The sequence below is a fragment of the Mytilus californianus genome, unplaced genomic scaffold (genome assembly GCF_021869535.1).
Source record: "Mytilus californianus isolate M0D057914Y unplaced genomic scaffold, xbMytCali1.0.p SCAF_3, whole genome shotgun sequence".
NCBI classification, from domain to species: Eukaryota; Metazoa; Mollusca; class Bivalvia; order Mytilida; family Mytilidae; genus Mytilus; species Mytilus californianus.
The window spans coordinates 58963000-59019628 of record NW_026262679.1 but is presented as its reverse complement, the minus strand read 5'-3'; the positions used below and the strand labels follow the sequence as shown (position 1 = coordinate 59019628).

At 33.0% G+C, this 56629-nt stretch overlaps 1 protein-coding gene and 1 long non-coding RNA gene across 3 annotated transcripts; both read left to right on the top strand.

The window, feature by feature from the left end:
* The first annotated feature begins 11733 nt into the window (after positions 1-11733).
* Positions 11734-55629, top strand: LOC127733068 (protein mono-ADP-ribosyltransferase PARP6-like). Of its 2 annotated transcripts, XM_052242338.1 has the most exons (22): positions 11760-12007; positions 18801-18896; positions 19644-19733; positions 21350-21510; positions 23106-23200; positions 23657-23720; positions 29021-29111; positions 29551-29620; positions 33026-33124; positions 34092-34241; positions 34881-35139; positions 35625-35720; positions 36533-36625; positions 37597-37722; positions 39221-39354; positions 40645-40693; positions 41115-41227; positions 43534-43606; positions 44084-44191; positions 48676-48739; positions 54550-54634; positions 55488-55629. In XM_052242338.1, exons 1-22 carry the CDS (start codon positions 11920-11922, stop codon positions 55567-55569), a joined length of 2286 nt encoding a protein of 761 aa, XP_052098298.1. In that variant the 5' UTR covers positions 11760-11919; the 3' UTR covers positions 55570-55629. The 2 variants fall into 2 exon arrangements, 1 of the variants encoding a protein (XP_052098298.1); XR_007996695.1 differs by lacking the exon at positions 55488-55629 and having other exon boundaries at positions 11734-12007; positions 48681-48739.
* LOC127733105 (uncharacterized) lies at positions 49377-50468 on the top strand. The gene is made up of 2 exons (XR_007996754.1): positions 49377-49783; positions 50371-50468. It is a non-coding gene; the product is annotated as an uncharacterized LOC127733105 (long non-coding RNA).
* Positions 55630-56629: the final 1000 nt, after the last annotated feature.

Below are 56629 nucleotides of genomic sequence, written 5' to 3'. Positions count from 1 at the left end.
GATGGCTTCAAAATTTTCACTCGATTTTTTCTCAGAAAAGTAAAATCGATAAATTTAAGAACCCACGAACATGTAACTTAACTTTGCTTAAACCACGACAATTGATGCCCACGAATAAAAAACTGTCACAGTACATGTATACGAGCCTCATTCTGGAGCTCCCCTGAACAGTTCTGGCGCAGAGATACGAATTAACATTGAGAACCAAGATCTGTTTGTCCATCTTGATGAGAGTTATCTCTCGGTTGAAGGACAAATTTTAAAGAACGACGGCACGGTTTAAGCATATGCAGATCTGGTGACACTTGTAAACAATGGTATCATTTACCTATCCAACAGTCTTGGTTACAGACTGTCAGAATTATCCTGGTGTGTTACTCGCGTTGTTCTCTTCGATAAAAAACAAGTTGAAAACAATCCAGAGCAAGACTAAACTCAACTGTGGTTTTCGCATGAAATAGTATAATCCCATAGTCGTTCCCAGAGTAAACAATTCAGCTGGCAATTTTTAGCCAAAAGCGGTTGAGAAAAACCTATATTGATCATCGTAGCCTTCCAAACCGACTAGTGTAACGACTAGACTCATAACGCAGCATTGGCGTTTGCGAAACATCCACGTCATCCTCAACGTACAACGCTACCCATTCATGTCTTTCAATGCTGCCTTTACCCAGTGCAAAATATTTAGGTTGTACAAAGATGCAGCCAACTTTCGCAAGAAGTTCTTCAATATGGATCATCTCATCAGCAACAGTAACATCAATCCTTTCGACTTGTCAGACCTATATCCCTTGTGCGTCATCGATTTGATTCACCAGTCAGAGAATCTCAAAGAATCTGAAGATGACAATAAAATCAGAACAGAATTCGAGCGCAATGTCCCAGCAAACACACAAACGTTTTGCATTTCGAGTGTGAAAGACAAAAGATGAATGATGTGTTTAAGGTAAATAAATGGATAACGAGTTGTTATGACCAATCGTCGACAACACATCATCATCATCATCATCATCATCATCATCGTCGCCGTCATCGTCGTCGTCGTCATCATCGTCGTCGTCGTCATCGTCATCGTCATCGTCATCTCTTTGCTCAGCCGACTGCACGCGCAAACATCTCCTCCCCGGTCCAAAATCAACGAATACTCGCCACCATCCTTTACTCATTTTGGCAAACCCCTAACGTATAAAAGTACAACACATTTAGCTGATCCTAAACTAAAATACCACCGAAACTGTATCATGTGTATATGGGGACGACTATTCGATATTCGGTTTGTGGTGGGGGAGAGGGATTGTTTGCAGATTAAATAGTCATTTCCATCTGTTGCTGCGCGTTCTTAATCTTTTTCGCGTTGACGTTTCAAAAATTAATTTTTACATTTTTTACAAATTTTTTTTCAAAATTTCGTATTGCAGAATATTCATTATGATCCTGTCTGGTGCAAGATTATTTATTTTCAGGTTCTTCCAAGGTAAGGATATTCATTTTCAAAATTAAAATGTCTATCCCTCTCCCCTGAAAATCAATTGGCCGTCCCCTAAAACCATGGCGTTTTGAGAGGTGATTATGATTCTGTCAGTTATTTACGTTTGATCAGGAACCAGTTTCCAACATAGTAAGGTATAATGACACCCTTACTTCGGTTTCGGGAACTGTTGCAGAACATTTCTGTCTTATTTCAATACGCTCTTTTTCCAATGGCAGCCAAAATGTGTCTCCTTTATAATTCCGGACCTACCATTTTGCAGAACCTACTTGATTTACTGTTGGTGAATATAACCCGAGGGTTGACTTGCATATACATTTTGGCAGTCCTAGACTCCGCCTTTCGACATTTTTTTTGCGCCACTCGAAACCTTGCGCAATCGATGCGCCTGTTTCTTCTCTACAAGACCTATATAGCCATACCCCGTGACACCCCTGATTATTTTTCTCTAGAAGCCATGGAATAGGCCAACCCCCAGGTTTTTTTTCTAAATTTTTAAAATTTCGAGTCCTAATTTCAGATTTTTGAACATAGCGCCACTCGAAACCTTGCGCAAACGATGCGCCTCTTTCTCCTCTACAAGACCTATATAGTCATACTCCGTGACACCCCTCATTATTTTTCTCTAGAAGCCATGGAATAGGCCAATCCCATGGTTTTTTTTCTAAATTTTTTTTAAATTTCGAGCCCTAATTTCAAATTTTTGAACATAGCGCCACTCGAAACCTTGCGCAAACGACGCGCCTGTTTCTTCTCTACAGGACCTATATAGCCATACCCCGTGACACCCTTCATTATTTTTCTCTAGAAGCCATGGAATAGGCCAACCCCCCGGTTTTTTTCTAAAATTTTCAAATTTCGAGCCCTAGTTTCAGATTTTTTTTAAATTGCGCCACTCGAAACCTTGCGCAAACGACGTGCCTGTTTCTCCTCTACAAGACCTATATAGCCATACTTCGTGACACCCCTCATTATTTTTTCTATAGAAGCCATGGAATAGGCCAACCCCGGGTTTTTTTCCCAAAATTTTTCAAATTTCGAGCCCTAGTTTCAGATTTTTGAACATAGCGCCACTCGAAACCTTGCGCAAACGATGAGCCTGTTTCTCCTCTACAAGACCTATATAGCCAATAAATCAAGGGTAAGTATATTTTGGCTCAATTGGTCTCTTTATTTTTTTTTTCATTACCAAAAGTTACATTTCTGCAAATGTGTTTGTTAGTTCAATTAAACAAAGACAACAAAGGTGCTATTTTTTTCAGGGAAGGACTACTTTTACATACGTTCTTAATTGAAATGGGTGCATTGGTGGTCTTACACCTACAACCAATCCTTTGACATGTGCCGATTTACTGTGGTACTGAATGTTACGCTGAAAAGGGGTGTGGCTTGTTTTATAAACAGATGTGGTAAATCCTATTTCATGATAGAGATGTAAATTTCAGCTGATTTATTTGATTTATATATATTTTTTTTATTTTGCCATTTATTCTCTATTTTTTATTTTATTTTGTCCATTTTCTCTATTCTTTATTTATTTGTCCCATTATTCTCTATTCTTATTTTTTTAAGTCCTTTGTTCTACATTTTGGTTCATTATTCAGTATTCCGCAAAGACCACCCAGATTCTCTTATACGGCATGTATTAGTCAAAGTTGTGTCTGAATGCGGAAATACGATGATAGGTTTTGTTTTGAAAGACACCCATGAACATGGTACTCAAAAATGCATTGCCGCTTGGGTCTTTAAAGTTAGAACAAGAAGTTCAAATTGCATACTAGCAATAAATAAAAATAAATTTTCATTTAACGGGATAGAAAAATGTGACAAACCCAACATATTTCGCTTTTCAACATATTCCGATTGCTGTAAACTGTTATTAAATCTTTAATTACACCGTTGCTCTTTTGCCTTACCTTTTCACAAAATCTGAAATAATTAAAAGAAAATAAAAAATACGAGGGTTTAATGTAAGTTTTGTATTTCTATTTCAATCTATACCTACTCTTTCTGGTACCCCATCTCTTTTTTAACATGCAGGATGCATGATGCAATATCTCAATGTTTTCAATATGATGTCAATGCATTTACTATTGTTTCTTTTAGGTCTCAAAAGATAGTAGTATTACACCAAAAAGCAATATCATCTCTAATCTAGCATGGTCAAAAGTTTCATCATATGCCTTTTCTGCTTCCACTTCAACCTCTGATCTTTTATCCTTCGCTAGTACTTCTACTTCAACTTCTGATCTTTCATATTCCAACGACAATTCTACTTCAACTTCTGATCTTTCATATTTCAACGACAATTCTACTTCAACTTCTGATCTTTCACATTCCAACGACAGTTCTACCTCAACTTCTGATCTTGCATATTCCAACGACAATTCTACTTCAACATCTGATCTTTCATATTCCAACGACAATTCTACTTCAACTTCTGATCTTTTCATATTTCAACGACAATTCTACTTCAACTTCTGATCTTTCATATTCCAACGAAAACAAAACTGGCAGTTACATGTGTCTAGCTTTAAAAGACCAATATTTAAAAGCTCTGATAGATCCCGACACGTGCATTTACTATTAAAATTATTGCTCAGTAATCAGGTCGAAACCAATCCAATACCAAACAACTTGAACGAGTCTAGCTACCCATGTTCTATCTGCTCACGGGAGTGTACCTGGAACCAAGACGCTATAGTCTGTGATAACTGTGATAAATGGTGTCATGCAGGGTGTGTAAACATCAGCTCATCCATGCATGAAAAGTATGGAAATACTTCAGCCCTCTGGGTATGTCCAAATTGTGATACCCTAACCATTCCAGAACAATTTTTCAGTCCTTTTTATCAACAGGAAATTCAGTGTTAACAACAAACTCATTTTCATGTTTATCCCAAACTGACAGTTCAGCTTTTTCAGTCAGTCTTAATGATAGATACAGATAATATTGGAAATCCAGTAGCTACGTCTTCTTCAAAACCAGTAGTGACAAAAAAAATGATAAATAAAAGAATAAATAGGCAAACTTCGCTAAGCGTGTTAAATATAAATAGAAGCTGCAAAAACAAAGTGGCCCAAATAGAAAATTTAATAAGATCATCTAAACCTGATATTATACTTGGGAATGAGACTTGGCTAAACAAGGATGTCAAGTCCTCTGAGATATTTCCTTCTTCACTATTTGAGGATGTATTCCGGAGAGACCGCGAATGTAAAGAAGGCGGAGGCGTTTTAATAGCTATTAAAAAGGGTATTATATGCCAACAAATTTATTGTAGTAAAAATGTAGAGCTGATTGCAGTACAAATAATTATAACAGTTCAAAGTCCTTGATAATTGTTTCAGTTTATAGACCACCAAGTAAATCTGATATAAACTATTTTAAACAGATGTTATTAGAAATAAATGATTTAAAATTAAAGTTTAAAAATTCAACCTTCTGGATAAGCGGAGACCTTAATCTTCCTGATATAGATTGGCCATCAATGACAATAGAGGGCAAAATGTACCCGAAGGAAATGGATGAAATCTTTTTAGATTTATTAAACAATCTAGGTATGGATCAGTTAGTAAATTTTCCTACCAGAAAAGATAATATTTTAGACATCTTTTGTACCAACCAACCAAATCTTATAACTAAAATTAAATCAATACCCGGTATATCGGATCACAACATAGTTTTGGTTGATGCCATTTGTAAGCCTAAAAGAGCTACGAAATGCCCTATAAAATTTTCTTATGGAAGAAGGTAGATTTAGGAAAAATTAAAAACATTACCAAATCATTTATATATGATCTGCTAAGCCAGACCACATAAGAACTTACTATAGATCAGTGGTGGATTAAGTTTAGAGATGGAATAATAAAAATCATCAATGAAAATATACCAAGTAAAATGACAAAATCTAAATATACAAATCCCTGGGCAAATAAAGAAATTGATAGTTTATGTAAAAAAACAAAGACGAGGATTTAATAAAGCTAAAAAAACTGGGAAACAAAGCCACAAAGATAAATACAAAAAGCTTAAAGCAACAGTTCAAAGAGAAATTAGGAAAGCCCAAAGTAAATATATGGAAGAAATCATAAGTCCACAACATGAGGAAAAACCAAAATCATTTTGGCAATACATAAAAGGGAAAAAGACTGAAACATCAGGAGTCTCACCTTTGAGAGGTAAAGATGGATTACTTTATAGTGATCCACAAACACAATAAAATATTTTAAATGAACAATTTAAAAGTGCATTTACTAAAGAAGATAAAACTTCAATGCCAAATAAACCTAAAAGCCCCTACCCCACCATGCCAGATATAACCATTAATATCAATGGCATAATTAAACTCCTTAAAAATATAAACCCCCACAAAGCTAGTGGGCCTGATAATATCCCTACTATTTTCCTTAATAAACTCTCGAAAGAGATATCCCCCTTCCTTGTATTCTTTTTTCAAAAATCCATAAATGATGGAAAAATCCCAGAAGAGTGGAAACAGGCAAATGATGTGCCAATTTTTAAAAAGGGAGATAAGCATAATGCAATTAACTGTAGACCGATTTCTTTAACGCCTATATGTTGTAAGGTTTTAGGTCACGTCTTAACAAGTAATATTAGAAAAAATTTAGATTTAAATAATATTTTAAATGATTGCCAATATGGCTTTAGGAGTAAACGTTCCTGTGAAGCACAACTTGTTATCAGCATCCAGGACATAGCCAAATACTTGGCAGAAGGTAATCAAGTTGATGCAATACTTTTAGATTTTTCTAAAGCTTTTTATAAGGTCCCCCATGAAAGATTAATAACAAAACTTAATTATTATGGTATACGTGAAAATAAATTACTTTGGATAAGAGATTTTTTGTCAAACAGGCAACAGCAAGTCCTGCTTAACGGTGTTCAATCTTCCAAATTAGCTGTTGACTCTGGTGTTCCTCAGGGCACAGTATTAGGCCCAACTTTATTTTTGTTATTCATAAACGACCTACCTGAGCATGTCTCTTGTAAGGTTCGTCTTTTTGCTGACGACTGTTTACTTTATGAAACATCAAATAATATAAATGAGTCTCAAGCACTCCAAAAAGATCTATCAAGCCTTGAAAATTGGGAATCTGAATGGCAAATGAAATTTAATCCTGAAAAATGCTATGTCATAAATATTTCTAAAAAGTCAAAAACTAATTTATTTCAATATAAATTACATAACCATGTACTTGAATTTGTCAAAGACAGCAAATATCTAGGAGTTACAATAAGCAATGATCTTGATTGGGGGCCCCATATTAATAATATAACTTCAAAGGCAAATAAAACACTAGGTTTTTTACGTAGAAACATGAAAAACTGTACACGTAAGGTTAAAAACCTTACGTACACATCACTTGTGCGTCCGACCGTCGATTACACCTCACCAGTTTGGGATCCGTACAAACAAAGCCAAACTTAACAAATTGAGCAGATACAGCGTAAGGCAGCAATATATGTTTTTAATGATTATAACGATAGATCACCAGGCGCTGTCACTGGTATGTTAAACAAACTAAAATGGGAAAACTTACAATCCCGTAGAACAAAAGCTAAGCTTGTCTTGATTTATAAGATTAATGGGGGTTGGTCGAAGACACTAATGACGTCCTGACACAATCTGACAGGCGAACTAGAGGCCTACATAAATTTCGACATATATATACAAATAAAGACTTTTTAAATCATCTTTTTTCCCAAGTACTATTGCTGTCTGGAACGATCTCCCAGAAACAATTTGCATGTCACCCTCCCTAGAATCCTTCAAAGGCGGTATTTCCACCTTAACATTTGGAGGTTCTAGTCTGGCTAATTAATTAGTGTATTTAAGCCACTGTACATAATGTGAATATGTTTAACATTAAGCTACAACTAATGTTATCTTAAATTGTAATTGAACTGTGGCAAATATTTTATTTTATTATAACACAATTTTCGACATCCATGTACATAGCGCCTCAGTTCCGGGATATTCCACATTCCGGCACCGGAGTCTTTCCCGTACCAGGAAGAAGAAGAAGAACGACAATTCTTCTTCAACTTCTGATCTTGCATATTCAAACGACAATTCTACTTCAACTTCTGATCTTTCCTGCAGCAACGATAGTTCCACGTCAACCTTTGACCTATACATGCGCATTGATAAATGTATCAGTACCTCAACTAACTTTATTAATACTTTCTGTCGAGATGTGCATATCTCACCTGCTCCTGTTGATCCAACTTCTATGGAATGCCGTTACAATGAAGTCACCACGACACATGCGCCACCACCTGCTGTATTTAGTCCTGATACATTAACATCGAACGCAGCAAAATATTTAACCAGTAAAAAGCTGGATAATAGCAGTAATGCTTTATCTAAAATTGATGGTGCCTTTGTTGGTACAAGTCCAAGACCATCCAAGACGGCACTTATGGTTACCCCAGGGAGATTTTCTCCAGCCCCTTCCTTATTTATATGTGGAATGGAGGAATCAAAAAAACAAACGCATTGTTTAGTGTGTCCTTTTACAGGATCTCATCTTCCAGAAATAAGACTTCAGGACATTATATTTACGAAAGTTGACACCAGAGCTGAAGAATACAAATGTTTAGGTACAGGTGTAACTTCAGCTGTCTTTGAAGGTCAAGTTGTTATTAACAATTGTGGGTTAAAAAGCGTTGCAGTAAAACTTTTTAAACAACCATTTGACAACCTTGAAGGAATATCTGCGGAAACAGGTCTTCTTAAAATGTTAGAGCAAACAGGTATTACGCCCAAGCTGTTTAATTGGTATTTTACAAAGAACTTCTGAAGGAAACGACCCTGGAATTGTTCAAGAGTTGATACAGAGCTCAATAACACTGCAGTCTTCAACAAAATATCGTAGATCTATAGTGAGCAATCTCAAGACGACTGACCCTTTTAGTGTTACTAATATACTGCATGTCAATTATCATTATTATTATCATTCACCATGCATGATCAAATTTTGATTTGGGTCCGATTTTCTGACATCTTATTACAGCACAGAAAACCAATGATTTTTAAGAACTAATACCGAAAATGTAGGTACATGAAAAAGTAAATTTCCTAACTGAACAATTTATTCCATTTATTTTTTCACTACCAGCTGAAGTACGATTTACAGGACATCTTTACCTAAAAGTAAACATTTTCAGTTACACACTTGAGTTTCTGAGTACTAAGCAGTCTCTAGAGAACACTAACATCCCGATTTGAAATTACATGTTCATTCAGTTATTAACTTTGGAGTACTGTGTGCTTGTTTTTTGCATTTAAAAAGTACAAGGAAACACGGCGATTTATGTGACAGTCATTCCCGCAATAAGCGTCGCGACCAGACGTAAATTGTACGGAAGACGATCATAATTTGGTTTTGTGTGTTGGTGTATAACAACAGAAATAAACACATTGTAAGTTTCGCTGTAAAAGCTTGTGGCTGGTTAAACAATGTAAATTCGACATGTTTTCACTGTGAACTTGTAAGAGATCGCCTGTATGCATGAATCGGCTACGGTTGCTTACGGTGAGGAGGGGGTGGGGGTGGGGTACGGTGGAAGCAGGACAAATCGCCCCACTGGCAAATCGCCCCACACCAAATCGCCCCACTTTTTCACCAACTCGCCCCACTTTTAAAAAAATCGCCCCAAACTGGTTTACCAACTCGCCCCACTTTTTAAAAAATCGCCCCACTTGTGAAAAGGGTTAAATCCCGTTAATTTTTCTCCTGCCAACTCGCCCCACTTAATAAATAAAGGTAAAATCTAGATGAATATATAATTTTCAGGTCTGCAAACTCGCCCCACTTAAATGAAAACTAATCTTCACAGAATACATGAAAACGAAAATTTATTAGATTATTATTATTGAAATTAAATGATGTTTCACTTTCTTAAAATATAATTGTAAATACATTATTCATTATCATGTAATTTTCGTATTATTGGAGAATAACTTTATTCTTGTAAGCTTAGTTATTTGCATAACAATTGAAAAGAAACCTGTTAATTGTATCATAATCCGATATTTTATCATAACACTTGAAGGATTTCAATTTGTTTTTATAGCACTAAACGGATTGGTTACTTTTGTCTTTGAATTAAGAATAATTAGACACTAACGAGCAATCAGTGAAAGGCAAATGTTACTTTCAAGTAAATATCAAAGAGAATGTCCATTCATTCTAGTCAAAGCAGGTTTTGTTGTTGTTGAAAAATTGATTGGTAAGATTTGTTTATGGTTTGAAAACAATAAAAATTGAGAAATTTATGGCTTGGTTTCAAAATTATAAATGTAAAGTAGCCTTTTTCATGCATTTACTATGTCCACTATGTATCCTTGTGCTGTATTGAAGGCAGCATATATCTACAACCAGACTCTTACGCCAGTGTGGTCGTATCAACGGTCCAGTCGTGGAAGCAGACAGCTACTGAACTATCTAATGGCAATCTATTGTATGCCATATATGTGTATTCATGTTCATGTTTCTAGTGCTGACATTTTATCTAGTACTTCGTTTTATGTTATCATGCCAGTGCTTGTCATAATTGATTTAATGTATGTTTATTTAAAATGTTATTGTTATGCATACTTATGTAGATGTGCAAACCTGTCATCTGAGAGTAAAATTATGTAAACACACATGATTCTTGACTTATCTTATAAAACATTGAATATATTTACCAGTAAAAAAAACGTCACAGAAATGCTGATGCTTACTTCTTTCTGCTTTATTTCAACCAAAAGAAAATAACAAAAAAACATGATGCATTTCTAACGTTTTCACAAGTGAGGCATAAATTCATTACAGTTTTATTCTTTTATTCATAAGTGGGGCTAGTTGGTAGGCGTTAATTCTGTACATACTTTTATTTATCAGTGGGGTGAGTTGGCAGACATAAATTCAACGGCATTACTTCCTTTTTCATAAGTGGGGCGAGTTGGCATGACTCTATTCATCAGGATTTTTCTATTTTTCACAAGTGGGGCTATAGATGGCATATTCAAGTCGCAGAAATACTGATATTCACTTCTTTCTGCTTTATTTCAACAAAAAGAAAAGAACTACAAGAACATGTTTATCTAAGGTTTTTATAGGTATTGATTTTATTTATAAGTGGGACAGTAACATAGATATACAACGGGATTGCATCTTTTTTCATAAGTGGGGCGAGTTGGCATTACTGAATTCATCGTGGTTTATCTATTTGTCATGAGTGGGGCGAGTTGGCATACCTTATTTCAGCGGGATTTTAACCCTTTTCATAAGTTGTGCAAGTTATCCAACCTATTTTCAATGGGATTTTACCCTTTTTCATAAGTGGGGCGAGTTGTTAAACAAGAGTGGGGCGATTTTTTAGAAAGTGGGGCGAGTTGGTGAAAAAGTGGGGCGATTAGGTGTGGGGCGATTTGCCAGTGGGGCGATTTGTCATGGATTCGGGTACGGTAGATTTCTACTCTGTTAATTGCCTATGTGCATCTAACCCGAATAATTCAGTCGTTATATTCCACTGCTCTACGATAACATTGAGCTATTAGCTGATTGGCTCTCTCACCCAGAGGGCACCAATCAAAATCCTCGATTCGTGACGCGTTTTTATTGTATAAAGAATTCAGGCCCTCGCGAGTGGGAGAGTCGATCACGGGGTGGGACTGAATTATTCGGGTTAATGTGCATCCTAAGTTACAGCTGACACACGAAAAATACTATTGTAATCAGCCAATGACACAGTCTAACTACAATGAATGGTTGCCACCAAAGACGCCTTGTGCACTATTGTCTGTTATCTTTACAAATAAAAATAATACCCCTCCTCCCAAAATAAAACAGACAAATAACAAAAAAACAAAAATAACCATTGACAAAACATTAACCAAAAAATACAAAACAAACAAAACAAACAAACATCTAAAATCATAACAAATTAACACAAAACAAAAAGGAAAGTAATACAAAAAATATAACAAAACAATAAACACAAAACCAAGAAATAACAAAATAACAAAACAATCATTGAAACATTAAATATATTATAAAGAACATTAAACAAATAACAAAACCAATACACACAAAATATATGACAAAACAATTAAAACAACATATAAATAGCAAATCAAGAAACATAAAAACACAAAATGAATGTGATTTAAAAAAATGTTATATTACCATCTTATATTAGTATCGTTGCACTTCCAAAGGTTTGGGTTCCCAGGAGGCACAGTTTTTGGACCAAAGTAATAGGTACGAGTGTGAATATATCTTTAATCCAGATTCCAATCTAATCAAGCATTTACGTTCCCCATTTCAAAGGGAGATTATAATTTATTTACATTGCACAACTTTATTTCTATGTAAACGAGGCATCTCTATAAAAATTAGTCTATATAGAGAAGATGTCTTTATCAGCCAGAAAGCAGAAATTCGTGGAAGATGCCAAAGCAGCCGAAGAGCTTTGCAATACAAACAGTCTGCCCTTTGGAGGTATTCCCATGACAATTTGCCTGATTTCTCAGATAAAATGAAAGCATTTCCCAAGTTGTTTACCAGTTACTTTCGTTTTTACTCTCTTCAACAGGTTGGACGCATGACACGACAAACGGAGAGTAGTTATTAAAATGAGTAACTGTTCAACAAATAAGAGAAATTTTTGCCCTTAGAGTGACATTTTATAATGAAAAACTAAGCCACTTTTCCACCAGATTCTCAAACTGAATCAAAGGGCATAGCTGTCAACTGACCCGTATTCTGTGGGTCACACCTGAGAATTTCCCCCTTCACACAGGATTTTTTTAAATACCAGCCAGGTATTCTGATAACCCAGGATATCAGAAAATGACCTGTTTTCACCCGTATTTCTGACTGGTATTGTTTCCGGTATTTAGAAGTCAAATGTACTTTCGGTTTTCTCTGCGTTTTTTCCTTTGAAAAGGTAAACATTTGAAATTAGAATTTGCTTATTTACCGTGCCAATGACAGCTATGAAAACATTACATTTGACTGAAAGGTAACAATTCGAGGATTGTTTGTTAATTGTAACCCAGAAAGTTGAAGCCAGTCTGAAGCTTGACATACAATTTTATGTCCTGATTAAAAGATTTGCCGTTTGCAAATATCAAATATCCTGTAAAAATCATTTTAAAGCAATTTGAACCTTTTAATACATTTCTGTCGGAGAGAGTAATTTTGTTATCACTTTAATGTAAAAGCTTTAAATCAAATCTATATGCTCTAGATATTACACTGAAAGGAAACACACTAATTTCTTTCTATTTATCTTCCTCCTGTGTATAGGAGTACATTACTGTAGCTATAATTGATTTCTAATTACATGTATAGCTGGGGTTTATGACATTTAAGGAATAACTGTAATATTTTTTCTGTCTATGAAGAAATAACATCAAAAATGTGATGCACACTGAATAACGCGCGTAGCGTGTTATTTTAAAGTGTGCATCACATTTTTTATGTTATTTCGAATAGACAGATAAAATATTACAGTTATTTCTTATAATTTAATTCTAAATTCCATTTTAAACTGGAGTAAACAATGAAAAAACGTTGATGACGTCACGGTCACATGACTAAATTATGTCTATGAGCTGATAAACAAAGCAACATCAGCCAATCAGCAGACGCGTTACATCCAAAATTAATATTCATTAATAAAAAGAAGTAAACTAGTGTGAATAAAACAATAAAGGGGCATATATATTGCTTAAGAAAGCTATTTGATTAATGATACATGTAAATATTTATAATGGTTTACTTTTATAAATTGTGACTTGGATGGGGAGTTGTCTTATTGGCACTCATACATCTTCCTATATCTATATACTTAAAAAATACAAAAGTGATTATTTTTAGGAAACTCAGTGGTACATGTATATGTTATCATGGTTATAGTATATAAAAAAAAAACTCTCAATATTAAAATTGGACCGAAAAAGTTTGTATGCTAATGACCTGACATTTTCAATTTTAGAGGTTGACAGGTATGAAGGGTGCTAGTTTAGTGGGTCAGATGAGGTTTTACTGCCAATGGTGGTCCCTATACTATGGTATTTTATATAGGATATTGACTGCCATTGATAGAAACACTTCATCTGGCCCACTAAACAAGCCCCTGTGACTGAATACTGTTTTACCAATTTCAGAGCCAATGAAAATCACTCAAAATGGACTCTCGCTTGACTCATTGAAATTTGATCTATCCCTGATTTCAGCTGGGGTCCAGAGATTTGGCTCAAAATACGAAAAAAATCACTAATTAGCGACAAGATGACAAAATATGTGTTAATAAAGTTTATATACTATTAAAATTGAGAATGGAAATGGGGAATATGTCAGAGAGACAACAACCCGACCAAAGAGCAGATAACAGCTGAAGGCCACCAATGGGTCTTCAACGCAGTGAGAAAATCCAACACCCTGAGGTGGTCCTCAGCTGGCCCCTAAATAAAATTGTGTACTAGTTCAGTGAAAATGGACGTCACACTAAACTCCAAAACATATAAAGGAACTAAAATTAAAAAAAAACATACAAAACTAACAAAGGCCAGAGGTTCCTGACTTGGGACAGGCGTAAAAATGTGGCGGGGTTAAACATGTTTTGTGTTATCTCAACCCTCCCCCTATACCTCTAGCCAATGTAGAATAAAGAAACACATAGCAATACGCACAGTAAAACTCAGTTTAAAAGAAGTCAGAGTCGGATGTCAGAATAAATGACAAAAGAAACTAAGCAAAATGACAATGATACATAAATTAACAAAGGACTACTAGCAGTTACTTATATGCCAGCTCCAGACCTCAATTAAACTGATTTAAAGATTATGTCTTCATCATATGAAAATCAGGTACAATCCCTCCCGTTAAGGGTTTAGTATCATACCATCATAAAATATATGAGAAGAACATAACCTGTATCATGCCAACAACTGGTTTTAGAATAAATGTGTTTATTTCCGATGTAAAGACCCTATGAGTGAATCAATATTAATACCAAAATATGCAATCCTTAATGATCTGACCATGCTGACAACAGTATCGTAACTATATCCCTTTCGAATAAGTCTGTTTAAAGGTTTGGTTAGCTTTTGAGGTGAATGTTGACATTTTTGTGCTTTGTAAAGAATATTACCATAAAATATTGGATGTGAAATACTTGAACGTATAAGATGTCTGCATGTTGATTTATATTTACGAATGATGTCCTTGTAACGATGATAAAATTTAGTAAATGTTTTGACTAGTTTGTGATATCGAAAACCCTTGTGTAATAATTTTTATACGCCCGTTTACGGGACGTATTATGGCATACCGTTGTCCGTCTGTCCGTCCGTCTGTCCGTCGTCAACATGTCGGACATTAACTAAAAAATGCTTTAACCAATTTGCATAAAACTTTGGTGAATTGTTTATATCTATTGACCTGAGCTCCCTTTCGTTTTTTATAAAATTTAGATTTTACGTTTCCGAGTTATGGGGTTTTATTCATTAAAAAAAGGGGGATTTTCCAGTTTTCGGACAATAAGTCAAGAATGCTTTCACCAACTTGCAAGAAATTGTGGTGAATTGTTTATATCTATTGACATGAGCTCCCTTTCGATTTTTATAAATTTTAGATTTTACGTTTCCGAGTTACAGGGTTTTATTCATAAAAAAAGGGGGGATTTTCCAGTTTTCGGACAAAAACTCAAAAATGCTTCCAGCAATTCTTATGAAACTTTAGTGAATTGTTTGTATGTATTGATGTAAGCTCCCTTTAGAATTTTATAAATTTTACGTTTTACATTTTTGAGTTATGGGGTTTTATTCATTAAAAAAGGGGTGATTTTCCAGTTTTCGGACAATAACTCAAAAATGCTGTCACCAATTCTCATGAAACGTTGGTGAATTGTTTATATCTATTGATGTAAGCTCCCTTTTTATTTTCATAAATTTCTAATATGACATTGAGAATTTATTGAACTTTATTTGTTTATAGTCTGACAACAGATTTACTAAGTATTGCACAACAGCAAGAAATCTTTAATTGAATATAAATTCAATTCATATAACCAATTTCAAGTTCTTTGACTACATTTATTCAGAAACCTATAATATGTCAAATATTTAATTACAATCCAAATTCAGACCTGAATCAAGCTTGAATATTGTGTCCATTTTTGCCCCAAATGTTCAGGGTTGGACCTCTGCGGGCGTATCTAGCTGCGCTCAGCGAAGCAGTTTATTCAGTAATACAGAGATTTACTAAATACGTTGTTACATACACGAGCAAATCGAACAAGTCGAGATATATAACACCATAAGATGGTGAAGTCACCATCTAAAAATGGATAAATAACAATAGGAAATGAAAATTCATCTCTTTTATCATAAATTTTGGTATTAAGCTTCCCCTTAAAGATATAGATATCAAGATCCAGGAAAAGGCAGTGTTCATTGTTAGTATTAGCTTTATTTAAAGTCAGTTCGGCAGGATAAATCTCTTAAGTATACATACTGAAGTCGTCATTATTGAGAGCCAATATATCATCTAAATATCTAAAAGTGTTATTAAATTTTTGAATCAGAAGTTGTTTCAATGGGTCTTTGCTGATTTTAGTTATAAATTGTAACTCATAACAATACAGAAACAGATCCACAATAAGTGGTGCACAGTTAGTTCCCATGGGAATTCCGATAACCTGACGCTATACGAAATCTCCATAGCGAACAAAAAAGTTAACTAGTAAAAATTCAAGGGCAGTTATAGTATCAAAGCAGGTCCAATTGACATAGTTCTTTTGTTTGTTGTTACTAAAAAATGACCTAAAAGAGTTCGAACATATATATTCGCATTTCGATTTTTTAAATGCCCTTTCAATTAGGTGTGTGAATTTTTTCTTAATAAAATATGAGGCAAAGTGGTATATAGGGTAGAAAATCAAAATTTTGAACAGATTCAAAATCACCAATATAAGCATTCAATTTATATAGTACTTCCAACGAATTTTTGACACTCCAAAAGTAATTAATTCCACTATTTTCAAAAGCCTTATTTGAACAATTTATTACCAGGTTTTTGATTGTACCAAGTGTACTAGTAAGTTGAATAGATAGTTTAGTAGTGAAACAATTCCTGAAGACGAAATAAATCTATATTTGTAAGGAATTTTGTGCAGCTTCGGGAGCCAGTCAGTGATTTTGCTAGCGCTCGTCATTTTCGTCATTTACGAAACGGTTTTCAAAATGACGAAAGTATTCCAAATCAATTTCGTCACTTCATTTTGGAAAGAGTAAAAATATTTTCGCATGAAAATACTATAATTCTACCTGTCTTATTGTTTGTTTCTGACAAGTTTATGACCCTCAGCTAATTAACATTTACAACAGGTGTTATAAGTTATGATTACAGATAATCCGCTTATTGCCATCGGATGGGTCACTTATCCGTTAATTATTTATCAACCTCAAAATTGATCATCAATATATTTTTTTCTCCAGTAAAATCAGTCAGTCGGCATTTCAATTTCAATATTTATCAAACGAGCAGTTCGTTTGTCGTAGTTTCGTCATTTGAGTTTTCCCTCGGACAGTTCGCATTTTAATTTCAATATTTCTCAAACGATCACAATTTGCAGTTCGCTTGTCGTAGTTCGTCAAATGAACGTATTTTCGTCATATTTGATATAACTTTCGACAATTTCGATTAAAAAGATAGAACTATGTTCATAACGTTCAGAAATGTTTTCACGAGTCAAACAGGTGCTTCCTTTACGATGAACTGCGCATGCGCGAAAGTATTCATATGAATTTAAAGACACTAAAACGTAAAATACAAAATAATTAAGTATCAAACTAAACGAGAGAGACAATTATAGTTCTTATTTAGCAAATTTAATTTAAAAAATGATAATTTCCTGCCTTTTTTTAAACACGAACCAATCCGTAGATGAATGCGGATTCACTCTGAATTTATTATCCACTTGTCACTTCCCGTTTTTATTTCATTTGAAAATCGAAAGTAAACGTGATCTATTCATGATAAATTTACAATTTAAAGTCATTAGAATTGTTCCAATAAGGATTTGTACAAATCCTTGGTTCCAACTTTATAGAATTAATTTTAAATATCGCTTTAAAACGTTTTTAAGTATCAATAATGCAGTGAAATAGTCCTTACAAGTTCATTTATGCTGTGATTCCTGGTTTAAAAAAAAAATGGATCCCAACTTTTGCTGATTAGGAATGTACCCTGAAACTAACTGAAGTGCAATTGTGAACTAGATTTCTAGATCTTATATCCTAATCTTCGTATTAAAGTGCCACATCAGTTAAATCATGCAGTAACTGCCTAGTATGCCTAAGTCCTTCAAAGACAAAGTCTGACAAAGATGTATAGATAGTAATATACATCCTAGGTCCCTTGCTGCTACCCAAAATAAGGTTGATTTTCATCCCGCGCAAAAGTGACTAAAGCCCTCAAAATCCTAGCTTAAACCCTGGAGCCAGTACATAGTTGGAACTTTCATTGTATTTAGTTCTGCTTGTAAACTAAAGAGGTAGCTTAAAGTTGATGTTTATTACAGATGTAATTTTTTTTTTAATGTTGGTGAAATCGTGATTTCCTTTTTTAGAACCTCAGTGTAAAATTTACGTCAAACAATAATGATATTGTTAGCAGCCTTATCAGCCAGGACAAAAACAAATTCCTTGGCGAGTTCTTTTAGCTTATGTTTGATACGAGAAATTGAGCTATTTAATAATTATAGTTGATGTTAGGAGTAAAATGTTCTTTAAAATGTTGAAAACGTATATCAACTATGTTCATTATCGAAATAAAAAAAAAATCTAATGATTTCTTGTCAGCTTTTTCTCGTTATATCCTATCCTTTTATCGTTGTATACTATAGATAGGTTTCGAATGACGTAATTTGAGATTGAGTTATTTTAGCTTGGCTGTCAGTTTGGAGGAATAAACATATGCATGTTAAAAAGGTTGATTTTCTGATTTAACTAACCAAATTGAAACATGCGATTCACACAAGTTTGATAAGAGATCCTTACTTTATCGTAGTGATGATATAAAAGCAAGGCCAAAAGCAATAAATATTGTTCAGAAAAACCCCTTTCCTAAAGTCTAGCAGTCAGTAGAACAAGCTGAAATTGGCTGAAGGAGTTTGTGCACTTATACCTCCAACATGGTGACCATAGGGAAGTAATTATAACACTTGCTCAAATTCTGTCAATCTAAACCCATCTATACTATTATGCTATCATTATTTTTTCAGATTTTTCCATATCGGAATCCACCATTTCATTTGCTGTTACTTTGGAAACGCCTAGATTTGAAAAATGTACAATTTGTGTAACAGATGACTACCCAGGTAAATCATTTAGCATCTTAAGAAATGGCTTATCGAGAATTTCTTGAATTAGAAACTCTCAATTCTTTATGTGAGTATGGACAACAATAATGTTTGAATACATCCCATTTCCCAAGATAACATACATGTCCATGTATAATCCCAGACCCATATTTCAAAAGTTATAGGATTTGGCCTTGTAAAATTTGACATTTGTATTGGACAATATAGGAGCGAAAATGTTTTAAAAGGTACTTCAAAACAGACATAAATTGAAATCTTAAATTAAAAGTTCAAATTTTAGTTTCAAATTAGGCCAAATGTGGCCCTTATCAAACCCTGTCCTTTCATATAGCATCCTGGTAAAAATGGAACTTTTTAGTACCATCCTGCTTCTTGAAATTATAGCATCACATCAATAGTGCTGTCTATAAGAAAATTTCATTTCGGATAGCATCACATTCAAGCAATGTAGCTTATAATTTTGATGCTAAACACATGTTAAAGGTCCTTTGGAGAAAACTGAAGTTGACTGATAATCACATGAATATACCAAGAACATTTGAAGAATTAAAATGTTTCATTTCTTTCCAACCTATATAACATCAAAGTAAATAGTATAACTTTTGAATGACTGGAAACATCATCTTTGGCCTAGTAAAGTAATAGACAGACAAATCCGCATTTTATAATTGTTTAAACATGGAGAAAATGATTTCATTGACAATTTGACAACTAATATTTGATATAATAAGTTCTATATTTCAGAAAATACCTTTATTTGTAAATTTGGAGAGAAAGAGGAAACGGAGATAATAAACAGCACAATACCACTGATAATTGTCAAACTACATAATGGTTAGTACCCGTATACTGTGGATTCAAATTTTTGTGGGTACCAAATATTATGCCTTTGGGTATATACCGAGTTTGATCTATTTTGAGGTATCAATAATGCCAGCTTTAAAACAATAAGGTGTTCATTGTTGTTGATTGTAAAAATAAAATTGAGAATGGAAACAGGGAATGTGTCAAAGAGACAACAACACGACCAAAGAGCAGAAAACAGCCTAAGGCCACCAATGATCTTCAACACAGGGAGAAAATCCCGCACCCGGAAGCGAGCTTCAGACGGCCCCTAAACAAAAATGTGTACTAGTTTAGTGAAAATGGACGTCAAACTAAACTCCGAAACATATAAATGAACCAAAATTAAAAAAAAACATACAAGACTAACATGTGTTTATAGTAAATGAACTTGATAGAAATAGCTATATAAAATAAAGATGTGGTATGATTGCCAATGAGACTACTATCCTCAAGAGAACCAATGACATAGATGTTACCAACTATAGGTCGCCGTACAGCCTTCAACAATGAACAAAACTCATACTGCATAACAAGTTATATAAGGCCCAAATTAACAAAATGTACATCAATATATCTGTTTAACTGACTAGAAACATATTTTTAAGTAAATCTGAAATATAATGGTTTAATGCATTTGTTGTATGTAAATTTGTGGAAGAGCATTATGAAAATTAATGAAATATTCAAAATTGGAGAAAGTTTCAGATGAAACATAAATATGCAAACACTGATAGAATAAATTGTTTAATTCATAAAAAAATACTGCAACAATCATCATCTACATACCTTTTAAATCACAAAATATTATTGGTTTATAGCCATTATAGGTTATTTTTAATTGAGGTTTCAGACTTTTTGTGATTATTTTTTTATGCCCCTGCCGTAGCAGATGGGGCATTAAGTTTTACCCTAGTCCATCTGTCCGTCCATCCGCAACTTTGTATAACTTATACACAATGCTTATTGCCAACAAAACACAGATCAAGCTTGAATTTTGGTGGCGTCACTTTTACCGTTCTAGAGTTATGCCCACTTACAATGAAAAAATTGCTGAATTTTTTGTTTCTGTTCTCCAACTTAAGTTTGCCTCAACCAAATGTTATGAAACTTATACACAATGCATTTTACCACAAAATTCAGATCAGGTTTGAATTTTGGTGGCATCACTTTTACTGTTCTAGAGTTATGCCCCTTTACAAATGGAAAAATTGCTAAATTTTTCATTTCCATTCTCTAACTTAAGTTTGCCTCAACCAAATGTTATGAAACTTATACACAATACTTATTACCACAAAACTCAGATCAAATACAAATTTGAGTAGCGTCACTTTTACCGTTCTTCAGTTATGTCCCGTTATAACTTTATATGATATGCAAGCGGGGGCATCATCTGTGTCCCATGGACACATTCTCCATTTATTATACATTAAATTGGACAGGTATGAATTCTTTAGTAGAAAGAAATTATCCTTAAATCCTAATTTTGACATGTGTTAGAATCTTTAAATACATATTCCATCTAACCTGTATATAAGGGTCATCCTTAGAACCAGATAAAACTGACCTTATAAGAGATGTGACCTTTGTTTTTTGTTTATATTTAGATTTAACCAGCCCTCCAGATATGATGAGTCAGTCATCCTTGTCTGTACCTCACTCGACACAGAGATCTATCAGTATGGAGTCTTCAGGTTCTAGTTATATGGACTGTAAATCTACTGTGTCCAGTGAATCTGAAGAAGAAGATATGGATTACTATTATAAGGTATATAGATCTATCTCTGCTCTGAATGATATGCATTATTTCTCCACTCAATACTGTTAAATCTAACTTATTAAACACAAATGTTTTAAGTGTTTGAAATTTAATGTTTGAGAGTGCCAACAGAAGTACTAGCAGTACAACATAGATTTCTGGTACTCTGTTTCATTTACATCCAAATTCTAAATCATTTAGATTATAAATTATATTTCTCTAATTCTTCGTCAATTTATCCCTTTCTGCACCCATTGTATAAAAAAAATTTAATCAACGTGTGGTTCGTTTGATCTCAGTTCTTCATTGGTTAAAATCCGATTATGACGTCGGATTTTCTTGCTTTCCTCTGAATATCCTATTGTGACGGCATGAAAAAAGGCGACCATGTCTGATGACGTTACATAGAAAGAACACATCTTTTTGCAGATCATTCAAAAAGAAGGAATAAGTTTGCCTGCATATTGTTTGAAAATCATTCGAGAAACAGATTCCACCACCAAATCTCGTGTAATACGATATTTATCCACTCTCGACAGTTAAATTTTAAATATTTAAAACGCTCGGCGCGCCTCGCGTTTTAAATTTGAAAATTTAACTGTCTCGAGTGGATAAATATTGTATCACACTCGATGCAGTGGTAGAATCTATATATATATATTTGCCCTGTCCACCTGTTGGTTAATTTTAAAACTGCCAGTATTCATTTGTATTTTGTTATGTGAATATACAGGTAGTACCATAATTGTTGTTTACATTGTATGTTGAACAAGTTACGTGTTCATTTTTAGTGGCAAAATCTTATCATTATACCCCTGCTACAAAAAAGACTGGTTATCAACTGACTGTGTTTCCATCCATCCCATGAAATTTGTATCATATATTTCTCTGAAACTACATATCCGAGCTTTCTGAAATTTGGAATCAAGCTTCATGTGAGCATGCTAATGTTTCCATTGCAGATATACAAGTTAAATAATTAGTAGTAAACATTTTCCCCTGATAACACGATAAGGTACATTTTTGTTCTTAAAAGCAAGTGAGATCAAGAGAAAAGTTAGAGAACAGAAATAATTTGCTTAGAACTTCAAGGGAGGTATTTTTTTCCAGGGAAATGCCAAAGATCTGTTTGGGACTTTTAGCAGCCTGAGGTATATACAAGTCATTCTCAAATGTGACATTTATTCCAGCTTTGCCCCTTTGTATATCAAAGTATTATGCTTGTCTTAAGACATCGCAAATGTATAGAAATGTCATTTACAATAACCATTAATGATTGTGTTTGGCATACCTAAGGGATTGAACATGTATTTTGTAAATATTATTATTTTATTACTGTAAATTCAGAAATTATTCAATATTGCGGGCATTTATTATTGCGATTAACAAAAATGTGAGTTTAATTATTGCGATTTTAGGAAAAGCGACATACAGATATATGTATTTGATATCAGAATGCAAGTACTTATTATTGCGATTCTCAAGTAGTTGCATTATTCACATTAATGAAAACCTCGAAATAATTTCTGAATTTACAGTATATGTGACAGATAGCTATTTTGTAGCATTTCATTTAGATTTAGATAAAAGTATTTTTGTTACAGGAAGAAGGGTGTGTTGGTCAAAAAATTTGTCCTGTGTTGGAAAAAGATATGGAAAAATTAGTAGAATTGTATGGAGAAGCAGCTATATCATACAGGTATCAGACAGAAATCACTGTTTTAGTGGAAGTTATATATTTGAAAATTTTTATCAAAATTTAAGTAGTTAAAATGCTGATAGATGTATGACCTATACATCTGAATACACAAGACATTTTTCATTGATTGATTGATCGATTGATTGATTGAATATTGCTTTATGTTTCACCTGGATGTGTCTGGTTATCTACCATTTATAAAGTATATATAATGAAAACTTATTTGATATCTTCAAGAATGAACACAATCTTTTTTGCAGATCATTGAAAAAGATAAAATTTTTGTGCGTATTGTCATCATAAGAGAAACAGATTTTACCACCCTTTCTCATGTAATTAGATATTTCTCCACTATGCACACTTGAATTTAAAAAAAATATATTTAAAACGCTTGGGGAGCCTTGTATTTGTTTTTTAATTTGAAAAAAAAAGAACCGTCTCTATATATAATTACAGATTATTAGATGCCATAGATGAGATAGATATACAGATTAATCTGCCACTTAGTTCTATTATTGATGTAAGTAACATTTTATTAATAACATTATTGAGATTCTTTTTCTAATTCTCTAGTCATTTAAAATGGTTTTGAAGAGTTGGAAAATAGTTATTGACCTTGCATTGATTAGATTATTGCATGTTATTTGCAGTCAAATCTAATTCAAAATATTATACTAGTGAGTTTTTATACGACCGCAAAAAAATTTTGTGGTCCTATATTGGTATGACAGTGGTGTCGTTGTCGTCGTCCGAAGACACATTGGTTTTCGCACTCTAACTTTAGTTTAAGTGAATGGATCTCTATGAAATTTTACCATAAGGTTCAATACCACAAAAGGAAGGTTGGGATTGATTTTGGGGGTTATGGAACTAACAGTTAAGGAATTAGGGGCCAAAAAGGGGTCAAAAATAAGTATTTTTGTAACTTCCAGACATAACTTGTGTCTTAGTTTTTGGATCTCTCTGACATTGTACCACAAGGTTCCATATCATAAAGGGAATGCTGGGATTGATTTTGGGGGTAATTGCCTCAACATTTTAGGAAAAAAGGGCCAAAAAACAAGCATTTTTCTGGTTTCATGACAATAACTTGTGTGTAAGTGTATGGATCTTTCTGAAATTGTACTACAAGGTTCCATATCACAAAGGGAAAGCTGGAATTGAGTTTGGGGGTAATTGCCCAAAACGTTTAGGAATAAGGGGCCAAAAATAAGCATTTTTCTAGTTTCCAGACAATAACTTGTGTTCAATTGTATGGATCTCTCTGAAATTGTACTGCAAGGTACCATACCACAAAGGGAAGGCTTGGATTGATTTTGGGGGGAATTGCCTCAAAATTTTAGGAATTAGGGGACAAAAAGGGGCAAAAAACAAGCATTTTTCTAGTTTTAGGACAATAACTTGTGTGCTTTTAAATTATGTATAAAGTAATGGTTAATGAACAATTAAGATAATTTAAAACAGTGTAAGGAAGGTAATTCAAATACAACGTTTTGGTTACTTCCCTTACACTGCTTTTAAATTATGTTTAAAGAAATGCATATTTATAAAGGAAGACCAGTAAAAATATCTGCAAATGTTGTTACAAAAAAATTCAAATGAATGATTTGACACTATATTTTAAATTCTATTATAAAATAGATTAAGTTAGCACTATGGTAAATTTAAATGGGTAATTATGGTTGCAAACTCCATTGGAAATTTGAATTGAGATTATGACCATATCTTGAGGGAAAGAATTTTTTGAGGGAAAAAAGGGGGGGGGGGGGGGGTAAAAAGAAATTGTGGGGGTCATTTTTTTCTCATTTCAGATTTCAGAAATTAAAAAGAATTATTCTTCAAATATTATTTTTTTTTCAAATTTCAAATATTGAAAAATTTCAAGAAGTAACATTTAATTGCACAGTATGGCGCATTAGATTTGTAAAATCTTTGACCACATTTATTTATTTGTTATGCCGAATCTAACCGTGTATTTAGATTTTTAATTTTGGGTCCAGTTTTCAAATTGGTCTACATTAAGGTCCAAAGGGTCCAAAATAAAACTTTGTTTGATTTTAACAAAAATTGAATATATGGGGTTCTTTGATATGCTGAGTCTAAACATGTATTTAGATTTTTGATTTTTGGCCTAGTTTTCAAGTTGGTCCAAATTGGGGTCCAAAATTAAACTTTGTTTGATTTCAACAAAAATTGAATATATGGGGTTCTTTGATATGCTGAATCTAGGTGTAATACCACCAAATCATAGTACGTCACATCCGGTTGCATACGAAAATAGGTCGAAAAAAAATATTCCCTTGAATTTGACAGTTGTAGGTAATTGATCCTACATTTCATTGCAGTAAAACATTTCTGAGTCATAAACATATATCTTGGGTATTTCAAAGCACCATTATTTCTTTATTTGGGGTTTCTATAGAATATTTTGGAAACTTGAGGTTACATGGTTACTAAAGCTTGTACACAGGTTAAAAAAGGGGGAAAATTTGATTGGTTAACTTCCAGTGATGGTTATTTTCTTATATGCAATGAAATGTTATGTGAAATTTTTTCTATAGTACTGGACAGGATAAAACTTTACTCATGCCAAGTATTTGTTTATTTGAAACAAAGATAAATTCTGCACAATTTTTTGAAAAGTGCAAATTTAACAAAGACTAATAGGGGAAAATCAATGGTGGTATTACACCTAATATGGGAAGCTGTACATGCACCTTTGACCTTGTGAGTACTCTCATGTGTTAAAATTTCTTGCTATTTAAGTGAAATATTACAAATAATGAAATATTCTGAGTGGATTGAGTCTCCAAAATACATTTTATGAGAAAATTTCCTTGAAATAGGACTTTGCCATGAATATTAGTTGACAGAACAAGCCATACTTAGAGTCTTGGGGAGCTTTTTCTCCTTATTTCTTATATTCTGCTATACTAGAAAATTTTTCCTAAGAAATACTTTAATAAATATATAGTTTTAAGTAAATGAAATTATTTTTAAAGCAGTAACAACAAATTATTCACCAAAAGAGAAGTTTTTTATGTCCTTCTCTGGAACGCGGCGTAAATTTAAGTTTTACGTAAGGACTTATTGAAACCTCCTTGGAGACAGTAAACTTTTATACGGATAGTTCATTCAGCTAGAATACTTCAATTAATCATTTATAATAACATTTCTATCATAAATGAGTGAAAGTTACCCCAAAATTTTTATTTATTGGCCTAAAAAGTAGAAATTTTGAGGAAATGAGAGGTATAAATGGTCCAAAAGAGACCTTATAAGGAAGACAAAGAGGTCCATTAGTAGTATTTATCATCCTAAAGTCATCTTTTGTATCATATTCAACTGTTTGTAGGCAGATGAGATAAATATTTGATCATTTATTGGTCCACACTATATTCTATCATGATGCGGCTTGGTTTGAATTTTTCGAAGAAATTTTGCTCGAATCGCTGTAGATGTCGTCTTACATTATACTAGATTTTTCTCAAACTATTGAACTGATTATGACAAAACTTGACAGGAATGCTTGAAATAACCAGTATTACAAAGGAAAAAAGTCACATTCAGTTTATTTAACAAAAAAGTCTTCTTTAGGTGTAATACCACCAAATCATAGTACGTCACATCCGGTTGCATACGAAAATAGGTCGAAAAAAAATATTCCCTTGAATTTGACAGTTGTAGGTAATTGATCCTACATTTCATTGCAGTAAAACATTTCTGAGTCATAAACATATATCTTGGGTATTTCAAAGCACCATTATTTCTTTATTTGGGGTTTCTATAGAATATTTTGGAAACTTGAGGTTACATGGTTACTAAAGCTTGTACACAGGTTAAAAAAGGGGGAAAATTTGATTGGTTAACTTCCAGTGATGGTTATTTTCTTATATGCAATGAAATGTTATGTGAAATTTTTTCTATAGTACTGGACAGGATAAAACTTTACTCATGCCAAGTATTTGTTTATTTGAAACAAAGATAAATTCTGCACAATTTTTTGAAAAGTGCAAATTTAACAAAGACTAATAGGGGAAAATCAATGGTGGTATTACACCTCTAACCATGTATTTAGATTTTTTATTTGTGGACCCCGATATCAAATTGGTTCATATTGAGGTCAAAAGGGTCCAAAATTAAACTTCGTTTGATTTCATAAAAAATTGAATTATTGGGGTTCTTTGATATGCCAAATCTAACCGTGTATTTAGATTTTTAATTTTGGGTCCTGTTTTTAAAATTGGTCTACATTAAGGTCCAAAGGGTCCAAAATTAAACTTTGTTTGATTTTAACAAAAATTGAATATATGGGGTTCTTTGATATGCTGAATCTAAACATGTATTTAGATTTTAGATTTTTGGCCCAGTTTTCAAGTTGGTCCGAATTGGGGTCCAAAATTAAACTTTGTTTGAATATATGGGGTTCTTTGATATGCTGAATCTAACCATGTATTTAGATTTTTTATTTGTGGGCCCCGTTATCAAATTGGTTCATATTGAGGTCAAAAGGGTCCAGAATTAAACTTTGTTTGATATCATCAAAAATTGAATTATTGGGGTTCTTTGATATTCCAAATCTAACCGTGTATTTAGATTTTTAATTTTGGGTCCCTTTTTTTAAATTGGTCTACATTAAGGTCCAAAGGGTCCAAAATTAAACTTAGTTTGATTTTAACAAAAATTGAATTCATGGGGTTCTTTGATATGCTGAATCTAAACATGTGTTTAGATTTTTGATTATGGGCCCAGTTTTCAAGTTTGTCCAAGTTGGGGTCCAAAATTAAACTTTGTTTGATTTCAACAAAAATTGAATATATGGGGTTCTTTGATATGCTGAATCTAACCATGTATTTTGATTTTGGACATTGGACCATAATAGGTAAATTAAAAAAAATCAAGTTCTTAGACCACATTCTTTCTGTGTCAGAAACCTATGCTGTGTCAAATATTTAATCACAATCCAAATTCAGAGCTGTATCAAGCTTGAATGTTGTGTCCATACTTGCCCCAACTGGTCAGGGTTCGACCTCTGCAGTCGTATCAAGCTGCGCCCAGCGAAGCATTTTATTCTAGTTTCCAGACAATAACTTGTGTTCAAGTGTATGGATCTCTCTGAAATTGTACTGCTAGGTACCATACCACAAAAGGAAAGCTGGGAATGAGTTTGGGGGTGATGAATCATAAGGGGGTTAAAAAAAATTTGGGGGAGGGATTTTTTTTTCCTTTTTTTCCTTTTTTTTTCTTTAATATTTTCCATTTTAAATTGGTTATTTCTGATTTATATATAAAAGCAAATAATAATGATATGGTTTGAATAGGTAAATTAAAAAAATTTAAGTTCTTAGACCCCATTCATTCTGTGTCAGAAACCTATGCTGTGTCAAATATTTAATCATAATCCAAAGTCAGTGTGTATCAAGCTTGAATGTTGTGTCCATACTTGCCCCAACTGTTCAGGGTTCGACCTCTGCGGTCATATCAAGCTGCGCCCAGCGGAGCATTTTATTGTTCAATAATGTGATAAACAAATTCTATCATTTTACCTGAATTTTGTCACACCTGCAACAAAAGTCACAGAAGTAAGACATATCGATCATCCATTCCCTTGTCAACCAAGATTTAGGTTCAGTCTGTGATTCAAGTTCTTTACACTTCAATTACTTTGTCAAACGTTCATGGAATTTTACATAACTTTGACAAAACCTTCTTTTTGATGAAAAGACAGTATCCAGTGCAATATTTTGAAAGCATTATTTTGATTTATCTATAGTTAACTGGACTTGCAGATAATATTTACATCTTTTATATTTTTTGCAGGCCCCTGTAGCAGAAGCATGGAAACTAAATAAGGAAGAACCACTAAGTGTTTGTCTTCATTTGTCATATACAAATTATCTCGACATCCCAAGTAAGTTTATTTGGAAAATAACAAAGTCAACATATTTGAATAATTATATATATTATATCAATCAACATATATTTCATAACCTTACAGGCATTTCACTTTAAGAATGTGAATAATTATAATTAGTTGTGTAGGTGGTATAGCCAAGAAAATAAAACATCATATTTTGTTCTGGTCATCACACATCCAAATAAACAACAACTCTTCCACAACTTGAGTTTGCACAAATTCTTTTGTATTACTGAAAGTGTTGCACTACCTTTTTTATTGCATTGGTGGCCTTTTCCAAGTCGTGGACTTTGATATTGGTGGCAATGAATTTTGCCATGCCATTTAATGAAAAGCGGCTGTACATGTATAAGCAGCACATGTTTTCCATTGAAGACTTAAGTATTACATTCCGATAATGTGTCCATCCTTCACTTATTTTTTATTTTGTCAGGTCCGCCAAAAGTGGAAGTTTTCCAGACATCTAGAAATGAAAAGAATGGGATCTCAAGTCAAATGAAAAAGTAAGTACCTGAACTGTAGTTTGCACCAAATGTTTTTGTTAGTCCCCTACCAACGAAGTCGAAGGAGACTTTAGGTTTGCACTCTGTCTGTCTGTCCGTCTATCTGTCAGTCCGGCAAATCAGTTTTCCAGACTTTTTTTCTTCGTGCTTGAAGATATTGATTTGATATTTGGTTTATTGTTTTATCATGACAAGTTACAGATCAAGTTCAATTTTCACGATTTTAGCTTTTCTCTTTGTTCAGTAAAAGCCCTTTCTCTAGAATTACATTTTTGATGAAATACTTATTAATTAGTAGTTTTCTGTTCAAAGGGAAATAACTCATTTTTTAAAAGGCAAAATATAATTTTTGGATTTTTTTCCTTTTCTTTGGTAAATTGTTTGAAGAATTTAGTGGTAGGTTTGTTTGTCATTCTTGAAGATATTGATTTGATAATTAGTATATAGTTTTATCATGACAAGTTACAGATCAAGTTGGAATTTTGTTCCGGTCTGATGATTTTGTGCAGAGTTATGGTCTTTGGACATAGATAATTCACTTAAATAATCAGTTTTCAACAGTTTTTTTCGTCATGCTTGAAGATTTTGACTTGAAATTTTTATGTAGTTTACACCATGACAAGTTATAGATCAAGTTAGAATTTCATTCCATTACAATGAATTTTTAACCAGTAGGGGACTATGTATTGCCATGCAATACTCACAGAATGCTTGTTTTAATAGAATTTAATGCTGAGTTGAAGATGACGCATTACTGTGGGATACCAATATTCGTTGATTTCGTAGTACAGTCGATTCCACTTAATTGCATACCGCTTAATAGCATAATTCGGTTAATTGCATACTTTTCTCCTGCACAAAACCATTTCCCATTCATCTAATGTTAAATTGTCCGGTTATATGCATAGACTTACAAGTGGCCTTTCGGTTAATTGCATAGAAAATATTCGCCAGCTAGATATGCTTAGTTAAAACTGACGAGATTTTTTACCGGAAACGGCAATTTGGTAAGTATATTTTTCTTGAATGCATCATAATTTTCGTTATTATTTCATATTTACTTTTGTGTTATCTAAATAAAGTTTTAAAACAGTTTCTTTCGTGTTTATATGATTATAAAATAAGCCTCGATGTGTACACAGGTAAAGTTTCCCATGTTCTATTTTAAGCCTCGAGGTCATAAAAATGTCAAACAGGTGATTGTTGTAAAAACACGTCCAATCTATCTCAAAAGGTGTTAATTATTGATTGGATTTCAAACATTGTTCATAGATTACATTTGGGGTGAATTTTAAAAACAATAACCCGTTAATTATCGATCATTATCCAATGTGTACTCTCGTAATTCGGCTTGGGGTGATCTACACTTATGTTAAATATTACAGGGCATTTATATATGGTTGAAGAATTTTATACATCAATCTTTTATTTTTAATATTTTTTGAAAAGAAAATCAACTTCTAATTATTATATTTTCTCTCTTTCAACACTCGTGTCCTGCAAATAACCCGTACAGGGCCCCATTACCTGTTAACTGCTTTGCATATACGAAACTAACGAGGTTAAAGAAACAGTGTAACATCACTGTGCAAGCGGTAAATACTGTATATCAAAGGCAGTTTAGTACACATTTATTGTTTAAAATGATTATAAACTGTGTAGTATTGTTAAACAGTTAATTTAATCAAAGCGTAACAATGTACATTGTACATCCGGGTCATAGAAACAAATCTATTTTTAGAACAATTAGTTTTATTTTCGTATCTCAGGTAAAGGAAAAGTCGGTACGTAAATAAACTAAAACAAAATGTGTTTATAAACTTTATTGAAAGAATACAAAATAAAATAACATGTATAACACTAGACACATAACTTTTATTAGAATAAATAAGCATTCAATATGTTGTAAGTGGATTATGGACGTTCATCTTTCTTCAGGGATTTCCTTTACTGATCTGTACTATCGTCGTGTATCGATGTTATTTGACTCCGTAATTTGGCATTTCGGATATAAGCATACTCCGCTTAATTGCATAATTTTGTCTGACAAATAGGCTATGCAAATAACCGGAATCGACTGTATAGGTTAACCATGAGTTTAAATGTTTGTCGAAGGGGAAATTTTTTATGCAGACTATAGCAAAACCAGGAAAGCAAATATCAACGAATATACAATTTTTCTTCAATCCAGGGAAATTGGTAATCATAAAAATAAGTGAATCCACACTATGCATAACTAGACATAAAGGCTAAAAGAAAAAAAACTTACCATATTACTAGCTTAAAATAGGACATTTCTCTTATTTTTCATTTTTTTTTTTCACATTGTGTTTTCCTGGGGCCTATTATAGTTTCCTATACTGTTCTTGGATTTGTTCATTGTTGAAGGCTGTATAGTAAATTGTAGATGTTTACATACTTGTCCTTTGGTCTTTAGTGGATAATTGTTTAATTTGCATTCATACCATATCTTTTTTTGTGTGTGCAAATATTTGTTTCATAAGTTTTGTCTTGTCCTAATGAGACAGTAGTTTTCAGAGTAAATGCTGTCTCATTCTGACAAGACAGGACTAGTATTCTGTACATGAATTTAAAAAAGTGCTATGCTTATTGAGATTTTTACCCACTGAGAGAGAGATAAGTTTATGCATGATACATGTATATTTGTCAAAGAACATTAAGCAAACAACAATTAATCATTATATACAATGCAGTGGTTTAACATGATAAAATTTGTAGAGCCCCTGGTACCTTCTTTAAGGAACCTGAGGTCCTCAAATTTTTTTAAACAGATATGATTTCTGTTGCTTTGAAAAAATGTTTTTATAAAAATGATTCACCATAATTTTTACACAATATTTGGCAGTATTTTATTAACAGTCAAAGTTATATAATCTTTCAGCTGCTAAACATTGCAATGAATTGCTTTAAAATAAATTGCCATCAAGCAGCTCTGATATGGTTTGTTAAGAAGAATTTTCAACAATCAAACACTTTCAAACTTGATTGATAGACATTTATACCCACAGAATGGTAAACAATTAACATGCATGAAAATGAAAATGCAATGTCAAAAAATCACTTAGATACAAAAGTTTATAATATTTTATATAAATAGCAAAAAGTAAAATCACAAAAATACTGAACTCCGAGGAAGATTCAAAACGGAAAGTTCCTAATCAAATGGCAAAATCAAATGATAAAACACATCAAATGAATGGACAACAACTGTCATATTCCTGACTTGGTACCGTCATTTTCAAATGTAGAAAATGGTGGATTGAACCTGGTTTTATAGCGCTAAACCTCTCACTTGTATGACAGTCGCATCAAATTCCATTATATTTATGTATTCACAGAATTTTCATATTGTATGTAGCAATTTACAAATTGATGTCTTTGTAGGGTAATGGAAACTTTTGTATTTCATCAATGGCCTAAAAATAGTAACAGAATGATTGATGAATATCATAAGCGGCATGAAATTGTTGTTAACCAAGTAAGGTATGTCACTGAAAAGTATGTTCCCAAAAATTGATGGAAACCACTAAACAGTTTTTCTCTTATTTTCATGCTATTTTGAAATTCAAATTTTTTGATTGGTGTGAGAAAAACATTTTTCATCTCTAGAGAAGACTTTGTTCTCGGCAATTGATTGGTTGAAAATCAATTATGACGTCAAATTTTCTTGATTTCTTCTGAATTTCCTATTCTGACATCATGAAAAAAGATGACCATGTCTGATGACGTCATGAAAAAAGATGACCATGCCTGATGACGTCATGAAAAAAGATAACCATGCCTGATGACGTCACATAAAAAGAACACAAATTTCTGAAAATCTTTGTAAAGGAAGGATAAACTGTGTTTAGATATAGTCTAAAAATCATTAGAGAAACAGATTCCACCACTATATCTTGTGTATTACGACATTTCTCCACTCTCAACAGTTAAATTTTTAAAATTTTAACTGTCTTGAGTGGAGAAATACTGTCACACACTTGATGCAGTTGTGGAAACTATATATCTTGTATGGACAAGGAAATATGGCACAAATTAGAAACAAACTCGTGAAAATATCTATATTTATGTATAAAAAAACACAAAAAACATGAGTGGTTTTGAGGAAAATGCTTGCTCAAAGATAATAGAATATAATTTAGAATGTGACAGTTTTTCTTTTACTGGTATTTGAAAATGAAAATAACATGTCATAAATTTGGTGTGTCCAAGGCACTTTTCTGGATCTTTTTTCATCAGGATCGCTCAAAAACAAAAAATTGAAAGCCAGGGATTTGTAAATACTTGAGGAGTTAATGACAAAATGGGACCTGAACAGAATAGCTGAAACTTTCTCCTTCTATGGACATAAACTTTCCTTTTTGTCAATTTTCAAATACATTTTGTATTCCCTGTTTACAAAATTTACTTGTGTGTATTTCACCTTTAACGAATAGTATATTTCTACCAGTGATGAAGAGGCAGCTTCAATGATTGAGGATAAAGATTTAGCCAGGATTATGGAGATTGGATTTTCGGCAGAACAAGCTAGGGATGCTTTAATTCTGAGTCGGGGAGATTTTTTAGAGGCCATTAATCATTTATTTGCTAATAAAGATAGGTAAGTATGTATTTCATAGATGCTAGTTTTATTGGTTAAAGAAATGGGGGGATGGGGTATATATATTTTATGCTCTGCATCTGATAATTTATCTATCATGATTCAAGTTAAAGTTTTGGGTTAAGGTAGTTTTCAAACTATGAAGTTGTGGTCATATCTACTTAAAACTTAATGCACTTGTTTATTATGAAGTGAACTTTTTAAGATATACGCCGAATTATGTTTGTAACAAAGATTTCATAGTTGAACATGGAAAGAGTATAATGTGATCAAGCTATGGTGTCCTTTTAATGGGCTTCTTCATGAAATTAGATTGCTAACTGATTTCTAAGGGCTGTTCCAAAATTTATCAAGTGGGGGGATGAGATCTTGATATCTACTAGTATATTTAATGTATAATGAAATTTTATGGTGTTTAATGTTTCTGAAGAAGGCCTTAGCTACATTATAACATTTGGTTTTGTAATTGTTATTTGATGTGCACATCTGATACCAGGTTCAATTATTTCATTTATTGTTCAAAACTTTTTTGTTTTTAAAGTATATGATTAAAGAATGTTTGAAAAAATTATAAAAGGGATGTGTAGATCATGACATTCATGTAAAAATAAAATGAATTGAAATTTTGTTAACTACTAGTTTACAGACAGAGACTAAAACAACAAAGAAAGAAGATAAGAAAGTGAGAGATTTAAAAACAACAGAAAGACAGAGTTCTGTGCCGAATGAAAATAGAAAGAAGAAAAATATATTTAGACAAATAAGTCATGGCAGTGCTGGTTCTAGAAAATCTAATGAACTTTCTTTAACAGCTGATTTACATTTAAAACCGTCATCAACCTGGTTTGGTAAAAATTCCAAAAGAATTCCCGAACCTGAGTTTGGATTTCTTGTCCAGGTATGATTTATTATAGTTTATTAAATTCCTACCTTAATTAATCATGTGATCACTAAAATTATCAAGATGTAGGTACAAAATTTATCAAACAACTGAATTGCTTGAAAATTTTTTAGAACGCATATAAACAAAATATTAATTATAGAAGACTCAACACTTTCATATTTAAGTATAGTACAAATTTATATAGATATAAATTAAAGGATATGTTACTGAAATTGAATGAGTGTTATATTGTTTGTTTCATTAGATGGAGTATGCCAACATTGAATGAGATCTCTATTGTCTATTTATAGATATTTCAGTCTTCCAGGCAGAGATTACCAACTTTAAATGAGATTTATATTGTCTATTTAAAGATATTTCAGTATTTCAGGCAGAGATTACCAACTTTAAATGAGATTTATATTGTCTATTTATAGATATTTCAGTATTCCAGACAGAGATTACCAACTTTAAGCAAGATTTATATTGTCTATTTATAGATATTTCAGTATTCCAGACAGAGATTACCAACTTTAAATGAGTATTGTGTTGTTTGTGATGAACCACATGTCTTTCAAAATGGAGCTATGCTTAAGGTTTGTTATGTAGCATTTATTATTTATTATTGATGCTACCTGTCTACAATTATGTATTTTTCTTGAGCATAAACAAATTGAGATCATGAGAACTATGCAAATTCAATGTTGAATACTCTAAATACAAGATTTTGAAGTGTCTTGGTTCTCTCTAAGCACTCTGGCTTCCTCCACCAATAAAAACTGATTGCCATGAAATAGCCAATAGTGCTGAAAGTGGTGTTAAACACCTATTAATCAATCAATCAATTGAAGATTCTTTCCTGATCCCATGTATGTTTTTATAGCCATTTTGGTTTATCTATTTATTTTTTTGTGAGTTTATTCTTATTTTGCATGTTTAGAACTCATTTATACTTTGAATGCAATCATGGCTCATCAATCCTACAAGACCCTCCTATATGGAAATTCTGTTTTATATAAGTATATGCTCTTTTGGTCTGATTGGAATAAAGCTATTGCCATATTTTTTTCATTTAAGGATAGCACATGTGTGCTTTGTATCATAATTGTATACATACAACATTCTAGACTTATTTTATCTTATTTTGTTTTTGTCTGCCTTTTGTGATTTCATATTTCAATCATTTGGAAGACAAGAGAAGAATGATCAGATAAGATTTTGAAAAAAGGAACTATTTCAATAAGCAAGATATATTTTACCTGGCAAAGTATAACAAATTATATTTTTTTCATTACAGTTTTAATTTTTGTGAAATGTCAAGTTCTCTTTTATACTTCAAGCTGTTGAAGTTTCATAATATTTTCCAACCATTTATAAAAGTTTATACTTATACTGTGTTGAATTTTAGCCAGCAGTATGTTCCAGAGAGTTATGTATATTTGCCTTCCAAACCTTAGGTGTTATGAGTGATGCTGCTGAAGACATTGCCACTGGTGCTGAGGTTCGTATTATTCTCATTACAGAACCGGAAACTAATTTCTTCAAAGAATCTGATGAAAAAAAATTTGATTTGTCATGATCATTTCCATCTAACTTTGGATCAACTTTGATTGTAAAAAAGAGGTGGAAAATAATGTGGGGACATTCAAAACTCATAAGTCTACGAAAAAACTGACAATGCCATGGCAAAATACGAAAACAACGAAAAAAGGCGAACGAATCAAAACTCTACATAGAAAAATAAAGATCGAGCAGCAGAAACTCCACCAAAAACCAAAGGTGAACTCAGGTGCTCCAGAAGGGTAAGCAGTTCTTGCTCCACATGTGGCACCCTTCGAGTAAGATATTTACTGATATATTAAAAAAATCGTCATAGTTAGATGATATTGTATAAGAACGAGATTTACAATACAAAAATTACTGTTATATAAATCACCAAGGGGAACTTTTCACCAAAAATTTACTATTCAAATAAATTGTAAGTTATATTTAAATGATGGATTATGAATATTTTTTGGGGTCTTGTCTGGAAGAAGAAATTATCTGAAATTTCTCTGTATTTGTGCTCACTTTTGCCATATATAAAGACAGTGTCATTGCAGATGCAATGAAATAGAATTAAAAAAAAAGTGTTTTACTAAATGAAGATATCTACTTATTATATTGTATGCTCAAGTAGTCACAAAAAACACAACCAAAGAAAATAAAAAAGGATTTTATATTACACAAAAAAATACACAAAAGAAATAGATTTTTATCAGCGATAATCATTTCAATATATTTTTGAAATGCACACTTCAAAAGAAATAGATTTTTATAGCGATAATCATTTCAATATATTTTTGAAATGCACACTTCAAAAGAAATAGATTTTTATCAGCGATAATCATTTCAATATATTTTTGAAATGCACACTTCAAATTTTTTTTATTATAAGTTATTGTTATTTTGTTTTTCTTTATTCAATTGCAGGTTGTAGATTTATTATTAACCATGACAAAGGCTGCAAGTAAACATAATAGACGCAACATAATATTTGACCCCTATCCAACAGTTGTAGATCCTAGTGACCCTAATGAACTAGCTTTAAATCCAAAAGTAAGTTCTAGCTGCATTGAAAGAAATAAATATTTGGATTATTGATAAATTTTCAAATCTATGATTAAACCATGCAGACAATTAAAAATTATTTCAAATTAAGGAAAACACTTGTTATTTTTTTTTGGGAGGGGGGGTTTGAAATTTGAAATTTCTGGGTCTAAACCTGTTCACTAGGTTATATTTGCTAGTTTTTCATGTCCCTGTTTGTGATCTTACTTACAGATCAAATTTATGGGAGGTTATATAATTTTGCAATTTATGTTAATAACAAGTTCAGGTAGATTAATCTTTGATATTAGATATTTTACATGAGGATTTCTGTAAGAAAAATAAGAAAATTTTACATCATAACTCATCAAAGTTACCAGGGGTATGATTTATTACACCTGGCGTGTGTTTTCTACATAAGATTCATCAGTGGCGCTCTATATCAAAACAGTTAGAATGCCAAATTAAAAACAAAGTTAAAAGAACATTAAAAACCAAAAATACTGAAAAATTTTGTCAAATACAGCTAAAATAATATATGCCTGGGAGTAGACAAACCTTAGTGTTTCAAATGATTCAAATTAGTTTTTGTCGAGCCTGAAACTTCTGTCGCAGAAAGCTTGACATAGGGATAGTGATCTGGCGGCGGTAGCAGCATCATTAACTAACTACTTTAAAGCTTTATATTTTAGAAGGTGGAAGACCTGGATACTTCATATGCATTAGGTCAACTATATTTGATGTATGGAAATATTTTACGATGTACATGTCAGTCTGGCCGGTTTTATTTGACCTTGACCTCATTTTCACAGTTCATAGCTCAGTGTTAAGTTTTTATGTTTTGGTCTGTTTTTTAACCGGATTTTCAAAGGAAAAATTGGTTATTGATTTGGGGATGTACGGCAGGCGGACAGGCGCGCGGGCGGCTGCCAAACAGTGTCCATTCATTATCTAAACTATAAGCAATAGGTCAACTATATTTGGTGTATGGAATGATTGTAAGGTGTATGTTTCTGTCTGGCAGGTATCATCTGACTTTGACCTCATTTTCATGATTCATTGGTCAATGTTAAGTTTTCATGGTTAAGTTTGTTTCTTAGATACTATAAGCAATATGTCAACTATATGTAATGCATAGATTAATTGTAAGGTGTACATGTCTGTCTGGCATGGTTCATCTGACCTTGACCTCATTTTCATGGTTCATTGATCAATGTTAAGTTTTCCTGGTTAAGTTCGTTTCTAAGAAACTGTAAGCAATAGGTCAACTATGTTTGGAGTATGGAATGATTGCAAGGTGTACATGAATTTCCGGTTTGGTTTATCTGACCTTGACCTCATTTTCTTGGATCATGTTAAGTTTATGTGATACTTGTAGTAAAGCTTTATATTTAGAACTATCAACATAAAATCAATGGTCAGTAAAGCATTTCAGTGTTTGCACTATTTTTTTTTTTTTTGTAGGCTTTATCAAACTTAGTGAGAAATATTTTTTTTTATGTTGCAGAGTAAAGATTATGATGCAGTAGATAAAATATTGAAGCATGTTATGTCAATGGAACAAATGACAGCATTGTCTTCCAGTGATATAAAAAAAACATTAGATTCTAAAAATAAATTGTGCTATCCTTTACTTCAATGGTGAGTATAGATTCTAAAAATAAATTGTGTTATCCTTTACTTCAGTGATGAGTATAGATTCTAAAAATAAATACATCAGTGGTAAGTATAAGATTGGAAGAATAAGTTATGTTATCCTTTACTTCGGTGGTGAATATAGATTCTAAAAATACATTGTTTTATCATTCACTTCTGTGGAAAGAACAGATTTTGAAAATAAATTATGTTATCATTTACTTCAGTGTTTAGCACAGATTAAAATAATAAATCGTGTTATCCTTTACTTCAGTGGTGATTACAGACTCAAGAAACACCTACACTTATTTGGCCATTGACAATCTAATCTCTAATTTGGACATGTCCAATTCAAACTATTGGGCTACAAAGGAAAAATGAAAACAGTAGAAAATGAAAGGATATGGAGTAAATGTACATTGGACAAAATTGAACACAATACATAGAAAACATAGAAAATTATCAATGAACAGGGCTTTTATTCCTGTTCTTCATCTTGACAGTTGGTGTAGGGTCTTCAACAATGAACGAATTATTCATACCCTACAACAAGGTCAAGACGGCCCCTAGTACATGTATTACTAATTGGACATACACATGATTAAAAGGAGATGTTGTGGTATTCACATCAATAAGACAGCAACTGAATAATGTAATAAAACCAAGCAAAAAACATCTAGAGGTCAAATGTTTACATGTCCTTAAGGTGAAACTTGAATTTAAGCTGCCATGTTGTTAATTGGTATAAAAGCCTGGTGGATACAATAAAATAACTCGCCAAAAATCACTAATGGATGCAATGCTTGTAACCTTTCATATAGTAAAGGATTGATTAAGAAATGTATTTTTATACATGTCTATTCACGATCACCTATTCAATATTATATCATATGTGTAATAGAAATATTTCTATATTATCAGTTTTTATGTAGCATTTATGGGTAAAAAATTACAACAAGCTTTTGATTTAGCTTTGTTTATGTTATGTTTAACAATAATTCATTTCTTGATAACTAAAACCATGCCCCAAGTTTAGACTTACATGAGGTAAATTCAACTTTATATGGGAACTTGCTCATTTCATCAATGTTAAGTTTATATGAGGATCTGGATGAGGTCTTTGATTCTTTATATTTTAGCACCATATTATTTTCCATTCTTTATTATTTATTTTATCCATTATTCTCTATTCTGTTATTCCCATCCAGACCCTCTTTGTATGGAAAATCACAATTTGCCTTGGGAATGCACTCAAACTTGGAAGAAATGGATCTAATATAAGTATTATGTTTTCAGGATAATTACCAGTAATAGATCTCATATTGTAAAATTAACCCCAGAAAAGGTAAGTGGTATATATTATACTTACATTTTAGTTTAGTTTTACTGGTTATTTTTAAAAGGTATTTGCCTGTTATTGCCTATTTTTCGACTGATTGATTACCTGAAATAGAGCACACAAGTTTTTTGTTGATTTTTCATTCTTTAAATGTTTCAAGATCAAGACTTTTAGTAAAAGTATGTTTTTTTGCTTGATTTTATATCAAAAACTGTTATATGCCATATGGAAATGAATTGCTAAATATCAGCCCTATTTCAAATGCAAAACAGACTGCTTTTTCCAAAATTTTAACCCAATTTTCCAATTAATAAACTGCCCAAAACCTAAAATAAGTCTACCAAACGATATGTAAAGTGGGCGAAATTGCATTAAAATAATTTGTGTGTTTGAATTGTAGAAATTTTTTATTCTTTCTAATTGATAGAGAATACCTTTCATGAAGACACCATTCCAGTATTTGTTACTCAGCAGTCCACCAGCAAAAGAGGCAGCATTCAGAGAAGCTAAAGAAAAATATGGCAGTACTTTTGCTTTTCAGTATGTAGATTATCAGTAGTATATAAAAATAAGGAGATGTGGTATGATTGCGAATGAGACAGCTATCCACCAAAGTTCAAATTAAGAGGATGTAAGCAATTATAGGCAGCCGTACGGCCTTCCACAATTAGAAAAACCCATACCATATAGTTGGCTATAAAAGGCCTGACATGAAAAATAAGAAACAATTCAATTGAGAAAACTAATGGCCTAACAAAACAATTTAGGAAAGACAAATATGACAGACATGAACTAACAACAACCACTGAACTGAGGTATACTGAGGATTTATTATTATTTCGTGGAATTTGTGACATGGGTAAACCATGCATTAAAATGTTCAACAATGTTAAAATTTTCTTTAGGCCTGTATGCAAACTTTGGCAAAACCATGAAAATACAATTTTTTTTTTCAATCATCAAAAATTTGTATCCGCAATATTAAATGAATGCACAGTAATTTATAAATTGCTGAAAAATTGGTGGTCAGCCAGGGCTTCCAAAAAATACTTGTGCCAGCTGGACATTTTTTGTCTTATTCCGATTTTAATCCTTAAAGACCAAGTAACAAAAGACAATCATGGTAATCAGTTGGGTATCATATAAACAATGATTGACTTAAAAAAGATATTAATCTTGACTTTTGGTACAAATTTCGATGTACTGACGTAAACACTTAAATTGACAGTGCATCATTCGAAGTGTGCAACTTTAGCGTACTAATATCTGCTTTAGAATCTTTATTTGTGCAAAATTACGTTGTCTAAATCTTTACTTTCGTTTTGAGAAGGCACATTTTCTTATACCAGATGTTGACTTGACAATGGTAAAACACAGACCAGAGACGGATACGTTGAATCCGTGTATGTTTACAAAGCACAGTTGAGTTTAAGAAGCTTTCCACGTTATTTCTTCAAGAAAGTATTTGAAATGAACGATATTATAATGGTATCAATGATAATTTTAGCATTTTTGAAGAATTCAGATGCGTAATTAAATCTCACAACTTTGCACATAAGCACGCGTGTACTAGTTCAAACAATGTGGTTCTGACGATTTTTGGCTTAAAACCTTAATAACTACTGTTTAAAAAATTTCATCAAATCATATTTATATACGTATTTTTGATAATCTAAGTCTTTTTGACTAAATTAGTTAGATTCAAACCACTGAAATTTATGAAAATAACTTCAAATAAACCAATCAGTGTCCAGTACATATTAGTTAACCTGTCACCTGAACAGGTAAATTTCAGCTGTCTGACAACTAATTAACCTTGATTGTAATGAGAGGGTATTAAAGTAGGGGTTGTTTTGATAGTACTTAATCACCATGTCACTTTTATGACCGGAAACGTGGCTGTTTAAGGCAAAAGGTCAAGTCGAAAAGATCGAAAAAACTTTGATCTTTTTCTGAATTTATATGTTAAAATGGCAAACCCACGTTAAATGTCAATTTCACGTTCAGCACAACAAGTCATAAATATAATTTATCGGACAGGTCCGGACAATACGACCATTTTGGAAGTCCTGTGGTCAGCTCAGAGATATGAACAAGTGCAACTTTTCCTATCTAATGGCAGATTTTTTACAGTCAAGTCTTAGTAATTTACTTTTGAGGTTCTATAAGAACTTATAAAATTTAACATGTCTTTTGAAAACATGCAGTTTGTTTTGATAATGGATAAAAAAAAACTAAAAAGTATGGAACTTATCAAAAGAAAAAATTAGGCTTCGAATTGATATGAAATTAACACTTTCTGACAAAAGTTTTATGGGAAGATATTTAATTTATATATGTTATGAATAACTAGACTGGAAATTCTTAAATCAACTCAAAAATCTAAGCTCATCAACCTAATGTCTGATAATTTTACTAAATGAGAGACAACTATTGTATGTATGGATGAATGGAAACAATGCAGAGTTATCTCCCATGCAGTTTTTGAAAGGTTTATTGATTTTTGATTGCTTGACTTCCAGTGGCAGATATTTCATGTATGTTCAGGATGAGAACAAATTAACAATACGTACAAAAGGTAGGTCCTGCAATTAGGATTGACCAGAATACTGTATCACTAGCCAGTCATCACTAATGTTGTGAGTTCGAACCTCACAAATGGCAGGTGTTTTCAACTTCAATCTTAATTTACTAGGATTCTTAATTTTCCTGCTGAAGACTAATGGTTCTTTCCAGGCACTCTGGCTTTCTCCACCATTAAAAGCTGACTGCCATGAAATAGCCAATAGTGCTGAAAATGGGATTGGGTACAAAATTATCAATTAATCAATTTAATATTTTTGCAGTGGTTCTGCTGTAGAAAACTGGCATTCTATAATAAGACAGGGTTTAATAGTAGCATCAGGAACCAATAAACAGGTTAGTGTGAAGATTAGATATAGAAATTAGAACTTGAAATCATTGCTAATGGCATGACAATCCAACAAAGATCAAAAGAATGAAAATATTATATTAACACGTATTGAATAATATTTGATGACCACAGAATCTATTAAATTATTTAAAATGGAGAAGTGAACTTGAGTAATTTTCATTGAAAATATGATTGAATGTTTACATTCTCACAAATTAAATATAGAATCACCTCCTGTTGCCTGTTGGTTACCATGAACAATATTTCTAAGTACTACAGAACAAAATAACTTCATATTTGTCAGCAGCTTGGCAGTGATGTGTTGTAATGTGTGAGCACTTTATGTCGGTCACAAACTTCCTGTTTACCAAAACTTTGAGTTACGAATAGGGGTATGCAATGCACGGCAACGTGTGTATTTTTGTTCTTTTATGGAATGATTTTCAAATTTCACAAGATGATATTGGTTTATTTGATTATAGGTGAATGGTGCAGCTTATGGGAAAGGAATCTACTTAAGTCCTAATGCAGGGACATCATTTGGTTACTCTAGAATGTATGCTGGTGGTGGAGGCAAAAAGCAATCTGAGGTAAGTTAAAAATGCTAGTGACGAATGAAGCTGATTACAATTTTTGTATGTATGACGTTGGCATCGTCGTCATCTGAAGACACATTGGTTTTCGCACAATAACTTTAGTTTAAGTGAATGGATCTCTATGAAATTTTACCATAAGGTTCAATACCACAAAAGGAAGGTTGGGATTGATTTTAGGGATTATGGTACCAACAGTTACGGAAAAAGGGGCCAAAAATAAGCATTTTTGTCGAGCTTCGACTTTTGTCAAAAAAGCGAGACATAGCGATCCTACATTCCGTCGGCGGCGGCGGCGTCCACAAATATTCACTCTGTGGTTAAGTTTTTGAAATTTTAATAACTTTCTTAAACTATCCTGGATTTCTACCAAACTTGGATAGAAGCTTGTTTATGATCATAAGAGAGTATCCAGAAGTAAATTTTGTAAAAAAAATATCCTGTTTTTCCGTATTTTACTTATAAATGGACTTAGTTTTTTTGCCAGGAAACATTACATTCACTCTGTGGTTAAAGTTTTTAAAATTTTAATAACTTTCTTAAACTATCCTGGATTTCTACCAAACTTGGACAGAAGCTTGTTTATGATCATAAGAGAGTATCTAGAAGTAAATTTTGTAAAAAAAATATCCTGTTTTTCCGTATTTTACTTATAAATGGACTTAGTTTTTTTGCCAGGAAACATTACATTCACTCTGTGGTTAAAGTTTTTAAAATTTTAATAACTTTCTTAAACTATCCTGGATTTCTACCAAACTTGGACAGAAGCTTGTTTATGATCATAAGATAGTATCCTGAAGTAAATTTTGTAAAAAAAAAATCCCTATTTTTCAGTATTTTACTTATAAATGGACTTAGTTTTTCTGCCAGGAAACATTACATTCACTCTGTGGTTAAAGTTTTTAAAATTTTAATAACTTTCTTAAACTATCCTGGATTTGTACCAAACTTGGTCAGAAGCTTGTTTATGATCAAAAGCTAGTATCTTGAAGGAAATTTTGTTAAAATTTTGTACCTGTTTATCCGTATTTTACTTATAAATGGACTTAGTTTTTCTTCCAGTTAACATTACATACAGTCTGCAGTTAGAGATTTAAAACATTTATTAGATTCATAAACTATCCTGGATTTTTACCAAACTTGGACAGAAGCTTCTTACAATCAAAAGATTGTATCGAAAGGAATATTGTTATTATTTTTTTCCTCATTTTTGTTGAGCCTGCGATTAACAGCAAAAGTAGGCGAGACACTGGGTTCCGCGGAACCCTTACAAATTTTTGTAACTTCCAGACAATAACTTGTGTGTTAGTGTATGGATCTCTCTGAAATTACCACAAGTTTCCATACCACAAAGGGATGGTTAGGATTTGCTTTGGGGGGTTATGGCTGAAACCGTTTAGGAATTAGGGGCAAAAAAGGGGAAAAAACAAGGGTTTCCTGGTTAATGGACAATTTAAAAGCAGTGTAAGGGAGGTAATCCAAAAACAAAATTGTACAATGTTGGATCACCTCCCTTACACTGCTTTTAAATTATCTATTTGAGACTTTTATGATGTATTTAAATTTGGAAATTATGGTTGCAAACTCCATTGGAAATTTGAATTGAGATTATGACCATATCTTGAGGGAAAGAATTTTTTTTGGGGAAAAAGGAGGGGGGAGGGGGGTAAAAAAGAAATTGTGGGGGGGGGGGCCAATTTTTTTTTCCATTTCAGGTTTCAGAAATTAAAAAGAAAATTTCTTCAAATATTTTTATATGACCGCAAACAAATTTTGCAGTTGTATATTGGTATGACGTTGGCATTGTTGTCGTCGTCGTCCGAAGACACATTGGTTTTCACACTATAACTTTAGTTTAAGTGAATGGATCTCTATGAAATTTTACCATAAGGTTCAATACCACAAAAGGAAGGTTGGGATTGATTTTGGGGGTTATGGTACCAACAGTTAAGGAATTAGGGGCCAAAAAGCGGTCAAAAATAAGCTTTTTTGTAACTTCCAGACAATAACTTGTGTGTTAGTGTATGGATCTCTCTGACATTGTACCACAAGTTTCCATATCACAAAGGGAATGTTGGGAATGATATTGGGGGTAATTGCCCAAAACGTTTAGGAATAAGGGGCCAAAAAGGGGCAAAAAATAAGCATTTTTCTAGTTTCCAGACAATTACTTGTTTTCAAGTGTATGGATCTCTCTGAAATTGTACTGCAAGGTACCATACCCCAAAGGGAAGGCTGGGATTGATTTTAGGGGTAATTGCCTCAAAATTTTAGGAATTAGGGGCCAAAAAAGGGCAAAAAACAAGCATTTTTCTAGTTTCAGGACAATAACTTGTGTGTAAGTGTATGGATCTTAATGAAATTGTACTACAAGATTCCATATAACAAACAGAAAGCTGGGTTTGAGTTGGGGGGTTAATTGCCCATAACGTTTAGGAATTTGGGGCCAAAAAGGGGCCAAAAAACAAGCATTTTTTCTAGTTTCCAGACAATAACTTGTGTTCACGTGTATGGATCTCATTGAAATTGTACTGCAAGGTACCATACCCCAAAGGGAAGGCTGGGATTGAGTTTGGGGACGATGAATCATAAGGGAGTTCAAAAAATTTGGGGGGGTGGGGGGATTTTTTTTTTCTTTAAAATTGTCCATTTTAAGTTGGTTATTTCTGATTTATATATATAAGCACATAATAATGATATGGTTTGAATAGGTAAATTAAAAAATTTTAAGTTCTTAGACCACATTCATTCTGTGTCAGAAACCTATGCTGTGTCAAATATTTAATCACAAGTTTATTTCACAAAAGCAAAAAAAAGGGGGAGTAAATTTTTTTTTTGGTTGTTGTTGTTGTTGGGGGGGGGGGGGGGGGGGGGTCAATTCACAACAGCATAGTGTTTTGCACAAAAGCAAAAAACTGAATATAAATTCAAATCATATAACCAATTCTAAGTTCTTTGACTACAGTTATTCGGTGTCAGAAACCTATTATGTGTCAAATATTCAATTACAATCCAAATTCAGACCTGTATCAAGCGCGAATATTGTGTCCATTTTCTCCCCAACTGTTCAGGGTTGGACCTCTGAGGTCGTATCCAGCTGCGCTCAGCGAAGCATTTTATTTTTTAAATGGAGCAAAATTTTGTGTCCTGTGTCAAGCTTACTGACTTCATGATTCATAGCTGCCATAAGACTCTTAGTCATGTGTCAAGCTTACTGAATCCATGATTTATAGCTGCATCAAGACTCTTTGTCATGTGATAAGCTTACTGACTCCATGATTTATAGCTGCCACAAGACTCTTTGTCATGTGATAAGCTTACTGACTCCATGATTTATAGCTGCCACAAGACTCTTTGTCATGTGATAAACTTACTGACTCCATGATTTATAGCTGCCACAAGACTCTTTGTCATGTGATAAGCTGACTGACTCCATGATTTATAGCTGCCACAAGACTCTTTGTCATGTGATATGCTTACTGACTCCATGATTTATAGCTGCCACAAGACTCTTTGTCATGTGATATGCTTACTGAATCCATGATTTATAGCTGCCACATGACTCTTTGTCATGTGATAAGCTTACTGACTCCATGATTTATAGCTGCCACAAGACTCTTTGTCATGTGACAAGCTTATTGAATCCATTATTTGGAGCTGCCACATGACTCTTTGTCATGTGATAAACTTACTGACTCCATGATTTATAGCAGCCACATGACTCTTTGTTATGTGATAAGCTTACTGACTCCATGATTTATAATGCAACAAGACTCTTTGTTATGTGACAAGCTTACTGACTCCATGATTTATAGCTGCCACATGACTCTGTTATGTGACAAGGTTACTGACTCCATGATTTATAGCTGCCACATGACTCTTTGTCATGTGATAAGCTTACTGACTCCATGATTTATAGCAGCCACAAGACTCTTTGTCATGTGATAAGCTTACTGACTCCATGATTTATAGCTGCCACAAGACATTTGTCATGTGATAAGCTTACTGACTCCATGATTTATAGCTGCCACAAGACTCTTTGTCATGTGATAAGCTTACTGACTCCATGATTTATAGCTGCCACAAGACTCTTTGTCATGTGACAAGCTTACTGACTCCATGATTTATAGCTGCCACATGACTCTTTGTCTTTCCAAAAGGTTCCTATATATACATGTATGTTATCAAAATTGGAAAGTATATTTCTTTCGTTTTAGCATTGGAAAATGTTTTTTAATGAATGAAAGGTTAGAATTATTCAATATTGTAATACAATTAGCAGTTTATACACCAATGAAGTGATACTGAACATGTTATACAGGACATGTAGTTTATAAGGGTAAAGAGAAGAAAAATAAGGGGATATGAATTTATTAATTTTATAACAAATTGTCCAATAATAAATTTGACAAACTGTCATGTTTTGTAATAAAAGGATCAAATAATGTTACATTATTACATTTAGCATGTTTTTGTTTCAGAACAGATCGGATAGATTTTTAAGAGGAGATAATAACACATTATTTTGTATTGCTTTATGTGAAGGTAAGTTTCTTAGTTTTGAATTGCAGATTTATAACAATTTTTACTTATAACAATTTTTACTTGTAACATTTTTGCTGAATTATAGGGTTCTGTCATTTTTTTTTCAGGGTGAATTTTATATGCTGCATGACATTCAGTATTTTTTACATTCCTGCATCCATATTCACATTCTATTTTAGAACAATTAGTGTTACTTCCTGTTATCTTTGTGGCATGGAAAAATGTCAAGATAGCAGGAATGTTTTATATGACCACACATTTTTTTGTGACCACACATTTTTTGTGATATGGTTATCATCATTGTTGTAATTGTTCTTGTCCATTTTTATATGACCACAAAAAAATTTTGCGGTCGTATATTGGTATGACGTTGGCGTCTTCGTCGTCGTCCGAAGACACATTGGTTTTCGCACTCTAACTTTAGTTTAAGTGAATGGATCTCTATGAAATTTTACCATAAGGTTCAATACCACAAAAGGAATGTTGGGATTGATTTTGGGGGTTATGGTACCAACAGTTAAGGAATTAGGGGCCAAAAATAAGCATTTTTATATGACCGCAAAAAATTTTTTGGGATCGTATAATGGTATGATGTCGTCGATGTCTGCGTCGTCTTCGTCGTCTGAGTCATCTTCGTCGTCTGCGTTGTATGCGTCGCTGTCCGAAGACACATTTGTTTCCGGACAATAACTTTAGTTTAAGTGAATGGATCTCTATGAAATTTTTTTAGAAGGTTCAATACCACAAAAGGAAGGTTGAGATTGATTTTAGGGATGATGGTCCCAACCGTTTAGGAATTAGGGGCCCAAAAGGGACCCAAAACAAGCATTTATCTAGTTTCAGGACAATAACTTGTGTATAAGTATTTCAATTGCTCTGAAATTGTACCACAATGTTTAATACCACAAGTAGAAGGTGGGGATTTATTTTAAGGGTTATGTGGCAAACAGTATAGGAATTAAGGGCCAAAAACAAGCATTTTTCTAGTTTCCGGACAATAACTTGTGTGTCAGTGTATGGATCTCTCAGACATTGTACCACAAGGTTCCATATAACAAAGGGAAGGCTGGGATTTAGTTTGGGGTTAAATGTCCCAAACATGTAGGAATTAGGGGCCAAAAAGAAGCATTTTTCTAGTTTCGAGACAATAACTTGTGTTTAAGTGTATGGATCTCTCTGAAATTATACTACAAGATTCCATACTACAAAGGAAAGGCTGGGATTGAGTTTTGGGGTTATTGCTCCAAGGGGGGTTTCAATAAATTGGGGGAGGGGGGATTTTTTGTTTACAATTTTTTAAAGGATTCATATTTTTTTTTCAAAATTTTTCATATCTCCAACTTTTGAAAAGTTTCAAGAAGAAATCTTCAATTGCACAGTATTGCGCAATAGATTTGTAAGATCTTTGACCAAATTTATTTTGTGTCAGAAACCTATATTATGTCAAAAATTTGATCACAATCCAAATTCAGACAGTATCAAGCTTGAATATTGTGTCCAAACTTGCCCCAACTGTTCAGGGTTCGACCTCTGCGGTCGTATCAGGCTGCACTCAGTGAACCATTTTTATTGTAACTTCCAGACATAACTTGTGTGTTAGTCTATGGATCTCTCTGACATTGTACCACAAGGTTCCATATCACAAAGGGAATGCTGGGATTGATTTTGGGGGTAATTGCCTCAAAATTTTAGGAATTAGGGGCCAAAAAAGGGGCAAAAAACAAGCATTTTTCTAGTTTCATGACAATAACTTGTGTGTAAGTGTATGGATCTTTTTGAAATTGTACTACAATGCTCCATATCACAAAGGAAAAGCTGGAATTGAGTTTGGGGGTAATTTCCCAAAACGTTTAGGAATAAGGGGCCAAAAATAAGCATTTTTCTAGTTTCCAGACAATAACTTGTGTTCAAGTGTATGGATATCTCTGAAATTGTACTGCAAGGTACCATATCTCAAAGGGAAGGCTGGGATTGATTTTGGGGGTAATTGCCTCAAAATTTTAGGAATTAGGGGCCAAAAAGGGGAAAAAAACAAGCATTTTTCTAGTTTCAGGACAATAACTTGTGTGTAAGTGTATGGATCTTTATGAAATTGTTCTACAAAGGGAGAGCTGGGTTTGAGTTTGGGGGTAATTGCCCTAAACTTTTAGGAATTTGGGTCAAAAAAGGGGCAAAAAAACAAGCATTTTTCTAGTTTCCAGACAATAACTTGTGTTCAAGTGTATGGATCTCTCTGAAATTGTACTGCAAGGTACCATACCAAAAAGGGAAGGCTGGGATTGAGTTTGGGGGTGATGAATCATAAGGGGGTTCAAAAAATTGGGGGGGGATTTTTTTTTCTTTTTTTTTCTTTAAAATTTTCCATTTTAAATTGGTTATTTCTGATTGATATATATAAAGCAAATAATAATGATATGGTTTGAATAGGTAAATTAAAAAATTTTAAGTTCTTAGACCACATACATACTGTGTCAGAAACCTATGCTGTGTCAAATATTTAATCACAATCCAAATTCAGTGCTGTATCAAGCTTGAATGTTGTGTCCATACTTGCCCCAACTGTTCAGGGTTCGACCTCTGGGGTCGTTTTAAGCTGCGCCCAGCAGAGCATTTTATTTGATGTAGAACAATGTAGTTTAAATTATATTTTCAGTAGAAATACAAAGCAACTTAATGTCACAAAACCTATATTGAGGATTTATTATCATTCGTGGGATACCAGCTTTCTTAGAATTCATGGGGAAAGGTAAACTGAATTTAAATGATCAATGGAGCACAGTTTTTATACGACCGCAAAAAAATTTTGTGGTTGTATATTGGTATGACGTAGGCGTCGTTGTCGTCCGAAGACACATTGGTTTTCGCACTCGAACTTTAGTTTAAGTTAACGGATCTTAATGAAATTTTACCATAAGGTTCAATACCAAATAAGGAAGGTTGGGAATGATTTTGGGGGTTATGGTACCAACAGTTTAGGAATAAGGGGCCAAAAATAAGCATTTTTGTAACTTCCAGACATAACTTGTGTGTTAGTGTATGGATCTCTCTGACATTGTACCACAAGGTTCAATATCACAAAGGGAATGCTTGGGTTGATTTTGGGGGTAATTGTCTCAAAATTTTAGGAATTAGGGGCCAAAAAAGGGGCAAAAAACAAGCATTTTTCTAGTTTCATGACAATAACTTGTGTGTAAGTCTATGGATCTTTCTGAAATTGTACTACAAGGTTCCATATCACAAAGGGAAATCTGGAATTGAGTTTGGGGGTAATTTCCCAAAACGTTTAGGAATAAGGGGCCAAAAATAAGCATTTTTCTAGTTTCCAGACAATAACTTGTGTTCAAGTGTATGGATATCTCTGAAATTGTACTGCAAGGTACCATATCTCAAAGGGAAGGCTGGGATTGATTTTGGGGGTAATTGCCTCAAAATTTTAGGAATTAGGGGCCAAAAAGGGGAAAAAAACAAGCATTTTTCTAGTTTCAGGACAATAACTTGTGTGTAAGTGTATGGATCTTTATGAAATTGTTCTACAAAGGGAGAGCTGGGTTTGAGTTTGGGGGTAATTGCCCTAAACTTTTAGGAATTTGGGTCAAAAAAGGGGCAAAAAAACAAGCATTTTTCTAGTTTCCAGACAATAACTTGTGTTCAAGTGTATGGATCTCTCTGAAATTGTACTGCAAGGTACCATACCAAAAAGGGAAGGCTGGGATTGAGTTTGGGGGTGATGAATCATAAGGGGGTTCAAAAAATTGGGGGGGGATTTTTTTTTCTTTTTTTTTCTTTAAAATTTTCCATTTTAAATTGGTTATTTCTGATTGATATATATAAAGCAAATAATAATGATATGGTTTGAATAGGTAAATTAAAAAATTTTAAGTTCTTAGACCACATACATACTGTGTCAGAAACCTATGCTGTGTCAAATATTTAATCACAATCCAAATTCAGTGCTGTATCAAGCTTGAATGTTGTGTCCATACTTGCCCCAACTGTTCAGGGTTCGACCTCTGGGGTCGTTTTAAGCTGCGCCCAGCAGAGCATTTTATTTGATGTAGAACAATGTAGTTTAAATTATATTTTCAGTAGAAATACAAAGCAACTTAATGTCACAAAACCTATATTGAGGATTTATTATCATTCGTGGGATACCAGCTTTCTTAGAATTCATGGGGAAAGGTAAACTGAATTTAAATGATCAATGGAGCACAGTTTTTATACGACCGCAAAAAAATTTTGTGGTTGTATATTGGTATGACGTAGGCGTCGTTGTCGTCCGAAGACACATTGGTTTTCGCACTCGAACTTTAGTTTAAGTTAACGGATCTTAATGAAATTTTACCATAAGGTTCAATACCAAATAAGGAAGGTTGGGAATGATTTTGGGGGTTATGGTACCAACAGTTTAGGAATAAGGGGCCAAAAATAAGCATTTTTGTAACTTCCAGACATAACTTGTGTGTTAGTGTATGGATCTCTCTGACATTGTACCACAAGGTTCAATATCACAAAGGGAATGCTTGGGTTGATTTTGGGGGTAATTGTCTCAAAATTTTAGGAATTAGGGGCCAAAAAAGGGGCAAAAAACAAGCATTTTTCTAGTTTCATGACAATAACTTGTGTGTAAGTCTATGGATCTTTCTGAAATTGTACTACAAGGTTCCATATCACAAAGGGAAATCTGGAATTGAGTTTGGGGGTAATTTCCCAAAACGTTTAGGAATAAGGGGCCAAAAATAAGCATTTTTCTAGTTTCCAGACAATAACTTGTGTTCAAGTGTATGGATCTCTCTGAAATTGTACTGCAAGGTTCCATATCACAAAGGGAATGCTTGGATTGATTTTGGGGGTTATTGCCTCAAAATTTTAGGCATTAGGGGCCAAAAAAGGGAAAAAAAACAAATATTTTTCTAGTTTCATGACAATAACTTGTGTGTAAGTCTATAGATCTTTCTGAAATTGTACTACAAGGTTCCATATCACAAAGGAAAAGCTGGAATTGAGTTTGGGGGTAATTTCCCAAAACGTTTAGGAATAAGGGGCCACAAAGGGGCAAAAAACAAGCATTTTTCTCGTTTCAGGACAATAACTTGTGTGTAAGTGTATGGATCTTTATGAAATTGTACTACAAGGTTCCATATCACAAAGGGAAAGCTGGGTTTGAGTTTGGGGGTAATTCCTCTAAATGTTTAGGAATTTGGGGCCAAAAAGGGGCAAAAAAATTTTACAAGCATTTTTCTAGTTTCCAGACAATAACTTGTGTTCAAGTGTATGGGTCTCTCTGAAATTGTACTGCAAGGTACCATACCACAAAGGGAAGGCTGGGATTGAGTTTGGGTTGATGAATCATAAGGGGGTTCAAAAAATTTGGGGGGGGGGGGATTTTTTTCCCCTTTTTTTTTCTTTCCATTTTAAATTGGTTATTTCTGATTTATATATAAAAGCAAATAATAATGATATGGTTTGAATAGGTAAATTAAAAATTTTTAAGTTCTTAGACCACATTCATTCTGTGTCAGAAACCTATGCTGTGTCAAATATTTAATCACAATCCAAATTCAGTGCTGTATAAAGCTTGAATGTTGTGTCCATACTTGCCCCAACTGTTCAGGGTTCGACCTCTGCGGTTGTATCAAGCTGCTCCCAGCGGAGCATTTTATTTTTTTATAGGCTTGAATGCAGACTTAAGCTCCAAACCACAAAATCAAATATCCAAGTAAAAATGCATTTTTTCCTCAATCCATGAAATATATGAATCAAGAGTATTTGAATGTACTGTTTATCAAAGAAAAATTCCATTTTATTTACAGTGATAACATGGCCACAGTTGAAGAAGTCAGGTCAGATTTGGGTTTGTCCAGAAAGTGATTATGTTTGTACAAGATTTTTCTTTGTGTAAGTATCATGAAGTCAGATCATACACATCAATCAAAAGACAGAAATCGAATTGACTAATTGTAAATAAAGTAAACAGCAGCATCAACAATTTGTTAAAGTTTGTGACTAGGTTAGTTTAATGGAAACCACTTATTGTTACTGATATATGAAACTATGGATTCATTAATTCGTGGGATGCCAATTTTCATGGGTTTTCATGGGTATAGGTTAACCACGAAATCAAATATCCATGAAAATTCTATTTGTCCCCAATCCACGAAAATTTGTATCAACGAAAATAGAAATAAAGTAATCCACAGTATTCAGTTGAAGTAGCATATGCAATTTAATTACCATGGAGATTATATGTTCCTATCCCTCAGTTATGTTCCATTGACCTTGAAACTTTTGCTAAGTTTGTGATTAGGTTAATTTGAGGACAAGCACTTATGGTAAGTCAATGATATTTCATCATATTTGGTATGTAGTTGTATTAGTATAAGCACATCTTATGTCCATGGAAATTATATGGCCCCTCCCCTTAAGTCATGGTTCGTTGACTTTGGCATTTTTAACTTGTTAAAGTTTGGTATTAGGTCAGTTTTAAGAGAACCAGATAAGCCTATAATATTTGGTATGCAGTTGTATTAGCATGGGTATATTCTCACTTCCTTTGAGATAATTGGACCTGAACCTTCAGTCATGGTTCATTGACTTCTATTGTTTTGCATAGTTTACATGTAAAAGTATTTCCATTTTAATATCAACATTTGCATTTGACTATAAAAAATACATACAGGCGTGAGCAGTGAGACACATCTCTGTGTCAACAGTTTATTAATTAAGGAATAATCTTTTTCTTTATTTTTAGATACGAGGAAGCAACAGGACATGAAAATATAGATACACAACAGAAACAGTATGAAGAAGCTATACTAAAGGCATTGCGATAGAAATCTTTATAGACTTCTTGGAAAAATACAGGCAAGCAGTTTTGCATATACATATACAAGTATTGTAAATTCAGAAATTATTGCAATGTTTTTATTAATCCGAAAAATGTGACAGTATCAGTGGTCAATTTCACAAAAAAACTTACGACTAAGATTGATCGTAAGTCATGAACAATTCAGTATACTTACGATCAATCTTAGTCATAAGTTTTTTGTGAAACCGACTCCAGATCCACAATAATAAAACTGGCATTCACAATTTTAGTAGTGATTATTCTTCATCAAATTTTTGCAATTGCATTAATTAGATTTAGCATTTTTGGCAGTGGTCAAGGATTCGCAATAATAAATACACGCACATGCATTAATTTCTGAATTTACAGTACTCATTTATTAGCTAGCTTGTCCCATGGGGTCATGTGAGCTATTTTCATCCTTTTGCCTCTGTTGTCCGTCTGTCCATCCTTAGAAAATTCATCATCTCCTCTGAAACCACTGGCCCAAAGGAGTATGGCCATGAAGGCCTAAATTTGGCCTTAAAAAAACCAAAATTTGTAATATCATTTATGAAAATCTATATTTACAATCTTAGATATGCAAATTTATATAAACTACACCGATTTTCTCTCTGCTGTTTGTTTTAACAATGTCGACTGCTAAAGTATGGTATGTTACAAGTTTTTAGTCAGATTGCCTGTTTTTATGCATTTGGAAGGTCAATTTCCTTCTGAGAATCACATGACCACACCCTTTGACCAAAATAAAATTGATATAAATAGATGTATTTGGGTCAGATACATATCTTAACCAAAAAATTATGGTAGTCCATGCATGTGGCAAATGTTGTTTGAAGCAAAAACTATTAAAATTAAAGCAAAAAATTAGTCAAAATTTGGATTTGCTTTATAAGACTGCACATTTATGATGTCACTAAGTCTGAAAATTTTGACATCTAGGTTCTTTTGGCACTTCAGCCATCATATCTTTATCAACAGAATCTTTAATCTTGTTATCTGGAAGAAATGGATGTTTGAAAAATTCATGTAAATTTTTTCCTACT

Coding starts and splice junctions, on each gene's coding strand:
- LOC127733068 (XM_052242338.1), top strand. CDS start 11,920: ATGTCTTTATCAGCCAGAAAGCAGAAATTCGTGGAAGATGCCAAAGCA. Junction 23,201..23,656: donor GAAGCAGCTATATCATACAG/GTATCAGACAGA, acceptor ATATAATTACAG/ATTATTAGATGCCATAGATG. Junction 35,721..36,532: donor AAAATGGAGCTATGCTTAAG/GTTTGTTATGTA, acceptor GTTGAATTTTAG/CCAGCAGTATGTTCCAGAGA.